This window comes from Nipponia nippon, unplaced genomic scaffold (genome assembly GCF_047370975.1).
Source record: "Nipponia nippon isolate SJK-2023a ecotype South Korea unplaced genomic scaffold, ASM4737097v1 scaffold_3, whole genome shotgun sequence".
Lineage (NCBI taxonomy): Eukaryota > Metazoa > Chordata > Aves > Pelecaniformes > Threskiornithidae > Nipponia > Nipponia nippon.
The window spans coordinates 125,481,408-125,552,107 of NW_028262347.1; the positions used below are offsets into that span (position 1 = coordinate 125,481,408).

General features: G+C 48.5%; 2 protein-coding genes and 1 long non-coding RNA gene across 5 annotated transcripts in view; 2 read left to right on the top strand and 1 right to left on the bottom strand.

Moving 5' to 3' along the window:
- Positions 1–15,584: 15,584 nt before the first annotated feature.
- Positions 15,585–43,806, top strand: LOC148054900 (uncharacterized). The gene is made up of 4 exons (XR_015706580.1): positions 15,585–15,715; positions 21,243–21,324; positions 41,535–41,685; positions 42,931–43,806. It is a non-coding gene; the product is annotated as an uncharacterized LOC148054900 (long non-coding RNA).
- On the bottom strand, positions 41,579–59,138 carry CUNH10orf143 (chromosome unknown C10orf143 homolog). 2 transcript variants are annotated; one of them, XM_087766453.1, is made up of 4 exons: positions 58,790–59,138; positions 54,289–54,429; positions 54,095–54,160; positions 41,579–41,731 (listed from the first exon to the last, which is right to left on the bottom strand). In XM_087766453.1, exons 1-4 carry the CDS (start codon positions 58,862–58,864, stop codon positions 41,729–41,731), a joined length of 285 nt encoding a protein of 94 aa, XP_087622579.1. In that variant the 5' UTR covers positions 58,865–59,138; the 3' UTR covers positions 41,579–41,728. The 2 variants fall into 2 exon arrangements, with proteins under 2 accessions (XP_087622579.1, XP_087622578.1); XM_087766452.1 differs by lacking the exon at positions 41,579–41,731 and adding an exon at positions 45,386–50,352 and having other exon boundaries at positions 58,790–59,135.
- Positions 59,139–68,256: 9,118 nt separating this feature from the next.
- Positions 68,257–70,700, top strand: part of GLRX3 (glutaredoxin 3) — a 25,042-nt gene continuing 22,598 nt past the window's right edge. For both annotated transcript variants that reach the window (XR_015706790.1, XM_087767207.1), the window contains exon 1: positions 68,257–68,396. Coding sequence is in view for 1 of the 2 variants with exons in the window: in XM_087767207.1 (XP_087623333.1) it covers positions 68,326–68,396 (71 nt within the window). In the remaining variant the exon portion in view is untranslated. The remainder of the gene's footprint in view (positions 68,397–70,700) is intronic.

Genomic DNA, 70,700 nt, shown 5'->3' on the forward strand with positions numbered 1-70,700 from the left:
GCTTCAGGACACTGCTGAATCGACCACTTTCTGGCAAGGCTTCTCCTGCTCCAAAAGACAAATAAACGGGGGGGAAGGAGGGAAAAAAAAAAAAAAAAAATACTGATTACCGCGGAGGTGTTCCCGGGCACACGGGAGAACGGGGCGCGGGCCCGTGGCGTCTCACGGAATGGACGGAGGCGCGCAGAGCCCGGCCCTCCCTCCCCGAGGAGCGCGCCCTTCCCCGGGAGCCGGGCCCCCGCCACCGCGGGAGAGGTGTCGTCACTGATGGCGTCAGCGAGGGGCGGGGTCAGCGCCATATATGGAGCGTGGGGTTCAGTCGCTTGCCGTCGCGATCCTGCCCGGCCCCGGCCCCCCCCCCCCCCATTCGGGGGGGGGGGGGGGCCGGGGCCGGGCAGGATCGCGACAGCGATGTCCCAAAAATCTTCCTAAAAGTGGCTTCGCGCAACCACTTCAAGCGCTGGGCCCACTGGTGTGTCCCCCCCCCTCCGTGGGCCGCAGGGAGGTGTGACCCCCGCGGAGGGTCGTGGGGATGTTCGGGGTGGAGGATGGACAAAGGGTGGCCCGATGCTGGAGGCGCCCAGCACCCCTCCACCACCGTATATATACAGGTACCCGCACAGAAATATCCGTATTTGAAGTCTTCGTAGGCGCACGCATACACATCCACAGCTATACGTCCGCCTTGTCCATATAGCTATATATCCGCCTCGAGTGATGAGCTTTTTCCGCCCAGTGTGGCGTTATTATTACAATTTTAATTTTTTAATTTTTTTTTTCCTGAATTGCCGAGGTCCGTGCGTTAATGTTTTAATGAATAGGTGAAAATCGAAGTCCGATTTGGCTCATCAGGAGACCCCCCGATCCTTTCTCCGAGGGGCGAGGGGGGGGGGGGGGGAAGATGTGTTAGAAAGCAATCTATTTTGCTGGTGTTGGGGGTTAATGACTATTGCCAAAGATAAGTGAATTATCAAAGCTGTTGCTCTACCCGATCTCAAAATCCATTACATTGCTGGCCGTCTAATTAAATACGTAAGTATAATAAAATCATATTTTATGACTATTTGAGGGTAATGAGATTAGTCTTTAGAAGCGATCGCCACATATTAAAGATGCCACTGTCTATAGAATGTTAATAACCTTAAATCAAAGTGTATGGAAACTCTTCGTGAGAAATTAAAAGCAAATTCCCGTCTTCCTCCCCAGCCCGGCGCCTCGGAGGGACGGGAGAGCCGGGCGCAGGAGCTGGCACCGGTGCGGCGGGGGGACCGCGGCTCCCCGACAGCGCCGTGCCCGGCTGCAAGTGGCTCCTGGTGGCCGGGCCAGGGCGAGGGAGCGGCGGGCGAACCGAGGGGAGAAGCCCCGGCAGGGCTGCGAGGGCACCGTGCTCCCCAAACGCCCAGGACAATGCCGAAGTTGCTTCTTCCCTCTGCTAACGAAAGCACAATGCCTAAAATCATTTACAGTATCTTTAATTCAGATTACACGCGCCAAGGCGATTTAAATCTGATTACCAAATTAGAAGGTTTTAAAACAAATCCTTTTAAATCTGATACTGTTGACTAAGGAGGGGGGAAAAAAAAAAAGTTCCATAAGCCCATCACATAAGGTAACGATCCTGCCCCAGAAAGAAAGGGAGTTTTAAACCTTTTTGACAACAAATGCAGCTGCCCCGCTATTTTGGACGATATTAAGCGAAAATGAATGCAAATCTGTGTTCAGAAGCCATCTGGCCAGAAATGGGGGAATCAGCTGCTCTTCACAACAGGCTCTGAGGCTGAATCTATTTCAGCTCATTTTCTAGATCATCTGGTCCTGCACCCAAAGCGTGGAAAATACGGTCTTTATCATTCACCAACTTTATCTTTTTTGTGTGTGTGTGTGTGTCACTCCGCGGCTGGCTGCGAGCTGCCCTCCCGGGTGCTCCCCGCCCGCCCCGCACCGCCCCGCACCGCCCCGCACCGCTCCCGGGCCGCCAGCCTGCGCGGCAGCCGCCCCCCGACGACTTCTCCCCGGCCCGGGACGGGAGAGCGGCCGCGGCCCGGCTCCCTCTGACCCGGGCCCGCTCCCGGGGAGGCCGGGGGGCGGCTGCGGGGCCGGGGGGGGTGCGGGGCCGGGGGGGGCTGCCCGCCGCCGCGGCACCTTGCAGCGGGGAGCCGGCGGGGGAGCGGGGCCCCGGCCGCGGCCCGGCGCCGGGCGGGCAGGGGGTGTGCGCGGCTGCCGGGGGCGGCCCGAGCCCTCCCGGCTCCGAGCCCTCCTCCTCCTCCTCCTCCTCCTCCTCCCTCCTCCTCCTCCTCCTCCGGCGCGGCGCGCCAAGTCTCCCTTTTGTGTGAATTTACGGGGTGAGGCTTCAGTGATCCCCCCGCAAATTTGCATTTAAATAGCGACATCAAGCGATTCGCGTGCCACACACCAGTGGGCTCCCAGATGTCACGGCGGAGCCGGTCAGATGGCCGCAGCCCAGCTGTCCCCCCGGCCCGGCCCGGCCCCGCTCCGCTCCGCGGCCCCCCGCGCCCCGGGCGCTCCGCCGCCGCGCCGGCACCGCCTGCCGCGGCCCGGGCGGGGAGGCCTCCGCCGCCGCGGTAAATCACGCCGTCCCCCTCGCCCCTCGCCCGCACCGCATAATAACAGATCATCGCGGGCTGTACGTGGGTCGCGCAGATTAAAATTGATAGCCTCATTTCCACGGCCGTTATAGGATCCTCCTAAACTTTATTTTTTTTTTTTTTGCCTCGGGACAATCCCCGCGGGACTATTATCTTCATCATTCCACTTTTTTTTTTTTTTTTCCCCCTCTCCATTTTCCATTTCACGTTTTAAATCACGGAACTTTGAGCCCCTATTGACTTTGCCCTCCATTCCGCCGCGGACCTGCGTGGGCCGGCGGCCGGGCCGCCCCGCTCCGCGCCCCCCCTGGCGCGGCTCCCACCCCAGAAACTTTCCCAGCGGAAAGTTCCGCGGGGAGCGGCGGCCCGGCCCTGCCCTCCGCCGGCTCCCCGCCGCCTCGGGGGGCACGGCCGGGCCCCGCGCAAGCCCGCCGAGGTGCATATTTCAATTTTATTGTTTGAAGGCGCCTTCATTACTAACGGGCTCGGTTACAGTAGGTGTAATTTATGCCCGGTTTAACCGAAACAAATCTCTGCTAACTCTTGTTTCCTGCCTTGCGGAGGAGCGATAAATTTGTATTTTCGGGTATTTTCAGCCGAGCGGCGGATGCCCGGGTACCGCGGGCCCGCTGCCGGGGCGGGGGCTGGCCGCCGGCCGCTCCTCCAGGGCGCAAATTCCCGGGGAGAGGCGCGGAGGAGGCGGCGGCAATTAGCGCGGGGGCGCAGCGCCGCGGGGGGCCCGTCCCGGCCCGGCCCTTGCGCGGGGCGCCGCGCAACATGCGCCCAGGGCGGAGCGGCGGCCGTGGAGAGGCCGAGCCGGGGCCGGGGCCCGGAGGGGAGCCGAGCCCGCGGCGAGGGCCGGGTGCTGCCGCCCGCGTTTCGGAGCTCCCTCCGCCGCCAGCCCAGGCCCCCAGCGCCCCGCAAAGGGCAAAGTTTGCGGGGGCCGCCCCGCGCAGCGGCTCCGGACCCTCGGGCCGCCCCGCCAGCCTCGCCCGCCGCCCGGGGTTTCTGTACCCGGCTTGGGCCGACCCCGGCACTTGAATAGAAATTCCTGAGCATCCCGGGCCCGGGTGGAAACCGAGCGGGGACGGCGGCGCGGTGCGGCGCGGACACCCGCGGCTGCCGCCAGCCCTGCGGGGCGCAGCCGGAGGCGGGGATGCGCGGGGAGGGGGCCTGGCCCGCTCCGCGCTCCGCGCAGGCCACCGCGGCCGGGCAGGGCGCCGGCTCCGCGGGGGCGGCGCAGGGCGCGGAGCGGGGGACGGGACTGTCTCTGCTGTCCCCTTCGGGGCCCCTCGGCGGGCCTTGCGCGCATCTCCCGCGCCTTTGCGCGCCCCGCGGCCAGGCTGCGCGGCGAGGAGGTGCAGCCGCCTCGGAGTAAAGAAACTCCCCGTCGGCGCAGGGGGGTTTTCCTCAAACTGGCGCTCGGCCCGGCGCTCCTCCAGGCGCGCTTCCGCGGGCCGGCGCCCCGATATTGTTAAATCGAGAATTAGTTCTTTTTTTTTAAAAAAAAAAAAAGAAGGAAAAAAGGGCTTAAACTTTCCCCGTGCCCGACCGGGAGCCCTGGCGGCCGTGCGGCCGGCGAGAGCCCGTCCCGGGAGCGGGGCGCTCCCCGCGGCCGCAGCCCGGCTCCCGCCCGCCCGACGGCGCGGCCCGGGCGCTGCCCTCCCCGGCGGGGCTGCGGGGCCGCCGGCCCGGGCCGAGCCGCGGGGCCGCCGCCGTGTCCCCGCTGCCCGGGGCCGGGAGGGGGCTCGGGGGGCGGCGCAGGCGGCGGGCGGAGGGGAGGCCGCCCCCGCGGTGGGGCGCGGAAGGGGCGCGGGCGCGCAGCCGGGGCCGCGGGAAGTTGGCGGCCGGACAGGTCCTGTCGTGCGGCGAGAACAATATAAACTGACTCCAACTGAACAAACAAGGATCGATCAGATAATTTCAGATATTATAATTGGCTTTAATTAAACACACTTCGTTCTAATTAACTCTGAAATTTTAGCATGCTTTGGGACGTCGGTGTCTGATTTGATATTGTCAGTCCAGATGTCCTAATAAAATTCAATCCTCCACTCAAGACTTCAATATTCACTAAGAACAAAATGCAAATTAAATGTAAAACCTAAAGTATCGCCAAAGGTATAATCAAGAAAGGTGTCTCAAAACTTCTCACTTTTTATTACGCAGTAGTTAGAAAATGCAGATTACATCCTAACAAGACCTCTACTGAATAATAGAAACCTTAACTCTTTCGTGCTCGGGGCCGGCTCTCCCCGGCGCTCTGCCCTGCAGGGATCCGCCGCCAGCCGGTGCGGGGCCCCGGCCGGAGGCCCGCGGTGCGGGGCCGGGGCTGCGCCCCAGGGGCAGAGCCCCCCGGGCGGGCAGAGCCGGCGGCAGCCCCGCGGAACCGGGAGCCCCCCGCCGCCGCCGCAGTCGCGGAGCAAAACTTTCCGCTTTAACAAGTACTTTTCTCCCCGAGGAGGAGAGCGGCGGGTGCCCCAGCCCGGCCCTGGGATGCCCGGCTCCCGCTCCGTCACGGAGAACGCGGCGCCGGTACCGGGCACCGCGCACCGGGCTCGGGGCGGCGCAGCTCTCCGCCGCCCGGGCGGGACACGGATGCCCTGGGCGGGGGGCGAGGTCCCCGTCCCCTTGCCCCAGAGCCTGCCGCCGCCTCCCTCCCCGCCAGAGCCGTCTTTTAAATGATTAAAGCCTCGGGAGCAGGTCGGTGATGCGCGGAGCCGCAGCAGAGCCCCGCTCCCTGCCGCCGCCCGGGCAGCCGGGCCCGGCGAGCGCCGGGGGGGCTGCGGCGGGGGGGCTTCACCGGGGGGCCCCGGGCTGCGGCTCCCGGCCGGCCCCACCGCCTCGCTCCGCTTGCCGAGCGGGGGAAGCGGCGCTCCGAAAGACGAGCTATTCCCACATTAAACATTTGTATGTTTTCCATACTAATGGAGTCACTTAAAGCTGTCGCTAATTTAACTTTTTAAAAAGGCCGCAGCGTGGTGATTTGCATTTTCTTTAGGATATTGAAATGAAGAGCAAACCGCTGGGCGGTGAGGCTGCCCCGAGCGTAGCTGGGGGCCATGCAGAAATAAAAACAGATAAAGAAAAGAAGAAAGGAAGAAGCTGCCTTCTCTCCCAGACTGCTAATAAGCGATTTGTCCCGCTGAAATCTACAGCGCAGAGACGAAGGCGCCGGGGCGCCCGGCTGCCGCCCGTCCCGGCCGGGGCCCCCGCGCTGCGGGTGGGTGCGGGCCCGGCCGCCGCCTCCCCCCGGCTCCCGCACCGCTTCCCCGCCGCCTTCCCCCGCCAACGGCGCTCCCGCTCCCGGCCGGCCCCGGGAGGCGCGCAAGTTCCGCGGCCGGGCGGGCCGGGCGCTCCCCGCGCAACCCGCGCTTGAATTTCCAATGAATTTCCCAGGGCTGGGCAAAGAAACGCGGCCCGGTTTGGGTAAACAACAAGTGCTGAGCTCGACATTTCCCTCGCCAGATTCCCCCTCTCGCCGCAGAGAAGGCGTCCGCGGCTCTAGCGTGGGGACGGTGTGCCATCTACAGGACACGGCGCGGGCGGCCGCGCACCGCGCCCGCGGCCCCCGCCGCCGGCAGCACCGGCCGGCCCGCTCCCCCGGCCGCCCCGGTCCCGCAGCATCGATCCGCTCTCGTTTCCACTCCTCACCATCATATCGAAACTTTGCCGGGCGGTAGCGGCTGCGGCGCTGCCCGCGATTTTTAGGCGTTAGGTTAAAAGATGCGAAATGTAAAGATAATGCGGTTTGATTTGTTAGTCTAACTCCGCGATTTGAGAGTTGATGTCCCCAAGGACCAGGCTAGCTTTTTCCCTTTATTTATTTTTATTAAAACATCAATCTACTCTGGAGCTGGGTGAACTCGGTTTCACCTAGAGAACATAAAATTCTCCATACCGAGGAAATAAGCACCTTTCATAAATCAACAGTATTCCTGACAGATCGATCAATTTTTGGTTGTTAATCCGAAAGGAGGAGTTTTAATTGCTTCCTGCCTTTCAGCCCGGGCACCTCGGCGCGTCGGCTCCGGCAGCGCCCGGCTCTCTCCGCGCTTCTGCTCGGCAGGGCAAAAAGCCCCGGAGGCTCGGCCGCGCCGCAGACACCCGCGCAGCGCCGCGCAGGGCCGCGCAGAGCCGCGCTCCGCCCGCTCCCGCCGGCGCGCAGCTACCCCCGCCGCGCAACCTGCGCGCAAAGCGCCCGCCGGCGCAAAGTACCTGCCAGGCGGGGCAGACCGCAGGAGCGCGCAGAGACGCGCGGAGCGGCCGCACCCGCGCACGGCCCGTCGCAGGTAAGCGGCCGCTCCGCCACCCGCGCCCCCCCGCTCCCCGCCCGCGCCCCCTCTCCCCCCGCGCAGAGGCGCGCAGCCGGGGAGGCCGCGGGAGCGGGACGCGCGGGCGCTTACCTTGGGCGGCTAATTAGGCCGGGGAGCGCTTTTCCTAGGGAAAGCCCCGGCCGGCGCGGAGGGCAGCGTTTATTGAGGAGGGGGCGGGCGGCGGAGTGTGCCCGTGCTCTGCGCGCTTTAGTACACCACTTACCCGCCGCAGCCTCGCCGCGGCTCCGTGGGGCCCGGCGCTGCGCGGAGCGCAGCAGTGCGCAAGCGCCCCCCCGCGCTGCGCGGGCGGGGGCGGGCGGGAGGCGCGGGGCGCCCGCGGGGGCGGCATCGGCGGCGCGGCCCCGGGGGGGCGGGCGCGACCGGAGCCCCCCGGCCCGGCCCCTCTCCCGGCCCCCCCCGGCCCCGGCCCCGGCCCGCGGGGGCCGGCGGCTCCCGCAGCGCTGCCCGCCCGGCCGCGGGGCTCGCCCCGGGCGGCGGCAGGTCCCAGGGCGCAACGCCGGCGGGGGGCAGCAGCTTGGCCTGCGGGGCTGCAGCCCCCGGGGACGCTTCGCCTGCGAACTTACCGCTCCTAACTTTGGGCCACAGGCGGGAGGGAGATTGCTGGGGAGCCGCCGTCACATCTTTTCAAACTATTTAAATGGATGGAACCGACCCGCTCCGGCGTGACCTGATGCTTACAGCCCGCGCTGCTTTGTCATGCTGGGTGCGATGCCGGCAGGTACTAGGTTTCAAGAACTTCCTAGCCACATTAATCTTTGATTTTGAAACGCGTGTGGTTGTGCTGGCAATGCAGCGCACGGAGAATGCTACTGGCCAGAAGAAATTTCATGTTGTTTATTTCTGCTCTTCCTCCCCTCCCGCTCCCAGTTTAGCACGGGAACTCTCGCAGCATTGGTTACGCTGCGAGGAGGGGATAACCGCTGTGGTATTTCGCGAGCTCTCTGCCACCGCGGATGCTTTCGGGTCATCCAGCATCTTTGTAAGAGATGTGCACTTACAAGATGTGAAGGTATTTAGAAAAAAAGTAGCAGTTTCCACGTCAGGCAGATTCCTGCAGTGAAGTGAAGCCAGAGTTTAGGAATGGAGCTACATTTATAAAAAATAAGCCTATCACTGTTGACCTTGGCGATAAATTCAAGTAACATTCGCCTTTAGGTTTGTTCTGACAGCAGCTACTTTCTGGTTTGGGTTTAGTTGGTACAGAGTTTTAGCCCGTCTGCGTCACGTTGGAGGACGTTAGACCCATGTCTGGGGTGGGCGCGGGGACGGCGGCCGTGGCCGACACTACCCCTCGCACCGGTGTCCATCGCTGAGCTTTCAGCTTCTCCTCCAGTCCAGGGGCTGTTTCTGCTGCCCTCGCCCGCGGACGAGCTCGGCTGCTGCTTACACCAGCGCAAGCGCTTGGGAAACAGCCGTCCAGGGGTGCGGGGGGAGTTCAAAGTTGGGTTTAGACCTGGAAAAGACAAAACAACTCTGGTCCTGCTCCCCGGTGTCCTGATGTGTACCCGCTAGAGGTACGGTCAGCAGAGGTGCTTCGGCTTAGCCTTTCGTGGGAGGTTCTTCGTGGCTGGCCCGGGGCGCGGAGGCCAGACCTGAGACCTGGTGGCCCAGCAGGAATCACCCGACGGTGGCCTTAGGAGGTCCCACAGGGGCAACTGGGGGATCTGGACGTTAATGGTTTTACAACATACTGATTGCAAGGGTTGGTAAAATGCACTTCATGGGGGTTCATTCAAGGGAAGTTTATACATCTGATGCCTGGAAAACTGTGAAAAATACACACATTTTGAAAAGTGTTCCTGACTGGCAACTTCACCAAGGTTCCCTCTGTGGGCTTCGTGAAGTCAGCAGGGATGAAGCGGGGAGGCCGGGACACGGGGCGAGCCGGTCGCCCCAGGCCGGAGCCCTGCTGATTCTGCCCGACCCACAGCTCGCCCGACGCCGAGAAACAGCCTGCTGAAAAACAGCGGCGGATTTGCTTTCATTACACAGCAACCACTTTTTGCATGGAGGCTGAGCTAGCCTTATGAAGATAGGTAGGTGTTCACGAAATATTTATGCAGCAGCCTCCTCGGCAGCCCCGCGCCGTTCCCGGGGCGGGCAGCCTGTCCGCGCAGACGGTGCGGGGCCGGCACGTGCTCCCTCAAACCTTCACCTCCAACCCCCCGCACGAAGCACCGCCTTTTGTCACGGCCCACAGAAGAGCTGTGCGGTGCATAAGGCTTGAAAATTAATTGTGCCACTCTCCTGTCTGTTGCGAGGAGCATTACCAACCCACTTTTTAAAATTTAAAAAGATCATATATTTTTCACATGCTCATTGTGCTCTTCAGAAAAGAAAGCTCGGTTATGCTCCAGCCTTTTAAATCAACAGCATGCATACAAACTAGTAGGTGACTGAACGGCGCCAGGTATTCGAAACACTGAAATGGTATTCTTTCGAAACGCTTTGGGCCACCTGGATGTGATGCAGCCTCGCTGGAGTCAGAGGGCTGCTTGCGGGCTAGCGGTGGTCCCTTTTATTTTGACACCGTATGTATTCTTGGCATCTTTCACTCCTAGATTAAATTACAGTGCTCTGGGACTGCTGTCTAACGGCAGCTACTTAAGTTATTAGAGTAGAACTGTGACAACATCTTGGTGCTCCTTATCTCTTTATTCTTAGCTCACTTTTTAGTGCAGCGCACTCTCTATCAGCAGTTTTCATTCCTCCTCCTTTAATCTTACCTCCAGCCTTCAGTGTGTTCGAATGGCTCCTTTCAGCGCTGAGGCAGTGAAACTCCCGACTCCAGCTCTGCGGGGATGCTACAGAAGCCAGCGGTGACGTTTCCCCATGGTATAAGCATGTTACCTTTGCAGTTTCACTCTTCCATCAGCCTGGGGCATCTTGTCTGCTCCCAAATCAGGGTATTCCTCACGGCAGCACACGTTTGCAGCTCTTTTTCAAGTGGACATGCTGCAACCGTGTCTGAACACGTATAAAATACACCATGAAACACTTGCAGCTCACTAAACCCGTCTTGTACACGGGAGGCTGAACTCGGGCACCAAAGTTCCCCCGTGCTACGTCAGCCATGAGGTTCCCGGTGAAGTGACTGCGGCTGCAAGCGCGCAGTCCTGATCCCTGCGCACCTACACCTCAGAGTAAGTCCCGCTTCGCTTTTCCTCCGTGCCAGGACTCAACATGCCACCAGCGTGAGGAGGCGAACGCAAGGCGCACCTTTGAGTGACTTAGTGAGGAGGCATGGCGGGCACCCCCAGCAGCCCTGTGCGCGAGGCCCGGCGCAGTAGCGAAGCCGTTCCTTTGGAGGGGGATCACTTGCAGCTCATGAGTTATTTTTAACAACCTTCTGTAAAGACTCTCTGTTTTTAGTAATCGCAAAATCATTTTCCTTTCGCGCTGAAATCTCTCCCAGTTATTTTTTTCATGCAGAAAGGGAAGTAAGTAAAGTACTGTGATAGAAAAGGTCATACTCTCCAAACCATAAAAAAAAGTAATGTCATCTCCTCCAGTGCTGGAGGTTAAATACTTTAGAGGGAAGTGTCAGGGATGTAAGAGGACATTGACTGAAGCGGTGGCCCCTTCCTTAAGCAACTGTCTTTGTGCACCGCCTGGAATCCCCCGTCTCCGAGACCTCCTGGAAGCGGGGTCGGGGGGTGGGAGGTCACCCATCGCCTGGCCACGAGTTCAAGCGAAAACGCGGCAGCAGCGCTCAGCGGGGACCGCGCCAACCAAAACCGCAGCAACTTCCCCACCGGCCAGGGAGGCCTGTCAGGCGTGCGGAAAATGCAGCCGCTTCTCGCCGTGTATCAGGAATTCAAACAAAAAACAGCAGCGACAGGGAGTGTTTGCCTCCAGGCCTGTTTGCTAGCGCAAAAGTGTTGCGACCTGCTGATGGAGACAGGTGGAATGAGGGAGGAAAACGTGAGCATTATAAAAAAATAAACAACAGCAAGGAGAAGAGTGAATTTAAATATTGCTAGCAGAGAACTCCACCAGCAGACCCTGCTGGAAATTGTCTTAGACACCACGATACGAAAATGCTTCCTTTTTAAAAGGAAAACGATCTAATCAAGATGTATGTGCATGGCAATATACTCGCAGGGAGAGTAAGTTGGAGTTATCTGCTTCAATTATGTGCACTTACTGTGTTCTTGTCCTAGCAAAGGACACGAATAATAAATATAAAACAGTTATTTCCAAAAGTGTATCTTAGTTGAGCAACTCAGCTTGCGTTACGAGTTGTACATGAAGTATGTGAAGAAGAAGTTACAAGGTAAAAATATTGTGAATATTTCTGAGGACTCGTGTATACAAGATGCTGTCTTGCAGCCAGCGGTAGCTGATACCCAAAGGGATGCCGGGGGGTGCCCACGAGGGAGAATTGTTCGTGATCTCTTGGGACGAGAAGGGAAACTGGAGAAGGCTTTCGGCACCCCTCAGCTAGCGAGTTTAGATCTTACCTGCGCCCACCAAAAGCCGGTTTAGAAATGATGGGACTGGCAAAAAAAATCGTTTCTTCCCCTTGCTCCTATTCACCCTCCGTGCCCCGCAGCCCAGTGACGGGGCTCGTTGGGGCTCGGCCCTCCCGGGGCTCGGGCATCTCATCGCGCCCGGCAGAGCAGGGACCGCGTTTTGCAGCCAGAAGCCCAAGGCAGACGGCGCACCTGGGCATATCTCGCTATTCGGTGGCTACTTGTTTCCGTTCAGATTAGGTGTTTTTATAGCATAAATTATGAAAATGGGTGGTATTCCTCTTTGAGCGGCTTTATGAAAAATGAACTTTGGCTGAACACAAACAGCCGATAAAGCAGGAAACGAGTTAAAAAATGATGCAGGCCTTCATTTCTTTCAAGGTAAAATGACTGGTACCCGGTGTCAACGCCTCGTAGAGCTGCCCAGATATGTTTTGAACCCATTAAATAATAGATTTTAGCGTGGTTTTATTTGTCTGCTTTGTTTTGGGTGGAATTATATCTGCAATCTGCTTATTTCTGTTGCGTTACCAGTAAAAGTTGTGTTTTGCTGATTCAATTTACTTCACAATCAGATGTTCAATTTTTATAAGGCACAAATGTTTAACCACTCTTTTATTAATAGAAATTATACAAGATATAGATAAGAGCTTATTTATTATTTGTGGCTTTTATTTTACTGTACTAGCTGTGAAATTGAGACATGAAATAAGGCACATGTTTTTCAAAATAACCCCTTATGCCCTGCTCTAGCGTGTCAGCAGAGAACCGAAGCTGGCCATCATGACACCACGGATCTGAGAAAGCAAGAATTTGGGGGGATAATTAAATTAATTTGTTAGTGCACCTTGAATGTTAGCAGCATCAGAAGGTCTTCGCTACCTGCAATTCTCCCTTCCAGCGCTCTGTTAAAAAGTAACACTGAAAATATGCTTCCCCAGCTTCTTTCTTTTTTTTTTTTATAAGTGATAGATTTATCTCCTAATTTTGCTCTTGTTTCACAGTCTTTTATAGGACTCTTGGACAGTTTATAGATGCCAGCTGACACCTGTAAAGTTCACCTGAAGCTGTTCAGCAATTTAGAACATGAGGATGCAATTTATCTAGAACTCTTAATGCACAAAAAAGGGAAAAATTGATTAGAGTCGATGACGAACTCTTCTATTCTGTCTTTATAATGTGGATGTAAACCTGTCAGGTTTTACAGCTGCCCTCGCACTGCTTTAATTAAACATATCTTTGGAGGGGAGACCCTGCATTTCTCTCCCAGCCTGGAGTCCCACGGCTCCCGGCGCCCAGCTCGCCCCAGCCGCTGCGGGGGGTCCAGCGCAGGGACGGGGCGCGAGGCAGCAGCAGCAGCATCAGTATCAGCAGCAGCAGCAGCAGCAGCAGCAGCAGCAGCAGCAGCAGCAGCAGCAGTATCAGCATCCTTTCCAGAGAAGGGTACCAACAGCCCCTATGTGGCTATGTGGTGTTTTTTAATTTAACTTGACAAATTCAAATTAGCGAAAGAATAATAGAAATGGGAGGGCAAAAAAATCTTGTTTTATTACTTTGAGAGCCTTTGCCCGTGCCAGGTTGCCTCGGCAGACCGAAGCCCAGTGGCTTGTCCAGCCCAGGTTCAGGTGAGCCAGGCAATGGGGTTTCGATGGCTTCCCCTGAGACAGGGCTCCGCAGCATGCATTTCTCAGGTTAATTGTTTTTTTCAGCATTTTAAAACTTTCTTTGACAAGCTCAGATACTCAAAATAAAGGGACAAAAAATATGACTTGCAAGATGTTCTTTATCTGTCCTGTGGTATTTCTCCTTTAAAGCTTGTATTTTCAAACTAACCTAAATATTCAGGAAGGCCTAGTAATTATATATTTACTTTAATTGAAAGCTGAGAGGCTCTGGCAATCAGGTGGTTGCAGCATCTGTAAATCTGAGTAAAGTCCCGAATCTCGCGCTAATCCCGCTATTCACAATTATGTCAAGTTTGATCATCTGAAAAAAGCCGCCTTCTTGCTTGGTATTTATCATCTTTCAGACAGTAGCAGACAGTGATCTTTTACTCCCTCATGCAACATTTCAGCAAGCGTTATATATTTCAGAGACATTTTCGTGTATGTATATGCTACGAATTGTATGCAATATTCCAGAATGGTTCCACCAGTAGCGTACAGGGAAACATTATAGTATTAACCACCTCTCACCTCGCCCATTACCATGTTTCTTTTCCTAACATACTGCAGTATAAGAAGCATCCGATTTCCTGTTTAAGTGCCATATAATCAGTTGTTACACATAACAGCACACTTCCTTTTAATGCTGAAATCCTGGGAGCTGCGATTTCCAGAGGCCTGGTGACTGCTTCAGCGATCCTCTATGAATCGTTGAGCCCATCAGAGCTGATCCCTGGAATAAAACAGCCTGCAGGGCTTCACCGAAGTCCTCTTTGAATATGGTCACAACATATAACATTGATTAAAAAGAAAAGATGGGTAACAGAGAATGCACAACTGCTCTTGGTAAGATTTTTCCCGTGATGAATTACTCCTACCAATGTGATTTTCTCCTTGTTTTCTCTACAAACGTACCAAACCTTCACTGTTAGGCCCTGGACCTTGTGCTCCCGACTGTCCCGAGCAGTGGGATTCGCTGCTCAGTGAATTCGTCGCCGCGTTTGGATGCGAGCACAAACCAGACGAGCTGCCGAAGGCCTGAGCAGCCCCGAGCCCGGCTGAAGCCATGGCGCAGCGAAGCGCTCGTGACCGACAGTTGCACCGGCTGCTGAACGGGGCCAAATCTGGGGGTCTGACCTCTGCTCTGGCTGCAGCTCTGCCGTGCGGAACCTCCCTGCGCGTTAGCTGTCCTGCTCACTGCTTGCTGCGAACTCCGACGGCACCGGGCTGAGCTGGGACAGACGAGGTCCCAACTTGTGAGGAACGGTGATTCAGTCTGAAAGTTTACATTAGAATCACAGAATCGTAGAATCATTTGGGTTGGAAAAGACCTTTAAGATCATCGAGTCCAACCGTAAACCTAACACTGCCAAGCCCACCACTAAACCATGTCCCTAAGCACCACATCTACCCAGCTGTTAAATACCTCCAGGGATGGGGAATTACTGTAAGTGGTAATGTTTATTAGTTTAAGATGATTCTGCATGCGCCCCTTCAGTGCCCCAAGCACAAGGTTGGGATCCAGAGCTCCTGACGTCCATGTCCCTTGTCCCGGGAGCCATCAGCCCAGCCGGGCTTCACCGAGCGCATCTCCGGCAGAGGAGGGCTGCGGGGCTGATGCTCCACTCAGCCTCCAACGCCTGCAGCGAAGCACAGCTCCCGGGTCACCTCTTTCCCACCAGGCTGGAGTTTGCTGCAGGGGGCCCGGGGACGGGTCTATGGTCTACAGCAGCACGTTGCAGAGCTGTCCTGGGAATCTTTTAAACGAGACAGCAATTATGTGGTTGCTTGGGATTGTGGGCAACCCGACGCGGTGGCTCCAGCGGTTCCATCCAGTATTGCACTTCTCTATTTCTCTTGGATTTCCCAGGTTAAAGTGAGCGTGTCTATACTGGTGGGTGAGGTTGGTGTGCTGGGTGTGTTTCTGAGGGGCTGTGCAGGCTCGGCCATGTGTGCACCATGCGTTCCAGGCACGATGGTGTCACGGCGTGCCTGCAGGTCGCCTGTACTAGCACACGCGCCAGGGCCAGCGCGTTTCCTACAGCACCAGGGTCACTCTGGCAGTGCCGTGTGGATCTTTTGTGCATGCAGAATTGTCCTTCATTTGGGATTTTTAGAAGCGAGCCGGGCAAGTTAATTCCTCCTTTGTCACTGAATGAGATCTGGTCTGTAGGTTCAGTGAACTCCAGTGGTGTGTGGCTGGTCCTGGAGGAGCTCCCCAGCTGCGGTGCCGAGCACTGCATCAAAGCATCATGCATAGGAATGGGCAATGCGTCCACAGCACTCACAGAGCTCCCCCCAAATTTGTGCACCGCGTGGGTGTGGAGGGGGCAGATCAGGTAAGAAATAACCAGGGGCAGAGGCAGCTGGGACTGGACGTGCTCTGCCAGGTGCTGCCGGTCACTTCATTGGGAAGAGAAGGGTTTGCTCAGGTGGGTGCAATAATCCCAGTGAGGATTTATTGGGTGGCTCCCGCATACCTAGGGCCCCTTGGGATTGCACTGGCTGAGGGTTGCTCTTGGTGGAGGTTTTTTCTTTGCATGCAAGAAGGGGTGTGTGAGCGATCCAGTCCTGCTGGTGAGAAGAGTTTGCTTGTTCTGGTGGGATGAATGGGGTCTGCTGTGTTCCTTGTGGTAAGTACACTGAGGAAGCATTGAAGCGTCAACCTCAATGTTTTAAGAGCCCAGTAATCTCTAAGGTTTGGGACACTGTGTTTGTGCAGGGACTCTGCTTTTTGGATTTGTTTTGGAGGGGGTGTAATTTAGTAGAATGCCTTAAATGCACCAGCCTCGTGGTGAAACCCCCGTGCCAAAGCTGGTCACAGCTCAGCCATTCCCTTACAAAGGGTGGCCTGAACCTTCGGGTGCTCAGGGGTGGGGGACACCCTTCTTTTGGGAGTGGTGGGTGCCTCACCATGGAGAGCACCTGTGGGGTTGTGCAGCAGTTGAGGTGGGCAGCTTGATGTGAGTGCCTGAGAGTTAAGTATCAGAGCGCAAAAAGTCTCTTGTCCAGCACCGATACGGGGTAGTGAGACTGCATGTAGGCTCATGTTGCATGCTATGAGGAAAATAGCTTGTGTGCATACAATAATGTACCATGTTTTAATTAATTTGCTCCAAGTTGCTACTTTGAGGGTGATACAAAGCTGGGAGGGGGTTGCTAGAAAGCCAGGTGAGGGTTTCTGGATGGCTGGTGCCCCCAGTGCGGAGCAGCCCTGCTGTGCAGAGCCGGCCCTGCAGGAAGGGGGTAAAAACCTGCCCCTGCTCTTACCCATTGCAGAAACTTAAAGATTGCCCAAATCCAGAGGTCAAATGTGGACTAACACGCACAAAAAAAGGCAAGCGGAGCAGGGAAATGAGAAAGTAAATTGCTGCTACTTTTTTCCTCTTCAGTGCAAAAAAAGTGGGGGAGAAAAGTTTCTTAACAAAGCTTGTTTGTAGGACCCCATGCCTGGAGCCGTGCTATGGGGAGAGCGTCTCGGACACTTTGGAGCTGACCATCTAATGACAGCGCTTTTAATGGTTTTGTGCTAGTCTGTGTCCACAAATGCAGATCGGTATCTGCTCGTTACAGCTGGAATGCCTCAGGGATGTAATCTTAGGGCTATAATTTCATGGTGCTGAGGCCAAAGTCAAGAAATATCTTTTCTGGGCATTGTAAGAAAACCAAAGTGCCCATTATGGGTCTTTTCTGGCAGCACTCTGGAGTGCAGATATCCCAAGCCACTTCGATCGACAGCCGCCTGGGACACCGCTGGTGTCGCAGCCTCCACCGCCAGCCCTGGCCGAGCGCTCAGGAGCAAGCCTCTCCTGCGGATCCTTTGGGCGTGCTGGGAAACGGAGGAGAGGAGCTGCTTTGACTCCCAAGTTAGCGATAGTACAGTAAAATAAATCGCCACGGAGATGAAATGAGTTGATACAAAAATAACTGTATTGACTTAAAAGTAGCATTACCAATGCCATTAAATTCAAAATAAGATTTCCGTAAAGCTCTTAAAATTGGGCAAATGTGAAAGTACCCTGAGCGAAGCTGCCTGGGGAAGGAGGTCCTGTCCTGAATCATTCAGGAGAAATCCTGGGGAGAAGTGTCTGTGTGCATCCTCAGGTCAGGGCTGACGTGGGACGGGTCCCTCCGTCTGCTCCCTGACACACAGGAGCATCGCCTGGTGCTGCTCAGCGCAGGGCTTGCTCCACTGAGAGGGAGTAGCTCTGATTATTGCTCCTGTAAGCCGGTATTTTAAAATTCCTGATAAGTTTAAAAATGGTAATTTGTATTGTGAGCACTATGGTGGGATCCATACTGTGTGGCGCATAACTGTGAAGATGGTGCGTGACTGATTTGGGCAAGATGCAGGATTTATCATCTTGGAAGAAATAATGAAAGGAAGGAATAGGGCGTTTATTTTCTGAGGGGGCTGGAAGCAGGCACTGGTACATGCCTGTGCTTCTGATATGTCTTTACTGTCTAACAAACATGTTGATGGCAGTAGTCCTAAATTGATTTGGCTGATGCCTAAAATGAGCTGGATATTGCTGTAGAGAAATTATCCGCACTTTATTAGATGCTCTACTTTATTTGGTTTTGAAAAACAGCTTTGACTTGAATGGATCTTCCTGATCTGGGTTGTTTGCACTAATTGTAATCCTGCAGCCATAACTCTTTAGAATATCTCTACAGATGTACTAATAGATCCTGTTAGGGTAGTTAAAGTATAAAAACATTTGTCTTTAAAATATCATTCTGTCTCTTCTTACTGAAGTAAAATGCACTTGTGTGATCTTATCAGGCTTTGCAGGCCTGCCATCTACTGGTTATTTTTTTGTAAGGCGGTTTCTGGGGCCTCATCTCCGAAACTCTTCAGAGAAATGTTTTAAACCTCTTTAATTGAGCTTCTGGCTGCAGGGCTCGAGATGCTGCTGGGGACAGAGGTGTGTGAGTGTGTGAGTGTGTGAGTGTGTGAGTGTGTGAGTGTGTGAGTGTGTGAGTGTGTGAGTGTGTGAGTGTGTGAGTGTGTGAGTGTGTGAGTGTGTGAGTGTGTGAGTGTGTGAGTGTGTGAGTGTGTGAGTGTGTGAGTGTGTGAGTGTGTGAGTGTGTGAGTGTGTGAGTGTGTGAGTGTGTGAGTGTGTGAGTGTGTGAGTGTGTGAGTGTGTGAGTGTGTGAGTGTGTGAGTGTGTGAGTGTGTGAGTGTGTGAGTGTGTGAGTGTGTGAGTGTGTGAGTGTGTGAGTGTGTGAGTGTGTGAGTGTGTGAGTGTGTGAGTGTGTGAGTGTGTGAGTGTGTGAGTGGCAGGGTTTGCCCTGTTCCTGTCCTTCTCCAACGCCGTGCAGCTGAGCTGCTGGGTGTGCAGCACACACAGGAGCGTCAGGACTATTGTAGCCGGCCAGGAGAAAAGCCGTGCTCTCGCATGGCTCTCCCGCCCCGGCGGTGCTGGGAACAGTTGTTCTCGTGGACTATTTTTAAACCTGTGTGGACAGCGGGCTTAGCGAGTGTCCCTCAGATCCGCCGAGCTCGGCTGCCTCGCGTTCGTGACTGGCCCCGTACGAAATGCGGCAGTGACAGATAATACCCACACGCGGGAGGCTGGAGGGAAGCTGTAAAGGTTATGTTTCCAGCTCCCTGTCAGGAGCTTCTCAGTGTGTAGCGTGGCTGGTATTCCCCCTTTCTTGACTTTTATTATTATTTTTCCAGTGATTGGGAATGTCAGTCTTCCCTGCGTTGTTTTACAGGTGCCGCCGCGCTAGGACTTGCTGAACTCAGTGGATGTTTTGCAAGAGCAAAGATCCCACCAGGTTGTGATGTGATTTATGGAAAAAGAGTTTCAAGGCAGAGGAAATGGCACTGCGCTCTGCAGTGAGCATCTGCACAACGTGCCCAGGTGCACCGTCCCCTCCTCGAGCTTTTTCTTGAATGTACCCTCTGCTTTTTACGTGTTTCTGCTGAGTCCCAAGTGAGATATCGTGGTGCTTCAAGGAAGAGCCAGCCCAGCGCACTGAAGTCCTTGCTGAAGGAGGAAGCAATAATTCTTTATTTAAAAGAGATTATAGTGCGCTGCTGTAAATTACCGTATCTCTTTATTTGATCATGTAGCTAACGGCTCTGTGAAGGCTTAATGACAACTGGAGCCTTCTGCTGCACCGTGGCTGCTGAGTGGGAGGCTGAGAGCTGCTCGGGGCGGCAGCAGCCGCCGGCCCCGGGGCTGAGCAGGGCCTGTGCACGGTGTGGTGGGCTGGCGTTGCCCGCTTGTGAGCGTGGTGTGGGTGCGGGGCTGTTATGCAGAAATGAAGATTTGCAGGTAGGCAGTGGAGCTGGGTCTCGGTGCAGCGGCAGGGGATGGTCCGATCCTGCAGCTGCCCCTGGGCTGCAGAGCCTCTCGGTGGGCTCTGTTTCCTTTTCACTCTCTTCCTTCTGAAGACCTACATATTGCTGTGTACTTTGTTTTCCTTATTTCTGCTTAAGTAATAAATTATCAAGCAATAGCTGCTACAAGCGAATGCATTTTAATAGTCCTTTCTTCCAGCTGTAGGTGTTTGTTAAACTTCTGGGCACTGAGGAGATCTCTGTGGTTCCTATGCCTTTTTTCCTAGATGCTAGCTTGTGGGGAGAATTCCTGGGAGGTCAAAGATAGAGTATGCATAAAAATGAGCAACACTTCAGTGCTTAATCCCTGGTCCCCGTAGTCTTGGCACCACTGGAAAAGCCTTCCCCAGAGCTGTTGGCTCCTGCAGTCCTGGAGCGTTCCCTGTTACCCGGCTCTTACTGGAACAACTATTTGCAACTGAGTGAAAACCCTGGTCCTACTGAAATCAATGCTATTGACTTCACAGCAACTGATGTATTAGTCCTGTTGAATAACAGCTCTCAACTTTTACACTGATATATGCAATGGAAAAAGCTTTTAGTGGTTACCGCAAGCTGAATTCCTGCCTGAGCCCGTTCTTGTTTCATTGTGCCAGATATGTACCCAAAACCGAGTCAGCTGTTGAGCTGTGCGTATGGCAGAGCAGATCCAAACTGTTTAAGAAGATCAAGCCCGTGTTTGTTAAGGCTTAAAAATAACATCTCGCCAAGCACAAGCTGTAATTTTCTGGGCCTTATGGGCGAGGATGCTCAGCCTCGGGAAAGGCGATGGTGCCACTGGAGCTTGGCCTCGCGTGCGACATGGAGCACTGCCTGCAAACTGCTCTAAATCATAAAGGTGTCAGCCAAAGGCATCCTGTGCCCTGCGAGGGGCTGTTGGCATCAACTTGAGCTGTACCCTGCCCTGGGGCTTTGTAGGGGCCATACGAGGGGGCCCCCATTGCTGCTCTTGCTCTCCTGGGTATCTCTGCTGGCAGATAGCAGGGCTGGCGTAGTCTTTACTGGCAGAAGCTTTGTGACCTGGGAAAGCTATATCTACCCCAATCTGCCTGTTCTGTGCTCTTTCATAAGAAACTGGGGCAGGTAGGACAGTGAAAATCACTGCTGGTTAGTGATGGGAGCTTTCCGAGTAAGCAAAGAAAACCCACAACAAAATAACGATTGTCAGTTCAGAAAGTTTAGTAGCTTTCAACTTCAAATGTTAAAAATTTTCGCTTCAGCCAGTATTTTCTGCACAGTTTGCTGTGAAAATTCTGTGCGGACCGGAATGGTGGGAGCTTGGGTGGGTGGGGGGCTGCCCTGGAGTACAGCGCAGCGTCTCCTGCTGCAGTGGGCTGTTTGTGGACATGTTTGCTGGCTTGGGGCCGTCTGGTGGTTGCACCTGTATTTTGTTGCTTGCTTCTAGTGAGTGCAAGTGCCCTCCGTGCTGTGTCTGGCTGTGTGGTGGGGCCGGCCGGCCCTGGGGAGGGCTGCGGGCGCAGGGCAGGCTGTGCCCACCGGAGCGCCTGACCTGCGGTGATTCCTGTAAACATCTGTCAATATTAGTCACATATTCTAGGTTTTTAATTGATCATGCTGCCTCCTTGTACATGATGTTTTTTCCAGGGTTTTACCATAATAATGACTTCTAATGAAGCTGATTATGTCTCCCATAAGGAACATTAATAGATGAATGCATTGTTCTTAAGGTACATCTCTTTATTGAATGAGCTGTAATGAGCGCAGCGCAGTGCTCCACGGAGCACGGAGTGCGTGGTGCTATATGCACACCACGTACCTCAATGTTTTTATCTTTTAACTTCTAGGCTGGATTCATGCTGCAGGAGACGGGGAAGGACTCGAGCGTCTGAGGCAGCGGAGCTGAGCGGCATTGGTGGTGGCTGCCAGGTACACATGCTGATACGCAGCTATTGCAGAATTAGTTTGTGCTCAATATTGAAGATCTTTCTTTCAAAAGAAGCATTGATGTGCTTCACTACTGCAAGGTGCAAATTGAGACATCAAATGAGGCATATGCAACATGAAACACACACCGGTTATTTCTACTTATTCTATAGGTCAAAAAAGGCACAGGTATTGCATTCCTCTCCTCGGTTTTCTCTCCCCATGTGTATTACCAAATACTTTTCTTTTGGCTCTAAAAGCATATAATCTTCTGTGCAATGGCCTGTGCATGTTCAGACTCTAAATCCTTAAGAAGTTGGGCTAATTTTCCTGCTTCAATGTGGTGAGTGTTAACAAAGTATTCTACCTAAACAGTGCTGTGAAATGCAAATTACCACTTCCGTAGTAGTTGCTTATTACAAACTCATTAAAATGCGTAACCCAAAAACTCGCTCCTCTCATTATGGAGCTCTGTACAATATCACTCCATGCTATAAAGCAGCTGCATGTTGGCTCTTTGATATTGGAAACCCTATTGTCATTAACCTCATTATGACAATACTTCTTCATGATATTTGAAATGCATGCCTTTCAAGAAGGATGCTATAAGGATGATAATATTTTTCTGTTTTGCATAATACAAACTGAGGGGAAAGCGGGCAGCAGGAGATGAGGAGACTTGGATTATTTATTAGCATCCCCAGGAACAACTGTGATTCTGTAAGTTTAGGCACCAGTAAATGCTTGTGCCTTTGACAGTGGTATCTCTTGGCAGATGGAAAAAGTGGCTCGCATATAGTTTTTACCCTTGAACTCTTCTGTTGCTGTGGATAAGTATCCCGGTACTTGTATGAGACCTGAGGTGTTTGCAGGGATAAGCTGGGAAGTTTCTGAGGGTGCTAGCCCCAAATGGATTTGTTGAACTTGTCCACGCTTGTCATACTCTCCATCCTGAAAAAACATCCCCTAAACTTGTTGAATTGCTCTAACCGTGACAGTTCCTTTGTTTTTACCATTTTTGTACTTTTTCCTGGCTTTTTTGTATTGACTTTGCGACTGGAGGGAACTGGAGTTGCAGGCGGTGCTCAATGGGCAGGCGCACCCTGGATCTGCACAACCGCAGCGTTTTCTGTCTTCATTTTGATTTCTTTCCTTGGAATCCTCAATGCTCCGCTTGCTACTGAGCTGAATTCTTCATAGAATTACAGTGATTTTTTTGGTAGACGGTAATAGGTCAGAAACCATGGTTATAATATGAAGTTAGGACTGTTTTCCCCCTCTTCGTGCATAACTTAAGATTTACTACTGTTTTTATCAGCCAGTCACTCTGTGTAATAACTGCTTTTTTGCAGCTTGGCAGGTTGGCACAGGCAGGTCTGCTTGGGACTCCGTTGGCATCTGCTACCCCCCTCCATGGCTTTTCTCACCAGTTACTTGTGTAGGAATCGCCCTTCCCATCGGCTGAGCTTAGCTCCCACCCAGGCGCTGGCGTGAGACCTTCCCCAGCGCGTTTCTGACACGAGAGGGCTCTGTCAGTTGGATCATCCCTGTCCGCATGCGCGGTTGTTCCTTCAGAAAACTGTAGGTACTTGTGCTATGGCTTCATTTCTGGGCTTGGATTGTTGCTTCTGTGTCCCAGGCTAGTGTTAAGGGACACGTACACGTGGTGGTGACGGAGGAATCGGAAGAATTGCAATATTGGCAGGCCAACAGAACCAGCTCCTGTTCTCAAAGCATACTTCTGAGTATTTGCTTGCTTCCTTGTCTTTGTCAGCAAAGTTACCTTCTGATTTGCACCCTGTATTTCAATACATTTTTTCAGTCTGGCCCTTATATTTGGCAGAATGGAGATGAGCACAGCCCTCTGGTGTTCCCGTCGGTCCAGTCTTCCTCGCTGTCGCTGCTTCTCCTGGATGCCATGTTAGCTGCTGTGGCACTTGCTTTTTCATGCTGCTACAACGACATGGCACAGGTAGAAAAGGTCTCTGGTTGTGGTGTTTCTTGGAGAGTGTCCCAAGGTTTCTTCTCAGCCCTTCCTGGTGTTGGGCTGTATGGAGGGGTGCTGGAGGCGAGATGGAAGTGTGAAGGTTGGGGTATACAGAGGAGAGCAGAAGGGTAGTGGTAGTAGTGGTGTGGGTAGTGTTGCATCCCCCTTGTTCTGCATTCCTCAATCAGCATTTATCAGAAGTTAAATATGGCAAGGACAAAATGACTGGAGCAGGATTTGGAGCCAAGACCTTCCCTGGGATTGCCCCAGGCAGGGTGGCCGCAAGGTTGGGCTTTCCTGCTCCGGGGGAGAGGATGGGCAGCAAACCCCAGCCGGCCTGCTGACATGTGCTTCAGCCCCCACGTGTCACGGGGAGAGCTCCTGCTGAAACTTTGGTGTTTTGTTTACGCTGCATAAGTAATGCTTAATCTGCATGTCTGATTGGGAATACCTTTTTTTCATCTGAGTGCACTCCATTTTGGCTGGCGTATCTCTGGGGTGAATAACAAAGAGGATGCCAGTTGTCTGGAGGAGAAGCAGTTTTCTGAATCACAAAAGAGCACACTTTATCAGAAAATCTAATAATGTGCAACACTTTTGTAAACTAAACCCTGTGTGACCAGCTGGAACTTTGAAAATTTTACAAGAAGCCGTGGGGACAATTAATCATAATAGAGTCAACTTTTATGCAATTTTCTGAAATAGCATGCAATTACATAATTTTTACTAGGGAAAACAGGGTTGGGAGATGGTTTAGGAAAGGAGTTTGTTTTGTGCATATAGCAGGAGTATCGCTGTGTCCCATGAGCTGCTGCCCAGGACAGGGAAAAGCAGTGTATTTACTTCCCATTAGTAACCTCAGCTCAGGTTAAAGAGGATAAATTTATCCTCCCCGTGTCGTCGGCTGGGACGTGTCTTCCAGAAAAGTTTGGAGCAAATGTGTGGGACTTTCTCCCGGGAGATGCTCTGCACAGCAACAATAGATCAATGATTTTTTAAAATGTAAGAAACATTGGTGTTAATTCTAGTCAATGTAGACTCTCCTAATGACAGCCTTGCCAAATAACCAGCTTCCTTATTTTGCTGGATGAGACATCCCATATTTAACCGTACATTACAGAAGTGCCTCAGGAGCCTGATGTGGTGGCACTTCTTGGAAGGCAGCTAGGTGACCCCTTCATTTCTTAACTGGGGTGTTGTAGTGTGGAGAGCTCTTTCCTGCATGTTTAAATCTGGTGCTGGTGGGCAGGAGGGACCTGAGGGCAGGACCGGCAGCGGCTCAGCCCTTGGGCTGTCCTGTCCCCATCCCTGCTCCTCTCCTTGAGAAACGCAAGCTTTTGTTAATTCTGCAATATCTGCTGGCGTCTGACACAGCCGGCTCGTGCATGGCTGTGGATTATTGATACATATTTCATAAATGAACCACTGGCCTCACAAGACATCCAAAAGCATCCCTCTACTAATTAATCTCGTACAAAATCACTTATTTGCATAAGCAATGGTGCTTGTCTCTTAGTCCTGGCTTCTGCAAACGGGGCTCGTGCTCCTGCTCGCAGGGAAGGGAGGGACGGCTCCCGCCTGGGGTAGCGCTGAATGCTTTTCTTCATTTCTTACATGAAGGTTAAATTCTAGCATTTCAAGTCTCTGTCTTTCTTCTCTCTTTCCTTTTTAGCAAAATCTGCTTAAATTTTGAAATAGGTGCTTGAACAACTCTGAAGTCCGTCCCTGGTGAATTCCTCCACCATTAAGGCTGCTCTTTACTGATGTTTCCCGTTCATTTTGGTGGAATGAAATGGCAGTCTGTCTCTTACATGATGGGTAAAAGCCGCAGTAAACTGAAACTGAAACAGAAGTACAATGCACAAGGGAAGCACTACTACAGGTTTAATGTATTCCCATCAGAAATCACAAAAGTCTTTCAGGGTCTTATGTGTTTATTGTTAAACTTCTACAGCACTTGGATGACTGAGGGCACCTGTATATTTTACATTTTGTTGTTGCGTGTAGATGTTTTCTAAGCAGGTGCTGAAACTGCAAGAACCTCTTTGCTTTTACAGGCTCAGAGCCGGGAATGTTGGTGCTGCTGGGGAGCGACTCTGGCGACTTCTTGCATATTTTTCTGCGGTTTTGGTATTACTTTCTCGTGGCAGGTTGTAATACTGCGCAGCAAGTGTCTGCGCTTTTGGGGATGCAAGTAATGCTAAAACAATCTGTGCCGTGGTACAAGTGGCTATTTCCTCATGCACACTTCATTACACAAAACAATTATTTATTTCAATCTGTGTATTGCTCAGAATCTTCTTTCCAATGAATAAACTGTTAACATGTAAGCTGTGATTTCAGCTAGCCCTGTGTGTAGCATTGTAAGTGTATCAGCAGTACATACTCCCTGAGAATGCTTTCTGCCTTTTCTTTGAAATGCAATTAGAAATGGTTATGTTTGTGTATCCACCGGGAGTCCAAGTTTTCAAATTGCTGAGGAGTTTTCCCTTATTTGACTTTTTTTTTTTCCTTCAGCCCTAGAGAATCTTTATAAAATAGCCAAGTGCTTAACTTTGAACTAGAAGGCAGGAAAACAGCAGATGGTGGGAAAGTGATGAGTTGGTAATTTAGGCTCAGTATTAAAAGAGGATTAAGAAATGTCAAAATAAGAAGAAATAGGGGCAGCACGATGGGCCTGGACCCTTGATGAGATGAGCCAGGGAGGAGGGAGAGCTGGTTCCTCCAGCAGACGTCAGACAGGAGTTGGGGTGCGGGGTTTCAAGCCTAGTACCCTCGTCTTGGTACCTCTGCTGCAGTTTATCTGTTGTCTTGCACTACAAATTTGTCACAGAGTCTGCAATGGAAATACTTCTGTAATTGCCCGTATTATATGGATCATTGACCTTCAACAGTGGAACTGCTGAAGCAACTGTCCATTTATCTGGAAAATTACCACATGGCAAGATCACATTAGGCCGTTTTACTCTGCCTCCTCTAGCAAGTGCCTGGGTGTTATTACCTGCTGGACCACAAGTCTTTGCATTTGGTTACTAGCTGCACCGTTAGTGATTTAGCACAGAAGGAAAAGGTGATAACACTGCCTACCTTCTATCGTGGTATCTTGGGCTGGTTTGATGCAATCAGGGGGAGCCAGCAAATACTGGTTTTGATCATCAAAGTGAAATATCAGCTTGAAAATATACATGTCAAAGTTGTGGATCAATGAAACATTGTAAGCCATGGTGAGCAGCACACAGGAGCCAGCGTTCCTGCTGAAACGTGTTGCTGAATACAATATTCATTGGGGCATCGGCACATGCTTGTCTCTGCCTGTGCTTCAGCCTGCAGCACTCGGTATTGCGGCACACCAAATGCAGTTGGTTATGTTTTGGATGAAGTTGCTGGTGATTTTGAGGTGATCAAGATTTAGCATTTCCCCCAGTTTCCCTCTTGTTCACGCACATGAGGTTTGATCACATCCTGGGCTCCAGATGTGGGATTCTTGTGCTGGAAATGAACAACGTTCTCCACATCTGTGGCATTAAAATTTGTACTTCATCATAGTTTTGCTTGAAGGCCCATGCATGCACAGCCCTGCTTCCCATGGTGTGGTGGCTGCTCTTGGACTGTTGCGCGTCTTCTCCAGCGGTTCCCTGGCAGGAAGGGGCACGAGATCTTTTTTTGGGGACAGACCTATGGACCCTGCATTAGGGAATGCTGATAAGACATCAAGGTACATATACTTGCAACACAGATACTAAAATAAATCCTCTGAATGGGGTGTTTCCTTCCAGATTACCTCCCAGGCAGGACGGGTGTAAGACTGAGACAGGAGCAGGTCCAGCCCTGGGAGTCTGCCGCGTCTCATGGGGCATGTGCAGGAAGGTCCCCACGACCCGGTGGGACACACAGGCGCTGCTGTGTGCCGAGGACAGGGGACGAGCAGCTCTGTGTGCATGTACGCCAGTGACAGAATGAGCACATTTACAACCCAAGTGTTTTTCCGAACTGTAAATGACTGAAATGGGATCAACAACCTGCCTGGGCTGGAGGTGGGCTGGGAGCTCGTCCTGGCGGTGGGCAGGTGCTGTTGCGATAACTTCCATGTTAGATGGAAGGAATCCATTCTCCAGCTTGTCTAGTTTCTTCTCGGACATGAAGCGTACCCATAAGCAAGGAAGAAAGCAAATAACAAAAATTTCAGTGCAAAATCTAGATTTTTTTTTTTCTGCTGCCCTCTGAAAAGGGAAGCCTGGGGTGAAAGTTAAAAAAAACTCTGGATGGGTGATTTGCATATGTACTTTTTTATTTCTATAGTAAATGTCACCATCATGGCTGTTATCTGCTATTTTGAAGTTATCATGGGAACTCTCACAGGAATCAAAGACTGCCAGTGTTAGTACTAAATGGATTTTTAGACTATTTTGAGTTGGGGGGAAAGTAAATAAGTTTCCATAAATACATTTCTCTGAACAAACAATAAATGGGTTTTAAAGAGCTTCAAGTAAAGAGGGGGAATGAAACCAAACTTTTCAGTGACAGTTTCATAAAGCCACTGCAAAATTACTAAAATACAGTACGCTGTAGAAAGGAATTCTATGATTGCCTTCCCAAGTGTAGCTGCAGCTCTCAGCCATGACTTTGTAAGGTAATGTTCACCAGGCAAAACAAAGGATAAAATTAGATGCTCGTTAACTTCAGTTACACTTGCCTTACCTTGTAAATCTGTATGAGGGTTTAAAAAAAGACGAGTGAATAACCAGCTCGCAGGTGACCCATGCTGCAGATGCTGTGGTTCCTGGGACAGCCTTCTGCCTTCTCTGCTTCTGTCACTACTACTGAATGCTTAAAGGAAGAAAAGTTTCCTAATATCAGCTATCTTAAAAATACAGTTTTATTGAACCTACCTCCAGCACTGACAATGACTTGAGCTTTAGTCCACTGCATATTAATAATCCATTTAAAAAGAAACATTCCCTATTTATCTTGAGGCTCTTGCACAGTCCCGAAGCAGTTATTGTTGGGACTGTCCAGCGAGATTATCCCTTTGCCTTATCCCATAATTTGCAGCACTTTTGCAGAAGCACAGCACCCTATAATAAATCCTCTTAATGTCCTGGGCTATTTTGCTGCCATAAATAATTGTATCTTTACCCATAGCACTTGCTGGTGGGGAAGGTACTGGAGGAATACAGAGGTGGTGGATCAGATACATTCCTTGCTTCGTCTCTTCCTTCTGGAAACTTTGACTTTGCTTTTTTCCTCCCCAGCTGAAATTTTACCTAGAAACTCAAAATTTTAGGTTAAAACACTTTGGTTTTAATCTACCCCCTAAGCAAATGCCTCTGAACACATTCCTGTTATTCCTCTCATTTCCCACAGTTTTTCTTATCCTGGTGATGTGCCCAGGATCAGGTATGGAGCAACCTCCAAGTAGGGCTGTTGCTTGTGGACCCCTTTGCAGCGTGCAGCTATTTACACTTGGCTGTGCTGCAACTTCCGATGCTGTTACAAATCATTATATTCTTAATTTTAACGTTCTCCGTAGTACTCTCCTAGTCTCTTCCAGCACAGACTCCCTCCACTGTGCTCTCCCGTTTGTCTGTGTTGGATCCCATGTCTGAGGCAGAACAGGGACAACCCCAGGAGAGGAGCAATAGCAGGAGGGACTGACCCCAGGGCTGCTCCCCGGCTGCACGAGGGGTTCGAGGCAGCTGGGAGCTGGGATTAGCGCAGTCAGGGCTCGGTACTGAGAGTTAGTGGAAGAAAGAGGGTTGTGATAAAGCGTTTGTGTGGAATTTCATGCAGGACTTGGAGCAAAAGGAAAATACCTATTCACGAGATAAAATTGTTGTAGGTGAACGTAGCTGAAAATGCATAAGGTGGGTGCGATGAAGCCATTTAGCTGAAAATAAAGGCACGGATTGCTCCAAGCAATAGAAGAGATGGGCCAAATAACAAATGGGGGCTGAGTTTTGTTTTGGTGGGCAAATAAAGGCGATGGTGTATGGGCAAATCTGGTATTTCCAGACTTGCATCAGAACAACCAGCCTCTCTTGCAGCTGATGAAGGTGTCCTTGCCGTGACCCGGCGTGTGCCTGGTGCAGCAGGAGAAGGGTCGCCTGGCCAAGGACTGCAGAAACCTGCAGAGAGGCTTAAAGCTGCCCTACCTCGCTCTGTCTTGACGTTTTGTGGTGGTTAGGCCAAGACTGGTATGACTGAGGGAGCTGTGAAAACACGGAGTTCTTTTAAATACGCCTGTATTTGAGAATGTATGGAAAACTGCAATTTATATATAACATGCAATCTCTAAATATTTGCATTTTATTCTGTAGCTGTACAGAAAATGGTGAGAGCGGGATCAAGCTGCAGACAGTCTTTGTTTTGTTAGCAAGAGGAGTTTTTAACAGGCTTCATTTTCACTACATAAGCCACTCTGTGATCTTTCTTATGCATCTGTTTTCCCTTGATCTTGCTGCGTGAGTGACAGCTACTTTACACTAGCATTATCTGTCAAAATATTATTTAACTGGAATACCTTCTAGAACAAGTTTTTGTTATTATTAGAAATAAAAATGCAGTGATAATTGAATCCCTTTATATTCCCTGTGTAATGCAAGGAGTAAGACATATTCACACCTAAGGGGAAAACACATCTGGATTTCCTCTTTGCCCCAAGACCGTGTGCTCTCCCTTACACTGTAGCGGCTTTGATTCACTATACCTTAGAGGGAGATGAAATTTGCAGTGTATGCATATCATCTAAGGAAAACAATAGCATACATACATTTTTTTTGCTATAGGAATCACATTAAATAAATATATAGCAAGCTGCAGTGTCACAACAAGTAGATGTACAATTACGAAGACAAAATACCCCAAGGAAATCAACACAAGGCTTATTAATATCCAGGCCTGCAGAAGACAACTGTCAGACAATTGGTCAACAAGGTACATGGTATCTGTTAGATACTGACTAACCCATTATGATCTTTATGAAGTGTCCTTTTGGGGGTCTAGATCTTCAAATATGAGTTGGAAGACCCTTTTCTTTTATTAGTTGCTAAGCTCTTTATACTTTTACCATATTGCGGCAGGTTAGAAGTCTGAGCTTTATTGTCTTATGTTATTGAAAATCCAGATTCCCGCAGCCTTCTCCCTCAGGTCAAGATTTGTCTGAGAATACATTCTCATTTCTCCATGTACAAAGGCTGTCTGGAGAGAGGCAGAAAAAGATTATGACTGTAATATACTTAAATCCAATTTATTTGCCTGACTAGAAACTTCCACACTTCACAATTGCTTCCTACAGAAGATTTTGTATTTAATTCCTTCATCGCAGTAAGAAGCAGGAATGATCTTAGTCCTCCAACAGGTATATACTCGACACGCACCTGAGCCAGATGAAGCACGGTGGAAGAGAAGATGAAAATAGCAAATGGACACGCTTATTTTGCATGTTCCCAGTTTATTTCTGCTGAAGAATAATGAGTTTGAAAAGGATCTTTAAATATCCTTTGCAGAGCTGGCGTTAGGGGTCACTGCGCAGATAAGCGGATGGTGGTGAGCCTCACCTGTACACGCTGCTTGATGTAGACGTTTTGCAGGGTAACTTCATGCTCATGTTCCTCTCGGTTAGCTCTTGGTTTGAGACACCTAGTTAAGCTGGTGCGGTCACTAGCAACACAATCATCATGTCACTGCTTCTATTTTAAGCCTTCATTTGAGAAGGCTTGAAAAAGATGTGAGGATCTTGTGTCAGGTTTCCTGCACCCTTTCCCTAAGCAGTGCTGGCACCAAACGCTTTCTGCCCTGCTTGCAGCACCGGCAAAGGGAAACATGGACAGTCAATAACGCACTGGGCAACCTAGGTCCTCAGCAACACGTTTGTTTAGGAAAAAAAAAATTGGATGAAAAGCCTCCGTGCAAAATGCAGTGCTCTTCTTTGCACCGCAGTTAGGGGACTGCAGCTGAGAGCCTCGACTATCCATAGCGCTGCCTGGGGCCTGGGATACATGTAGAAGATTGCTAAACTGTCAGAAAGAGATCAGTAAAGATGTAATGGAAACAGCTGAAGTATTGAACTGTAGCATCAGTTCCATCTTGCCTCGGTTTTTTTTGCATGTGGTCTGCAGTAGTGGTGGCAGCTCATGGCTTGGGCAGGGCAATGCCAGGGTCCTTGCTGAGGGCAATGCCAAGATGGAGAATTTCCTCACAGTTACCACAACCACGCTTTGGAGCGGTGTATGGAAATGGGACACAATGTAATTCGGCATGAAGTTCAGATTCACTTTGGGGTTGACATCACCAGACTGTGAGCTGGGCTGGAGCAATGAGGGTGATGGCCACCTCCTCTATGGCCTTGGCTGGTGGCCACCTTGGCCTTGGTAGTCAGCAAGGGTCCTGCAGTGCCTGCAGCCCCTCTGCGGGGCATGGGGTTTCTTGGGGAGCAAGGGCTGTGCAGAGCCAGGGTGCTGGGACGCTCGTGCAAGTGGGTGTGCGTGTGGTGCCTGCACGGGTGCCCCCGGGGATGGACAGGAGGTCAGAGGGACCCGAGCAAAGTGGGGCTGGCCGGTGCTCACTGATGCGCCGTGGCGGGACAGGGAAAGAGCCAAGCAAGCCCAGAGCCGGTGGCTGTGGAGGGGGGACGCTCAGAGAGGTGACCGATACCAGGTGGCCACTGAGGTGCCACGTGCCGAACGCCCCGAGGGTGGAAAGGAGGGGCTGCCTCTCATTCTAGGTTTTGCCACTGCTTCAGGGCAATACATCTCTTGTGTCTGTCATAAGATCAAAAAACAGCCTAAAAAGACTGTAAATCAACTCTGGGACAGCTATTTATTTATGAAAATGCTACAGATTTTTTTTTTTTTTTTGAGCATCAAAAAGCAATCTCAGCTTAGTCCTTGGTTTGAGAGACAAATGTAACTCTCCTAGAAAGTGCCCTGGTGCTGATAACTCTAGGACTGCTTCGCTGGGCCAAATAAAGCTCTTTTTCATAGCAAACCCCAAGCCAGAGGAGGTTCTTCTGCAGATCACCTGTGACATTTTCATTATTTATTCAGTTGCTCCTGAACTTCTGCAACTTGTAAACTTCAAGCATGCGGATGCGTGGCTCGTGCTTTCCACGAGCGCCGTACCTTCAGTCCATGAGCTGGAACGATTTAATTCCCTTTTTGGCACAGGGACCCGGGGTGCAGGTTTCCCGGCACCGTCTCTGTGCAGGTGCTGTGCACGGCCGCAGTGCTGGATTTTTTCATTTTCCTCCCAACCTTCGGAACAAATTCTCCTTTTCAAAGTCTTCACCCCGTGGGGCTCTAAAATCATAACAATTAATGCTGGAAAAGACTCCTGAAGCCACCTAAGCCATCCCTCCTGCTAGGGCAGGATTGCTCAAGCATGCAAAGAAATTAATGGGGAGGGAAGGCGCGGGAACTAGGCAGGGACCTCATCTGAAACTAAAGTTGGGTGAAAAAGTTGAAACTACTTGAAGCAGCTATTTTAGGGGAGGCGGCAGAGCTGCGCTGTTGCCTTCGTGTTTGGTGGTTACTCTGGAAGCAGCTGTAATCACAAGCTTGCCCCCACTTTAACTCCTGTTTCAGCTCTTGCTTCTCTTCCTTATTTGTACTTTTTCATGAAGCCTGATTTTGTAGCAACAAGGGGTAATCTAAAAGACTTACAATATTCAGTGTTTATCACCTATTTCAGAGACATTAAGCGGCTATAAATGCATATGAAATATCTTTGGCGGATTCGTTGCCTGTTAAGCAATGTGCTCTTCCTACGTTTCTAATTGCTAGCAGGAAAAATAGGAGGAATTTGTTTACCAGCTTCCTGCATAATATTCAGACATCTGGAGCTGCTAGGTCTGGGTGGCATTCCTGGGGGAGAGAAGATACATCAAGGACAATTAGACAACTTGGGATCTGCAGCCTAAAGGGAATATGCCCAAACACGGCAAACAGCCCCACGACGGTGGCTCCGGCACTGGCCGAGCCCCGGTGCTTGCCCCACGCACCCAGCCACCCTCGCTTGGTTTTTCTGCCCTTCCTTCTCCCTCAGATGCAGTTTTTTCCCTGCTCCCGTTTATCATCTCCTTGAAGAAACCTGTTTGCCATCGCTGCGTGCCGGGGAGCCGCCGGTGCTGCCCCTGCTTGCGTGGCGCGGCTGATGGAGTGGCCTGTCGCAGTGGGGGGAGAGGCTCTGATGGGGGATTCCTGACCTGCCGCTTTTCGCCACCCTCGGGAGCATCGGCTCCGTCTCTGTCCCTTATTTGTGGGCAAATTTTTCCAAAGCAGGGGCGGTCTCCTCAGAAAAAATAATTTTTGTGAAGCACATACTTTATGCCTGTATCACTTAAGGATGCTTTCGACTCTATTTAGGGAGCGTAAATACGTACTCTTTTACGCATCCGCGCTGCGTCAGCCCTCGCCACGTCTTTCTCCTGTAACGGGCTTGCAGGTGCAAACGCTTGCATTTTTGTGGCTTCCTCTGGGCTTGTGCCACTCCTCAAAAATCTAGGGACCACTGCATGAAAAACGGGGAAACGCAGTCCCGCGGGGATGCTTTCTCATCTGTGACACAGATGGGTTATTGATGATATTCTCTTTCCTTATTTAACTGCTTGAGATCATCCGAGAGAGATGCTGTGGATTGATTTAAATCAGTGAGTCAAGTAACTGCTTTTAATCATGACTTAAATCAAAAAGTGAGAAACCTTGGTTTAAGTAATTGATTTTTTAATTTGCTTTGCATTGGTACTTTTTCAGTTTCCTAAATAAAGGTCTGTCCCCTTTGGCGATGTGCGGGAACAAAAATTCACTTTGTAACAAATGGGGTGATATTTTTTTGCCAAAGACTACGTAGTATCTGCTTATGTATTTTGTGAACATACTTTTATTCAAATTTTATTTTTACATAAAACCCATTTCTCTGCTTTATTTGTATTCCTTTTTTGTTGCATGTGTTTTACACTTCATTGCATCAAGCTGCAGCAGGAGAGGTGACTGGAACACAGCAAAGGGACAGAGCGGCATTTTTTCTTGGAGATCGTGGTTTTTGTTAGATGTATACCTGAGAAAAGATGCTGCAACATATTTGGCAGCAGGACATAAGGCTGAACTAATCACGGTTCGTTCTGGAGGAGCCTTTGGGAGGGCCCATGCACACCCAGGGAAGGGGATTTGTGCAGGGGCCGGGGGCTCCGTGCCGCTCCGCAGTCGCAGCCCCCACCGCACCGACCCCCTCGCCCTTTGCAGTCCAGAACTGGTAGATATCGTCCTCTCGCACATTTATACTTTTCTGAGCAAAGGAAAGAAGCGTTATTTTTAAATTCCAATTATTTTCTCAATTCCAGGGGAACTAGCGAAGCTAAAGCTGCACTTCCAGGCAGTTCAAAATCACAAGTAATTAGCATTAAAGTTTTCCAGCACAGTGGAGACAAGCACGTAGATTTGAACACCTGTAACGACCCGTGTTTGCTCTGCCGAGAGCCTGGGAAGGGCATCGAGCTGCCGAGGCTGTTGTGACAGACAGCGGTGCCGACGGGGCTGTCGGAGCCAGGCCCGGTCCCCCTGGTCCTGCACAGCGTTACCCTTTAGTTTTGAGCACCTGAGTTTCCTCGGTACGTCACAGTGCTTTCAGTGCTTGCTTTGAGACCTTTGTACAGGTTAATAGGTTTAATAGGTTGCGGTGACTTTAAGCCTTAGCACAGGTATTTGTACTTCCAAGTGATCCTGACCAGCTGGTGATGTATATAATGTATGTTTTCTAAATTTATTTCTTATCATCTCTGGAGAAGGAATGCAACTTGAATATAAACGTATTATGCAAATTGTGAGAGGACAGTACTCTGTGCCGGCTGTGCGTTAGGGCGAGCGGCTGGAAACCCTTTCCTTACCGGGTGGGAGAGCAGCAATGCTCAGCTCCACCTTTGCCACCAGGAGGGGAACGCTGCAGGTTTTATTCCCTCACATGTTCTGCTGAATATTTATATGCAGGTCATTGGAAAAATGTCGAAACTCTATGGACTTAATTCCTGGCAAGGATAGACGCGCGCTGTCGTTCCTGACTCGTAATCAGCGGGCGGCTGCTGCCGGGCTGAGGAAGCCAGCATCAAATTGAGGAAACGCAGGTGGAAAGAAAATCCAGGAAAGACAGAGGTTATGCTGCTGGGGAAGCAGGAGAGCTTCCCCACAAAATGCTCTCTCCATTCATAAATTATCAACTCGGACCACTTTCTGGTTGCTTTTCTACTTCAGGTGCTCATCTCCCCGTAATTGCGTATCCAGGAGGGGTGCGGTGCCGCTGGCCTGGGATTTATTCATTCCTGCTAATGATGCACCAACATCAAATTTATGTGCATTTGCTGCCTCCTCACTGGCTTACAGGTTTATTGTGTTTGGAAGAATCGGCTCTTAAAAAAGAAAGGGTAACTAGGACAGCTGCGGCGGCGTGATCTTGCTGGAATGCGGGACCGGGAGCGTGTCGCTCCTCCGGGATGCTTGTCCTGGTGGCACGCGCCCTTATGTTCGGAGCTCTGAATTTAGGGGTCCGGAGGAGCGGAGGTGCTGCCTCGGCCCTGGTGTCTGCTCCCCTGCCCGGGAGGAGCGGAGCCCTTGGCTCATGCCCACCCTTGCCGGGAGCCCCGGTGAGAAACCATCCCGCTCCTCTCTGCAGGGCTTAGGCCCCTGAAAGAAGCCAAAATGGGAAACTGTGAGTGACAGGGAGGGGAGGCACAGGGGGACCCCTTTGTAGCACCCAGAGGTTATTAATTTATCCGCCCGAGCGGTTTACTGCTATGGTTTTCCACCGAGGCACCTGAGCTTCTGAGAAGGCTCTTCTGCCAGAGCTGGTGCCGGGGCGGATTTGGGTGGGCATCGCTGCTTTTGGAGCAACGATAAAAAGGCTGCGTCAGCTCAGCCGGCACCCGGCTGCGGGTCTGCCCTGCTGGGGCGGGGGTCCTGGGCCGTGCTGGGGCTGCTGGGCGAGGGGGACGCGGACATCTGCCTTTGACTATCCACCCCGGCGAGTGGGCAGCTGAGTTATTGGTGTGGCCAAATGGTTACAGCTAACTCACGGGGGTTGGAGCTCACTCAGATCAAACTGCTGTGCCTCCTCCGCTGGTCCTCTGCTCCCTCTCCCACGGCAGGGGTGCAGATCCTGCCCAACGGCGGGCCGGTGATGCCTGCTCAGGACCCAGCCGTGCAGCATTTCACTGGGTGTTGAAGGAGGCCGGCGCTGGCAGCGCTCAGTAGTTTTCTGAAGGGCTGATCAATATTTGAGCCTATCTTTCGTTGCAGCTGACAGCGCCCAGCAAAGGTTACACCATGCACTTTCCCTCTAGATAAAACAGAACGTAATATCTTCTTTGAGCTCTTAGAATTGCAAATCGCCCGCTCCTGGAAGTGAAATACAGCGAGATAGGTGTAGGCAGCTTTGCCAGCATCAGGCAGGGCTGGTTTCCAGCAGAAACAAAACTCACACCAAGCCAGGTTCCTCCCCAGCAGCCTGCGCCGCGGCCCCGTAGCTTCCCCTCGCTGGTGCGAAGAGAGGCCGGAGCTCAGTGGGAACCCGCCGGCTTCCTCGAGGACCCTCGGCTCTGGGCAGTGTTTGACCCGCAGAGGCGGTGCTCAGGAGAAGAATTAAAACAGAGCAGAGAAAATAGAGCTGTACGTGCACAGGAGAGCCCAGGTAGCAGGGAGCACAGAGCGCGATGCTCCACCAGCGGTGCTTGAGCTCCTTCCTGTGGTGGCAATGATGAGTTACTTGTTGTGTACCACCAGCCTTGCCTCGGGAGGTCAGCCTGAGCGGACGTCTGTCTGGCCATCTACCCTCCGTCTTCTCCAGCCAGACCATTGCAAGGAGAAGAGCAGCCCGGCGATGCCAGGGGCTCTGCAGGAGGCGGGCAGTGCAACCTGCCCGTAGCCGCCTGCTCCGTCGGGCTACGCAGGCTGACAGGACTTGAGTTGCATGGTAGTGCCAACCGGTTGTGTAGCGGAGAAGCTCTTGGCCGGCCGTGTGGTCACTCGCGGCGTATTCCTTATACAATGCTATTTTATTACTGCAGTCGCACGTGTTTTCCCAAGTAGGAACGGTCAAATCGTTTGTACCGGGTATGTAAGGACGGAGCAAGGGGTCGACGAAGCGGCACACGTACCACAGGCGTGCCTGGCGCTGGTACAGGCGATGGCGAGGAGTCCTGGCCACAGGCAGCTCCGGGGGGACCCTGCCCAGCCCGGCCCCGGCCCCCGGCAGCGGGAGGCGAAGGCAGAGCCCCCGGCCCTGCCGCCTCTTCTCGCCGCATGGAAAGCGGCAGTAATTTGCAAGTTGTGCATGCAAATCTTCAAAAGAACAGAATTTGGCCCTTAATGTTCTTTTGATGTATTTTTTTGTATGCAAATAAGGTTTAATTTCTGAACTTTGAACAGTTTGCAGATTAGTTTATTAGAGTGTTGTATTATTAAGTTGTATACTCCTGGGGTCAGAGTGAGGCATTTGGAAACCTCAGCGAACGTTATTTGTTCTTGTTAAAAAAAGTCAAGAACTTCAGACATCTGGTATTCACCGCAAAAGCAGACAATCAAAACAGAGACATATTTGTAATCATACTCAGTAGTCTTTTTATGTGAAGTAATTACTAAAATAATCTAAAGACATGGATCAGATTATTAATGAAAATTATAGCCTGCAAACTACTGTAATATACATCTCTACCTTTCATAAAACAGACGGGAAACTGCATAATGTAATGAATAGCCCTGGGGTTGTGCAATGCCAGAATTCGTACTTTGAAATCTGTTGTCTCAGCTGATGAGCTCTAAGGGGAGTATTAGCAGACCTACTGCTGACTGGGCTGCGGATGGTAATTTTGAACTCTGCTCTTTCTATCTGATGTACTGATTTTGCTCTTTTTACACTAAAGAAACTAAGTATGAGTTATTAATGAATTCCTTTTAATATAAGCATTTATATGCATATAGCTGGGTAAAATTCAAAATAAGGTGGAAAACATCCAGGGCTAATTTGCCTGTATTAACAGGGGAACGGGAAGGGTAAGGCGAGCAGGGCCGTGAGCGGGAGCCTGCGTAGGCTCCCTGGGCGGTCAGGGGCCGGGCTGGCACCCTGACCTTCGTGGGCCGGGCCGTGGGTCACGCTCACCCGCGGTAGGTCGCTCTGTGGGGCCCTGCCGTACCTAGGCTGCCAAAGGTATCCGGAGTCCATGCGCTGACACGGGCACACGCCGGGTGCGACCCTGGGCCCCGAACCCCGCAGGGTCTGCGTCTGGGGCCACGCGTCGCACCGAGAGCAGCGGGGCGACCGCAAAACCTCGCAGAGGTGGCGGCAAACCCCTCCCGCGCTCCTGGGACAGGAGCAGCACAGCCGAGCAGTGGGAATTAAATGCCACCTCTTTGCTTGCCCTAATGAATATCTCACAGTGCAGAAATAGCTCTGCGCTAATGCGAAGTCTGGATTTTCAGCTACTGTTTAAGTTTCTCTTCTTCCAAAAGTGATGGCGAGGCGCAGTCCTGTCCCCTGCTTCCTCTTACAGCCGCCACCGACTTCAAAGGAAATCCTGCCGGCAAAATAGCTAGAGAATCATGTCAGTAGTTTATTTGCTCCCAAGATTAGATAATTAATGAAGACAGAATATTAAAATTACATTTACATAAAGCTAAGGGTAATCTTAAAGTGTTCTATTATTTCATAAATGACCCAAAGTTTGTAATGCATTTATAATCATGAATCAGGAGACGAACCCTTTCAAATAAGGAAGTACAATTTATAAGCTCAGCTTCTTTCATTATTTATTCATACTGCTGTTGAATCATCTGCTCTTCCAAACCTGTAAAGCCCCAGAGCTTGCTTTACCTGCCGATGCTATTGTGCGAGCGAGTTAAACCGAACCCTGCGCTCGAGCCAGTCCAAATTACACCAAGAGGTGAACTCCAAGCAGATCATTTTGCTGGGACCTAGTTATTCTGAGATCCTACGGGACTTCTGCTGTTCAGCTTTCCCTTCGTGTTTAGACACGTGGTACACCTGAATTACCGCCGACTCAGCGATGGCAAAACCAGACATTCACTACTTCCAGCATAAAACCATGGGAAATATTGATGCCTCTCTACTCTAGTACTGTATTTGTGGCAGGACGCTGAATGATTGCTATTAATATGAACGTGTGGTTTTGCTCGTTTCGAAATAAGCATCTCTCGGACATCGGAGTTTCCTTTAAAGCCCATGGCCCGGTCCCGGGCGCAGTACTTCTCCCAGCCCTGCAGCGCTGAGGAGGTGTTTTCATCGCGCTTGTGTCCTGTGCGAGCGCGGTCCTCGTGGGCAGCGAGGGTCGGCAGGATCCCCCAGGCAAACCCGGCCTTTAACCCCCAGGCTATTGCAGGAGCGTACCCCCGGCGGCCCTGCCCCAAGAATCCCCAATTCCTTGTCATAAAGGCCGGCGCTAAAACCGAATTGCCTGCCTGCTTTTCGGCGTATACAGCAACTTTTTTGTCAAGAAACAGGAGAGAAAAACTTTTAGCCCCTTTAGTTATTCTACAATAACTGTCACAGCCTCTGCTCTGGGAAAGCGACTTGCTGCACACCCAAGAAAGGCTGAGCAAGCGTCAGTCTACAGAGCGGCATTTTGTGACTCAGCTTTTAACAGAATTGGAATGGCTTCGACATGATGGTCAGCAAAATTGTCAAATGGGTGTAACCCTGGCAATTAAAGGTAGACAGAAAATTCAGACTATCATTTACTAACTATTCTAAATTATCTAATCTTCATTGAAATAGCATCTCTTTTCTAAATAACTCAAAATATTTATTTCCCTTTTCTTACAAACCCTTTTTAAAATTACTCTTCTGAATTCCTTTCCTTCTTGGCTTTTGCTCAGAAGTTCACGTTTTAAAAGCTTCACAGACTCTTTCCTTTGCGAGCTCCTGAACCGTGGACTCCAACCGTCTTTCCCTTACTGGGCATTTTTCAGACAGAGGTGTGGAGTCCAGAAAACTTGCTTTTATGTAAAGGCCTCCTATTACACTGATGAAAACCCCCTTTGCTCAAGGCTCGAACAGAGCAGCGTTCAGCAGGGTGCTGGAGGCAGCCCCGGGGGCAGCGGGCGCCGAGGAAGTCGGAGCGGATTCCCGACCCCTCTCCTTCTGGGGGCGAAGATGAGGGTGGGGGCGAAGGCCGACGCTCGGGAAGGCGTCCGCAAGCAGAGGGGGCCTTTTGGTGCGAGCTGGGAGGCAGGCGAAGGGCTTTGGCTGTGCTCTGCCTTGTGGCGAGGCTGCCGTGGTCAGCATTGTGAAATGTAATGTGTGGCCACGTCCCACCAAACCGGTGTCTTGCTTTTCCCCGGGGCGTGGGCAAGCCTGGCTTCGGGCGCCCGTGAGAAAGGGAGAGGGGGTGTTGACATCTCTTCGTTACTTAAGGCCTAATTCATAACAATGTGTGTTTAACCAGGCAACTCGGTGGATACAAATCTCATGCTTGGGAAATAACTTGCAGAATCAAGGTCTTAACTCTGACGTTTTGGGTGATCTTTATTTAATGGTTTCGGCCGAGAGGGTCCTGCTTTCTCACCCAGCTGGCATTCTGTCCTTCCTAGATGTGGCAATCTGAAAGCCAGTCCTGCAGTTTTAACTTTTCTGCTTTGAGCTCTCTTTCTCAAACTTTCTATCCATTTCCTTATTTTCGTAGATTTTTATTTGCTGCGATCCTGCAGAGCGGCTCCGAGCGCTGCTATTTTAATTTGGAAATAGGGCAGATTGCATATAGCCATTTTCTTCCTCCTTCCCTGCGTTTGTGCTTGACCAAGGGTGGGCCGGGAGGCCGCGGCGGGGGTCTCACGCCTTGCTGCCGTGGGTGCGGGTAGGCGGCAGACGGCTTTTCTCCTGCACGCCTGGGACCGCGCCGTACGCTGTCAGTTTGCTTCACTGCTGCAGCAGCAGAGGTGGAAGCAAGGGGATCGCTGGTGAAGGGCAAGGATGCGAGGGATTATCCACAACGCACAGCTTCCATCGCTCCGTGTGCGGCTGCTTATGTTAATGCAATTAAGGGGTAAATGTTAACAGCGTGGTGTCAGGCTGGGGGGGAAGGCTTTCACAAGGCGCTGGACGGAGCCTCCAGCACAGCCGGGCTTGCAGGGCTTGGACAATCGGGAAGGGGAAGAAAGTACAACGTGAACTGCGCGCTACTGTTTTAATGCTCTGACGGACGATTTCATCGTAATTGCTCTTATTATTTAAGGGCCGTGCCTACCTGGAGCCATGGCTGGCCATCACTGGGTGGCAACGCAGCCGGTGGGGAGGCATCCCACGCTGAGCGCCGCGGAGGGAAGCGCAGGCTGCGCTCGCATTGCTGGCTCCGCAGGTCGGGAAAAATCGTCTTGCTTCTGTAGGTCTGTATTCCATCTGCAGCCCTCCTGAAACTTCACAGGCCTCTCACTGTGCAATTACAGGAGGATTTTAGTCTGATTATACATTAAAAACTCCCCTCCATAAAGAAATGCAAAGATCAGAGACATTTTCTTTTAAGTGTTACATTGAAATTTGAACACCCCTGCTGCTTATTACAAAATGTTTCTACAAGGCACTACGCAACTCGTAGACTTTATATTTTCATTGTTAGCCTTTTCTTCTTTTCTCTTTTTAAGCATTAAATCCGAGCATTTCACTTCCACCCACTTTCTTTTTTACTGAAATGCATGTTATGGAAGTTTTAATTACAGCCTGAGCAGAATGCATAGTCACAAGTCACTGTTACGGATAGTGTTAACAGGAGTAAGAGAAGCAAACCCAAACAAATAGTAAATGACATTTTTGTCCTTCAGATACGTGAAAATGTGAATGCAAATTCTATAGTCTTATTTTTTCTGATCCCCACTAGTCTCTAATCTTATCAAATATACATTCCCATATTCTGAGTCAGTCCGATAAAGCTGCTTGCTATAAACAAGTTGCATTAGATTTCGTAGAGCACATTTTCCTAGTAAATCCAATTTCACAATCTTTTTCTGGTGACATATTAGCCATTCCTTAGTATATAAAATGTTCTTTGAATATTTTAACTGCTGCGTCCTACACCACCACATAGCATAACGCAGTGGCACTGTACGCTGTCTTTCTTTAGACGCCGGTGTTTGTTGGCAACGCGGTATCGTGGTACGGTACGCTCCTTGTTCACCCTGCCGGGGCAGAGATAAGGAACGCTCCCCAGTAAACGCCCCGGTTACCAGTACCTGCCTTGCCGCGGCGCATCGGCACGGTTAGCTTTTGATACCGCTGTTTGTCTGTGAATGGAGGTGCCTCAAGGTTCGTAAATCTGTATGCAGTAGTATGGGTTCTCCAACAGCAATTCATTTTAATTATGTGAGACATAAAAAGACCACCTACAGATGAGACAATACAGCTGTAAGATTCTCAAGGTTACTACGGGGAATACTTCATAACTGAAGTATGTTTTCCCCAAGGAATTATACTACCATTTGATTTAATTTTTAATTTTTACATTTTAATCAAAAATAGATCAAATGGTGGTGTTATCTCCTGGGAAACATACTTCAGATATGAAGCAGTCCATGTTCCTTTTAAATATGTAAAGCTGCCATTTATGTATAACTCATGAATGACACCCTGTGTTGCAGGCAAATATCACGCGGTGATTTCTATATTGTTTCAGTAACAACACTATAATCATACACAAATATCACCACACCTGCTTCTGCAAAGCAAACGGCATTAAATAGTACGGACTTCGGAAGCTAATGCCATACGGAGCCAGTGCTAAGTGAGAGCCCCCGGGTACGGAGCGCGGGCGCGTTAGCGTTGGCAGGGACCGTGTCCCACGGGGCGGCTGAGCACAGGCAAGGCGGCGTTCAGGTTTCTGGAAGCTTGTGTTTGAACACTCGGATGGAGAAACACGGTTCGGTACCTTACAGCGCGCAACGCAGCCCAGCGTGTGCACGTCTGGATGTCGCTCGCGGTTTGCAGACCTTACACGTACATTGTCACCGAACAGCAAACGGGTTTTTAAAGCTGGCGAGGACATCTTGTTCGACGGAGGATGAGGTTCGGATCAATTAACGCCTATTTGATCTTCCTGGGATTTTTTTTTTTCATCTGTGTTTAAGAAGAAAACAAGACGGCCAACGTCTGTCTTGCTCACTTGAGACAGCGTGGGGAACAACTCAGGAGAGGAGCAGCGGGTGAGTCCTGCTGCCCCTTGCCGTGGGACGTCGCCCGCTGTTTTTTCTTTTCCCACCGTGCTTTCTTGTCCGCCGCAGCGGTTCAGCGACCCGCCGGTCCCCGGCAGCGGGAGGCCCTCGGGCTTCTCGCAGCAACGCGTGTGTTTTTGCACGCGCGGTGTTTCTACGCAGTTATCCCGCAGGGAAGTTTCATGGGTGATAAAACGTCAAGGTGTAACTCTTAATTTTATAATTGCTGCCAGTAATCAAGGCAAAAATAATATTACTAATGTGTGACTATTAATCTGCTAATACAGGATATCACGTTATGTTCTCGGGAACCACCGTACCGTGTTCTCGGGAGAGATGCTGAAGTTTTAATATGCATACAGTTTTCCAAACTAATGTAGACATAAACACTATTTGTTTTTAAATATATTATTTTCAACCTATATGTTGTATATTTTTCTTGTCTTCGCGCCTAGTCGTATACCGACTGCCTTTAAACCCCACATACTAAACCCAAAGTTTTGTTTTTCCATCTTTTTTTGGCAGTCCAGATGACAAGTCGACGGGTAATTGTCATCAAATGAATAGTTAAGCGAATGCTAGTACCAGAGTCAAAAGCAACTAACCTAGTACAAAAATTTCACATAACATAATGTATTTATTATTTTCATCAATGTTACATTTATCCTACCCCTTTCACGTTCGCTCTTGCGCTTCTTGCTACTTCAGACGTCAAACCAGGACTAATTCTCGTCTCGTGCTTCATCTGCTTCACCTTTATACAAAATGCACGCACAACGCTATCCAGCCAAAATCCTGTTCGTCCCTCAGCAGACAAAGCTCTTTACCCTCAATACATGCAGGAACAGGGGACAAAAGAAGAAAAAAAAGCAAGCAAAAAATTACGCCCGTTTCAGGATTGCCGTTCCCGAGGACGGCCGTTTGCTTCCCGGGACGGCCAGCCGGCACCGCGGGGCCAAGGGCACGCTCCTCCAAGGCAGACAGCTAAAACCCATCTTCTCCAGAAAGGAATGAATGCAAGCAAGCAATTAAGGTAACGTGCACTTATTTATCAACCAGGTTTTGTTTTATTTTTTGTAGACTTTTGCAGAAATGGCAAGTTAAGGTAAGGGCTGTAAAGGGCGGCGTGCACCCCGCACGCGGTGTGACATCCAGCCTTGCAACAAGCGGCCCTCACAGCGCGAGGCAACCGACTCTTCTGGGATGGGAAGAGGTGAACGACGGCGCTCCGGCACCCGGCAAGCCCAGGTGTTACGCTGGACTAAGCTTCGTCTGCGGCAGGGAGCAGAGGCTGGCCGAAGGGGCAGCCCGGGGCCGGGCTCCCGGGGGGGCCGGCGGTGCGGCCGGAGCGAGCCCCCAGGGCAGGCTCCTCGTGGAAGAAGCCGTTTCACGGGCGCCGACTGCGCTACCGGCGGCAGCAGCGCACAGCAAGTGGCAACGGGCGGGGGATCTGCCCCAGAACCACACCGCTGCGGAGCGGAAGGATAATCTGAACAGAGCAACAGCCTAAGGAATCACGGTTTACACTCGTGAAGGTATCCAGACACCCACATTTCTACTGCAGTCCACAGGAACTTGGGTCTGATCCTCAGGTGTTCCAACCAGGTGAGGAAAAACAAAATCTGGGGGCGCAGATGGAGAGGGATCAGTTGAAAAATATTAATGTTTAACTCTCTTTAAACCAAACCTGTAGAGGAATGGCTTTGTTTCAAAGTATGCATATCATTCATACACCTGGCCCATGAGGGGGAACCGCCGCGGGGGCGATGCGGCACAAACGAAAGGGTATGCAATATAAACTGCAAATGTATTTACGTTTACACCTCGGTGTCCGCAGAACGCAATTCAATTATTAACGGAATAACAAAACCAGCCCATTTCATACTGTAGCCAAAGTGGTGTTTAATGCTGCTGCTTTACTAAGTAACAATTTACAAAATACAAAGTTAAAAATATTGGATTATACCATTTTAACCTGAATTAAAAACAGACCATATGCCTCTTTTACTATATACATGTAAATAAAAGTATCACTCAGGTTATCTTGTGTACAAACCACAGTATTAGGAAATATAGAGAGTGTATAATTTTTATCAATAAAACAAAATTCCACAGTTATACAAGGTGAAGAAAAGTCTTACAAAAATAATTTTGTGGTTCTACTGCAGATTTGACGCAAATCTGCTTTAAAGAAACATTCACCTGTCCCAACCTGCACGGCATCCATCTGTACCTATTCCAGCAGCTTTATGACTCTGACAACTCCTGAAACAAATTACAAACACAGCACATCTGTTTTTTTAAAAATACCACGATTATAAACCTTCAATATATGAAACTATTCAACTACAATTTGCTTGCATACTGGCTGATTTATAAATGCATTCCTTACCCCATCTGAAAGTATGGGGGACGGAATCACCTCCTAGCCCAACCTCCTTCGTTTTGAAGTTTATCCAGAGGTGGATGCATTCTCATTCGTGAAAAAAACAGAAACGGTGATGTTTCTAACGAGCTAAACACGCTTCCAGTCAGCTGGAGAGGCCGGTTACCGCTTCCGAAGGCGTCAGGCCAGCAGCCGCCGTGCGAGGACCCGGCAGGCGCAGGGACATGCAGCAGGTCCCGCTCTGATGAATGCCCGGACGTCGACGGGCTCAAAGCGAGCAACGCCCGTTCTTCCACTCGGGGATGCTTCACACGGACTGTAACCGAAACGTGTGTCTGTCCAGAACACTCCATCTGTCAGCAGCAGCATTCCCAGAAACGTAAGGAAAAATCTGTTCAAGATTTGTGAGCACTTCCAAGTTTTTGTGAGGACTTACGGCCTCCCACAAGGAGGAGGAATGTAGAACGCTTAGGAAAAGGCACAGCGCCGTTACCCCTCTGCCTCCTGCCTTCAGCTGCAGCTCCCAAAGGTTTCTTCACTTTTTGTTTTACGTTGTAAGGCAACTCAAGGAAAAGAGAAAGGAGGGAGCTGCCACTTTTGACAAATACTAGGAGGAGTATCCTTACACTGTGTAAATGAAGTATGAGTAAACACACGCACTCGAATTCTAGTCATACAGGAACTACTTCGTAAATATTGAAGGTACCAATGCTTAATAAAACGAGCAAAGTCAAGTTTAACATTCTCCTGAGAGCCAATGCATTTTTTATATAAACAAACAATAGCAATGAAAAAAATACTTTTGGAAACTATTGACATTTTCATAATTTCTGTGATATCTGATGTTCAAGGCTTAGCTATGAGGCAAGAAAGGATGCCCACAACAAAACCTGATACAGAACGCTGGGTTTGTGTTTGTAAAAAGTCTTTCTATTCAATACGCGTCCTGTGTCTTGGATGCTTCCCACGCGCCTGCCTGCTCCTAGTCCCTGCAGCACGTAGGACACCGAGCTAGGTGCTCCCGTCTGACCCGGCCTGGTGCTTTTGCAGCTAAATAACTAGGGAAGGCTATCCTGGACGCTGAAATGTTGGGGATGCAAAAATTGAAACACTTATCAGCTCTAAAGGAACAGAAAGATACAGATGGGTTTTCACAGATCTTTGCTAAGGAAGAAAGGCGTCACATGTCTGTATCAAAACCTTTTTTTTTAAATACTCTTTCATTACAGATTGTGTTACGATGCAGCAGAGGTGGTAACTGCCAAGTGTTTTTCATTTCTATTCTAACGTATTTTATTGACAACAGTGTAACTGCATGAAAGCGGTAACTGGGATAGGCTGAAAATGAGAGGCGTTAACCTTCCACTAGCTAATCCATTCCTACACCCCTTTTTGGAGCTCATTCTCAAAACAGATGGAATTGGTAGGGGAACGGAGGGGGTTTTATTTAATTGTTATTATAGAATTGATCTGACATATCCTATACTGTGCTCCTGGAGAATGCAAAAGGCTATAGTTAAAAAGAACCCTACTTGCGACCTTTTCACTCAAGTTTAGTTTCTGTAGCACAGCATTTAGATGTTCAAAACGTACATGTGAATAACACAACTACTAATCAGCTAGACTTGATGTAAACTGCAGCATCCCATTTTTAACAGTGTAAAGAAAGTACAACAGGCCTGTGTTCACACTGCAGGCTACAGTCCTCCTCTTTTGGTCAGCCGTGTAGATGCAGTCGTCGCCAAGGACGGTCTCGAGAGTCAGGGTGGATAGCGTAATAAAATACCTGCACAGTGACCAGTAACCATGGGAAGACTGATATGAAAAAATTACATTAAAATCGAACACTAGTATGACTTCATCAGCCTCTGTAATGCAGCCACGAACTGTGACCAGTCCTGTGGTTTATGTACGATCAGATTTTACAAAAAACAAGTAATGGTTACTCTAAAAGGAGAAGAATTAAAAAGAATGTGGCACAAAACCTACGAGGACCATAAGGAAAACCAGTTGGTTCTCGTTTTTACCATATTCCATACCAGATTAAAATACAGTTAAGTTTAAAGCAAACAGAAGAAATATATGCACTGGTATCTGTGAATTCTTAACGTGGTAAAATTTGAGTTATTGAAATGAAAAGCACCCTTTTGGTTCGGTAATCCCTAGACATATCCCCCGGGTTTTAAACACGATGGCATACCGCTTTGCTCTAATAGATTCTAGCAGAAAACTGTTCCATCCTGGAGTCAAAGTCTACTTTTGATATTCTCTTCTTTCGATACCCTCAATTTTGACCATACGCTGTTCTGCTAATCGCTCCTCGTCCTACATTTTACTTGATGAAACATAACAGGTTTTGAGTCATTTTGCAGTAACGGAACTTTCAGATACCTTTTACCCTCAAGCAGCTACTTCAGCTTTCACAGCACAGGAACTGATGCTTAGCCATTTTCTTTTGGTTGCTATTATTACCAGGATTTTTAAAAAACAAGGGTTGGAAAATGTTGTAAAAATGAATGGCCCACAAAATATGATCTAGTTATCTTGGTAACAAACACGCAATTTCAGTCTTTAGAAAACATTTTGTATTATTATTTTGCACTAGTTGATAAACTCTGATATCAGTATAAGGGAATTTGCTCATCACACTACTGTTTCAAGCGAGGATATGTTCCTTTCTAGCTTGGACAGATACAACTGCTTGCATCAACCTGTACTGGGAGTAGGAGGATTCAAGATGAGTTTCAGATCTTCAAGGTAACAGGGACAATACAGTTTCTGAAACTGCTGTGTTTCTTGGAGATTTGATCTTTTAACAGATGGTACTGTTCTTGCAATTGAAGAAAATTTTGAAGTGTCTGAAAAATTCTGCACTTTGAAAATATTTATTTTCTAGGTAACTAAAATTTATATTGGCTTGGAGGAAACTTATTCTTTCCTAACCAAACAGCTCCATGACAATTTAGTGCAGGTCTGCTTTATAGATTTATTTACTCATATATTTCTTAGCTGAATTCAGTATTTATGTGATATTCATATATTTATGAAGAATACCTCCTTAATAACAGTCAACTTAGTGCTAGCTGCAACCCCCCACACAATATGGGAAGCGTTCTAGGACACTGAAAAACCTTTGTTTAAGGATTTTGCAGCCTGATAAACCCCACTGGGAAACTAACCTTTAAAAGCCTGTCACGAGATTTTTTTGTGACTTTGGAGCTACCACTTTAATTTCAACTGGCTACTGGCTGCTCTCAGAACAGGAGAGGCCAAACGCTGTCATGCCTGCCCTGTCTGGTTGGGGCTGAACTCTGCCCGAAGCTGAGCGGCAGCAGGGCACAGCTATAGCTCAGCAGTTCTCCAGCCAGGGGAGATTGCTTTCTTTGTGAACTTTGGCAGGTCGCAGCAATTTCTCTCCAATGCAGAGGGTTAGCATACTGCCATTCAGTTCTGAGCTCTCAGGACCCTTCTGCCTAAACCAGAGCAGCCACTGAAGTGTCACAGCCAAACAGCACAACACGGTTATCTCAGAGTCTAAAAATCTGAATGTGTTTAAAAATTATATAGTCCTATATACTGGCAAAACGTAGGTGAAATCATTTGTGACAAGCCAATAAAATCACGTTGGATGACAAGCTTAAGCCTTTTTAAACAGATTTGTTCTAATATCGCAATAACTGGAAAGACAGAGTCAGGGAGTGTCAGTTGGTACCTTCACAACGCTGTGAGAACTCCACAGAGCTGAATTACTATTCATCTTTGCTTTACAGAGGGTTATTCAAATAATACTGCTTTTTCTATTAGGTATTTACCTGCCACATTCATAAACTCTGCTTGTTATAAACACACTAGAAGTTTAGCGTATAAGATACCTGAATTGGATGCAGATTTTGGATTTAAGCATAAGTTTCAACAGGATTTTTACTAGCCTTCACAGCTGAATAGCCATCTAAAAATGAGGATGTTTCTGTCCTCCGATTTCTGCATGCATATGTAGGGCTGAGCTAAAACTGCAGGCCCCGTACCCACGTAAATGGAAGGACTGCTTTCTAACAGTATCAGAGAAAGCGCCCGAGAGAGACAGGAAAATCTCTGGTATCAACATGATCTTTGGCCTAGTCCCAGATAAAGACTGGGCCAAGGGCCAGATCAACTTAACTATTCTAAAACATTAAATCAACTTTTTTTTTTAACATATACTGAGCTACCTTAAAAGCAGAAGCGTTTTTTCAAGTGTAAAAAACAATGATATTGTGCATAAAAACATAATTGTGCACTGAAAGAGTAACACATACAGCAAACTGCTATATGCTGACTACCACACACAAATCCACGCCGTGAGTGAACGTACAGATACCCAGCTGTACAGGGTTCACAGGTGCGTCTTTAGAACTTAAAAAGAAAAGCAGTGTTGCTGATCTGTCGTCTCTCAATTCCTAGAAGCCCAGGATATGATTGAAGTGTCCCTGAAATGACAAAATTTCATGTCACTAAAAATTATCTCATCAAAACCTTAAGTCTTTTCCTCAGTATGTGTTTTCAAACTTTATTTTAAAAGAAACTGACGGTTCCACTAACTGCGTGACGAATGTTCCCTTTTTTTTCCCTGAAGGGCTAGTGGACGACTAAAGAGCCTGGACGGTAAAGGAAATGTTCAGCGTAATCTGTATAAGCAGCATGACTGAGTTATGATTACTTGTTTTGCACATGAAGTTAAAATATACCCATACAGAATACAGACAATTTTACCATCATACTTGTATCTATAACACCAGATCCCTTATTCTATGTAACCATTACATGTTTAAAGATTTTGAGGGTAGAACAGAAATTTACTTTCTGGTTGGCAACTTTCATTTTAAGCTCAAGTCTGCATTTGTTTATATCACCTTGTATTTGTTTAAAGAATGTAGTCACAGTAATACTTTTAGAACAAAAAAAGTGTTATCTCCAGTTATCACGTAACACAGAAAAATCTCAAGGATGGTGATGTTGTTCTCCCTGCCCTGAAATCCTACCTAGCCTCCTCCTAGTTCACACCACTTCTTCCTCTTCTTCTAAGTCTCTGCCTAAATAGTCAATAACACATTAGTCCAAAGCAAGCTTACAAAAAATGCAACTAAAGCAGTACACTTTTCTCGAATTGTGGTTTAATACACTTCTTATTCCTTCCGAAGCATGTGGTATTCATGTAACGTAGAAAAAGAGGTCTAAAAGTTAAGAGAGCAAACCTAATAGTGATAATGTCTTCAAATACATGTTGAAGTTCACAGCACGTACGGTAGTGACACAGAAAAATGTGTTCAGGAAAGCTGATGTCAGTGAAGTTCCTCACATGGCTGATTAGCTCCATAAATATTAGCATTTCTTGATGCAAAATACAATCCTGATAAGACTACCCACAACAATGAAAAACTGTCTCAGCCCAATACGCTTTGTGTTTGACTTGTTCCAGTTTGGATGTTTGAATTTATTTGAATTTCCCTGCTATCAGTAGAATAAAGCTGCTGATAGGATTTTAACATTATTAGTGATTATGGAAAAAAATTACACTATTCTTTATCTTGCTATCTGTAGGCTCCTCCCTTCTGTTCAGTTCGGCTGTTCTGAAGGACTTCCATGATGCATGTCGCTCGCTGTGACAGTCTCTGATTTCCCTGAAGTGAAATTTTAACTGCGCAGAATCTGAGCTCTTACCGGCTTACTAGATATTATACTCTAAAGATAAGCTTTTTATTATTTTAAGAACGAAAATAGTTTACTAACGTAATTCCTACCAAATTTATTGAAACATAACTGTATTATCTGTTATGTTACTGGCCACAAATAACTGATTATCCAAAGAGAACGCAATTAACAAATCTATATGATCAGCTCATCATGGACAGCTGGAGGGGTTAGAGACGAATCACGCTGTGAATGCAAGGACACTGACACAAGCCAGTTTACATCAGGGTGGTTATGTCAGCTCAGCACCACACGAGTTGAACTATACCGGAACACAGTCCTGGCTGCTCTGGTCCTGTCTTTGTGTGGCGTTACGTCCAAACTAGCAAACTCTCCTCACAGGAACTGGGAGCCAAAGAGAGTCCCTCCTCCCTGCAAGTCCAAGCTGTCAGTGCAAAAAATATCTTTCTTTTACCCAGATTGTTCCAGTCCCATGACTCAAATAACAGAGAACTAAATATATACACTAATGTCATTATGCCGTTACCAAACATTGTATGTTACTCCTTAAACTCTAATTTGTATTTGACATTTTGCAACTCACATGGGTAAACTCTTTCCCCCACTACGGGGTACATGATGGAAAACAGAATCATATTTAAAATCAGTCATACTTAAAATCACCCTGCTTTGAGCAAAGCATTTTCCATTTCAACTCAACAACGTGAGGCTAACTTAGCAAGAAGTCTAGCGAGTAGCTCCACAAGGGCGCTAGATTTTTATACCGCTACCTTAAGTTTCTAGATTGAAAGCACAGGACAGTCAAGTAGAAAAATTGTTTAGTGTTGAGATTCCAGTTCTCACTGAGTAAAGTTAGCAAGTTGTCTTCCTTGTTTCTTACAGCTGTAGTTGAAAAGCATTAAAAAGTGAAGAGAATAGGTCACCCATTATAACCAAACTTCAATACGTAAATGTTTGTGGAGGAGGTGAATGTTACCCCCTCAAGTTCCCTGGTTTTTATCTCAAGTTCATTACTAGGCCATAGGAAAAAAATGTCAGGCTAACCTGAGTTAAAATAGAAATGGTGTTATTTGGAATTACAGTATTTGTACTCATGTTTTGTAAAAGAAGTTGTCATTTTCCAAAATTAAGTGGTCACTGATATAGAAGAATTTTACAAACTCTAATGTTGTCACTGTAATTCTGGAATACAAAAAACCTGACTTCTTAATGTGCCAATTTGGGTTTTAATCCCAAGATGTTCTCTTCTTTTTTGGGTTTTAATCCCCGAGATGTTCTCCGTGCCCCCAAAGACTGTAACAAGTACAAACTTGGTAACCCACCTATGTGGTCCTACTGTTTTCTATATTCCTAAAGTCAGCCCTGGATCTGGTTTCTATTTTATTTTTAAAGATGAGCAGAAATAAGTTAACACGGTAAACATCTTTTCAGTCACAGCTCCTGACTTATGACAGCAACCTCAGTCTCATAGCATTCAACAGAAACTTTGCCATTAATTCCATCAAATCAAAGATTTTGCTCTAAACGTTCAGCCTTTCTGGAGAAATGCACGGCATGCCCTCACGCCCCTCCTCTTTTTTGGCTCCCTAAGGAATGCTGTGCCATGGTTCAAAAGGACGCAATGGATGCAAAGAAAAGCCAAGGGTAGCTCCCATGCATTTAAGAAACTTCCTAAACTTTCATTAGACAATTTGCATGAAAAATGGAACGGTAGGAATACCATAACCTCCTTCACTATTACCAGCCATTATGTCTTCAGGGATCTGGCCTTCTATACAGGGGAAAAAAAGAGAGTGGTGAAGATCACCATCATCCCTTAGCAGGAGATTCTAGCGCTACTGCTGCAGTATTATGGCATACTTCACAGTGCCAAATCACAGCTGCGACTACAGCCTACATAAACAAAAAACCACAGGTTTTAAACAGCTTGCTTTGGACGCCAAGAGGCGCCTATTTGAATCAGCTCAGAAGTCAGCGCTATTTGGCTGTCCAAATACTTGCACTGTTTTTCAGAAAAGTCAAGTTGTCTGTGCCGAGCTCTGATTGCTACTGGTTCTTTAGCTAGCTCGTTTAAAACTAGCTCTGGTATGTCTACAGTGTTATATTCTTAGGCTGTCTCTACTCTTTGGAAAATAAGTATCCAATTAGAGGAAAAAATAGGACATAGAATGGGATTCCTGAATATTTTATTACGATCCAGTAAATCAAGGAAGATATAAAAATGGGGTAGAGGAAGTTGTATGTTACTGTCTGCTTCACTTACTTCCTAAACTCTGCTTTTTGGAGTGAATTTGAAAAATGTGTTCACAGTCTCCATATTTTCCAACTGCTGCTGGAAACATATTAGTTTGTGCTCCGCTGGCGTACCTCAGAAATGCTAAATCAATCTGCCTTCTTTTATTTACATGCTTTATTCCTGAGAAATGTAATTGTGGTTTTTATTAACTTTATGTTTTATGGATCTAATACTTAAGAACAAGTCTATCTTTTATGTCACAGAAAGAAGGTTAATATACTTACAGATTCTCCAGCAATACATCTTGGGCAAGGCTGGGTAGTACCTCTGCTTCCATGGTTTTCAAAAATCTAATGAACAAAATCATATAGAAAGCCATCAAAAAAAAAGGCGGGGGCAATTATTTGCAGTTTTATTATAAAATGTATTTTAAATGTGTTCTTCTAAAAAATAGCTGCTGTTGACAGCGTAAACATACCATTGAATTTTGCTTTGTCTTTGTAGCCCAAGGACCACAGTCAGTGGAGATTTTCTGTTTGGGATCCAGCTCCATGGCACAATCAATGAGGCGAGCATCAGACTCATTTGGAATGGTTTCTAATGGCTTGCACACTCGTTTCTGAAAGAACCAAAAGCAATACTTACACGTCTTTGCAAGGCATAGGCCATTGAATACAAGTTTTCAGGACCGTATTGTTTATGACTGATAAGGATCTTGCATTCATTTGGAAGAACAGTAAGATAGTAACAGACTACCAGACACTAGGCCAGAACACCAAAATTTTGTATTTAACACTGCATCTCATGCTGGATGAGCAGGGAAATCTGCAGATCTCACTAAATGTCTCTGTGCCTCAGCTTCATAAACTGGGGATAAAATGCCACCGGGAAAAGAGCATACTTCACCCTCCATTAACGTATAATTTAGGATGGCGTTTATCAAAGGAACGGATCAGGGGAAGTTGTGTGAAATGACTAATTACATCAAAGAAACGGAAGGAAACTGCTGAAGCCAAGTCAGACAGCTATGAAGACATATTTTGGAATGGTTTTGTATCTTTCTCTGAGTACTGTCACCTTTCTACAGCTTTCCATTGCTATATAACCAATTAACTTCCCGCTCTTGAAGCTCTACCCCGAGCTGTTACACGGGGATGTCCTGTGAACCAACGGCACTCCGCCTCCGGAGGAAGGGCTGGCCCATCCAGGGATGTCCTGCTCACAGTGCTTAGCGACCCAGCGCGAGAGCAGAGGTCCCCAGAAACACTGCTGGACTGCCCCGCGAGAACCAGGGCAGGAACTGGTGAGGTTAAGATGCAAGTCTGTGGAAGACACCGACTGGAAACCTTAAGAAGAATATCCTTGGCCTGTGCCTGCTATCCCACGCAACTGGAGGGCTATCTAAACCCCAAGGGGCTCCTTGAAATTGTAACAGCAAATTAACAGAATAATGGGAAATTTCAAAACTGACACAGACGTTTCAGGGTCTGACTCTGAATTCCAAAGAGATACAGATGCTTTTGAAATCTTTTTCTGATGCCTTTCTGAGCAAACTTTGTTTAAGGAATAACAATATTCGATCTCTTTCACAAGCATATGATTTCACAGGCAGAAGTGCTGCCACAGAACTAACAGACTACTGAAGCATGGAAACTAAACTTAAAATTTGAATATGTTAAGCAAAAATAAAATGGATCAATACAACAGGAACCTCAGCGGAAAGCAGTTGAAACGAGAACACTATCAAGGAATACAGGATATTTGGATGGAAAGTAAATCAAAAAGTGAAATATGTATCGTACTAAGAAAGTGAATAATATAATAACAAAAAGTCTGAGAAGGTCCTCTAACGATAGACCGCCTTCCACTGGGAAAACATTCTCTTTCCTTTGTTGCTGCAGAACTCGTCCTTTATTAAAAGGTACGGCGTAGTGGTACAGCAGCGTAACTAGCGAGATGTGCGAGACGAAGGGGAAAAGGGAAAAAATGATTTACTGCCATACATCAGAAGAAATTCGGCTTATTAAAAATAAAATCAAGGTATTGTTTTTTGGGAGGGTTTTTTGGGGCTTAGCATCAGTGACAGGAATTCGGCATACTGAGTAGATGGCTGACAAACTTCTCATACTGATGCCAAGACAATTTGTGGAAGTTTCTAGCAGAGGCTGGCTTCAGGGAAGACTTCACTCCCTGGGATTCTCTCTCTTAGGAAAGAAACAATCAATACATCAATCCGGCCTGCGCACAGAATGCACTTAGTGCGGGATTCAAAGAGCCTGTGATTAATAAGGATCAACGAGCTAGCTATTCAAAAGGCAAGCAAGGATGTCATCAAAATGACTACTTTTGTTGGGGAACGATCATGCTATATCCAGCTTGGAAACGTACTTCAAGACAAGCAGCAGCAAATCACATGCTGTCCTACAACAGGCAGACAACAGGTCTCTGCAGAGAAGATACTCTCTCACTTTGTTTTCCAGCTGGAAAGTCCTGGAAAAACACATGCGTTTTCACTGATGCTGAAAGGATAAAGGCCTCACAGATGCTGCTTTTCACAAACAGTGAAACTAAACTGGTGCAAACACTAGCTACCTCGAAATAACTAAAGTAAATGCAACTGAAAACATTTTTAAGAAAGACTACCACTTGTTTTTTTTTTTTAATTTGGCTGTAAGATTTGAACGACCTCCTATAAATTTAATATGTTCATCACAAGCAATTTCTATTTTGTTTACCACATTTTTAAAAGCCAGGCTAGCTTCTGTTTTGTGTTTCATAAACAGCTGATCTAAACCAGGTCTCCATCCAGCCCAGCTTTATTTAGTTTAGCTCCACAGGATACCTTCATGGAAAGGACAAGGCTGGCCGTGTGTAGATGCTCCCCGTTATTAGGGGCCAGCTCCCTACTGAAAGAGGTGCAGATGGCTCAGTTCGGGGAAGCAGAAGGAACGTGAGGTCCATGCAGGTCCTTGTTCTGGGAAACTTTGCTCGCAGCCCCGTCCGAACCAGAACACGCCATGTGAACTGTTCTGGCCTTGAAAATCTGTCATTCTTTACTGGCCTCTGAATCCAAACACCTTAAAACCAGGACAACATCAGTGAGCTCCATCCTAAAGCAAGTTTCTGAAATACATGCAAATAGCTACATCAAAGTACAAACGAAAATCGTATGTACATATATGTACCATACAGGAGGAGCTGAGGGAGAGCAGAAAAAACTGTAGGGAATCTTCCCCCGTTACAACAGCCACCAGCACAGCACACTGCATGACAGCGGCGCCAAAAAGGGTGGTTAAGACCTCAAAAGAGTTGTCTCCTCAAACGCAGGGATCAGTCTTCACTTAGTTGAGCTGAGTTTGGAGCTCCCATCCGCGAGCGGCCGATTCGGTGATAACATCTCTGCCAAGGTCGGCTACAGCGCTCGTAATGACTTCAAGCCCCAGCGCTGGCAATGGCTTAAAACCCAACAGGACAGAATCTCAAGAGGAAGAGTGACAAACGTGCTGATATTAGACCTAAAATGTGCAAAACTGTACAGCGTCACAGCTGTACGAGTTAGAAAGTAAAGCACCTTGTCTGCGTTGCCACTAGGGCTCATGCTGTTAGCTAAAATCTAAAATAGAAATAGTTGTCAGTTATTTGGCTAAACAATCCCTGCACCGCAGCGAGCGGGTACCAGGAGATGGAGAGCACAATCTGATGGGGACGCATCGCCTCAGCAGTCAGAAAGGTTAAGCGTAGGTGTTTCACCTCCTGTCTGCGATCGAGCACGTGGCTGCAGCAGCGCAACCGTTCACTTAAACTCATTAAGCCGTGATGACTCAGTTGTAATCTGGACCACAACAACTGCCGTTATAGAAAAAAACCCAGCCTCTTAATGTCTTGTCGAGGCTACTCTCCACAGAAAACGTTCTGAATGGTAATAAAAATTCCCTTCTGAAACTGCCTTGCAGAGCTTGACTGATGCCTTCTGCTATCCACAGAGGTGGCGACCGCAATTCTGAGTTGTTCTCTGTTCACAGAAGTTTGAGAAGAATTGTATCTGGTCTCCAGACAGCTGGCTCGTTAACGCCTTCATTAACGGACAAACTGCAATTCATGAACTGGAAGAAAGCTATTATTTGCCTCCCTAACCTCAAAACCAGGAGAAATTCCTTCTTTCCTATGTAACCTTGTCAGTCACAGTCACAAAGTTCACTGAACAGATGCTTCTCTTCCTCCCCGAGAACGGTATTTCTCTGATAAATGAGGTTAGCCCCCTAACTACCCAAGTTTTTGCTCAAGGCACACACGAATGAGGAGGCTCAACTGGGGCAGAGCGTGACCACCAGGATGAGTTTTTCTTGGAGCTGCTGTTAAAGTTAACAGCTTGACACTTATTAGGATGAACGGTGCTTACAGGGTGGCGGGTGAGAGACACCTTGTTGGAGTTAATCTGACAGGAGAAATACACACGCACGGCAGTTTAGCTGAAATGGAAAACTATTCCAGAAGCGCAACATATAAATGCTAAACACAGCGTTCTTGGGAGGCTCGTCCCGGAGCCTGGGCAGCGGAAAGTGGATGGCATTAATAATGCCGCTTGGTAAAGAGGGTATGAGCCCCCCCCCCCAAAAAAAAGGGAAAAAAAGCTTGTTTAGTGAAATTCCACTCAAAACGCGGCGGGCGGGCGTGCAGACCCCCGTCTCCAGGCGGACCAAAAGCCCGGCGGCGCTTACCCAGCGCTAACTTCGTACCGCGGTACCCGCCCCGGCCCCCGCACCCGGCCACCTCAGCAGCGGCCGGGGGGGCCCCGGCCTCCCGCCGCGCCCGGGCCCCGGGGCCGCCTCACGGCCCCGCTGCGGGCCGGCGGCCTCCCGGGCTGGCGGCGGGACCCGCCGGGCTCGCCGAGGCCGCGCAGCCGCTCCCGCCCCGGTGCCGTGAGGAAGGGCCGGGCCGGGCCGCCGCCGCCTCCCGCCGCCTCCCGCCGCGGAACTTACGCGCTCCGGCTCCTCCGGCTCCTGAGCGCTCAGCGCCCCCCGCCGCCCCCGCGCGGGCAGCGGCAGCGCGGCCATGGCGGCCCGGGCGGTCTCCGCCGCCTCCGGACCCGCCCGCTCCGGGCCCTGCTGCCCGCCGGGGCGGGGCCGGCGCCGGGGCCGGCGGGGGGAGGCCGGTCCCCGCTCCCGCCTCGCGCGCCCGACGGGGTGACATCGCGGCCTCACGGCGGGCGGCGTCACTCAGCGATCTGACGCGGCCGCTCCGCGCTGATTGCGCAGGCGATGACGGCGCAGCGAGGTCCCGCGCCGCGCGGTCCGCACCGCCAGGTTGCTCCGTCAGCCCCCGCGCGTCTGACGCAACCTGCGCTCCGAGGGAGGGGAGGGACGATCTGACATCACCGGGGGTGTGCGGTCACCACGAGCCGTGTTACGAATTGGCGGTTTATTCCCTCGCCGAGTGTTTCGTCATTGGGTAACAAAAGAATTAAAAGCTGGGCGCCAGTTTTAAGCCCTCTTCAAACATCCGCTGACCTTACGTCCTCCAAGCCCTGCGCTAGGGTCCAACTACATCGCGTCGAACGCAGGTTGGGCTTTATTTTTCACTTTGAATTTCTTTGGGTTTTGGTGGCGTTAAGAAGAAAATACCGTCCGCCACCTGCGTGCGCGTGACTTGGTGTAATCTGCAGTCTAATTCCTGCGCCTCCAGGCTGTAGGAAGGCCGGGGCACCCAAGAACAAAACGCACGTGGAGGTACGACTGAGGCTGCCCTGGCGCGTGGGCTGGAAGGAAACGGCTCTAAAGTTGACGCAGTAGATGGGGGAAAAAAAAAAAATAATTCGTGGGGAAGAGTAAGAAGGGCTGCTCTGTCCGTGGGCCGCCAACAGCGCGCGTCAGGAACCCGCCATCCCCCCTGCGTCCGTCTGTCAGGCCTGCGCCAGTAACGGCCTCACGGACGGCAGGGGCAGCTCAGCCGTTCAGGTAAGAGCGCGATCGAGGCTCTTGCCCTCAGTGAGCGGAGCTAATTTCGTGGCTGGGTCTTTCCCAAGGAACCAAACCTCCTGGAGGGTCCCAGGAAGGATCAGAAGCCGCGTGGACGTTACAGCCAGGCAATTACAGGCGCCCACCATCGCACGCAGCACCGAAGCCAGGGAATAAGAAGCTCACTTCGCAAACACGACCCGCTGTGCCGAGGAGTAAGGACCGGACACAGGATGGACAAGAACACCTCGGCTTGGCTCCCACTTTTTTTGCAAAGTCGTCCTGCTCTAAAAGAAACATTTAAATGCCGCGTGACGGTGCACCAAAGAACTCTGTTTGGGGGAGCAGTTGCAAATTTGAGCAGCGCTGAGTGTAATGATTCTGACTTTTAGGTCTGGGGACCTAAAATCGGGTACCTCAGTCTGCACACAGACATTCAGGTAAGGGATCGACCGCACGGGGACTTGCACTGCCCCGGCGTCCTCCTGCCCCGGCTGCTGCGTGTTCTTCTGCTACAGCCTCGTACGCGTCACCCCTCCCGTCGGGATGACAGACGATGAGCTGCCCATCATTGTTTCGGATTAAATCCTAGGAAAGTACCCGAATTTCAATATAGAAATGTCCAATTTCCAAACAGAATCATTCAGAAGCTTCCAAGGATCATCTGCAAGTTCCCACCCATGACAGCAGAGGACCAAAATCACTCGCCCAGGCTTGGACCCGAGAGCCGGCCGCACAAACTGCACGGCAATCCAGAACAGGGAGATACTAATTTCAGATTAATTCTGAAAAGATCAACAGAGGATTCTTTTCTAGAGGATGAGGCCCTTTAATGAAGCCGAGGTGCCTTCTGCACCCTCTATCTCCCACCAAAAGGGAAGAAACAAAATGCCGGGGAGGAGGTGTGACGGAGCAGGATTCCGGAGTGCTCGTCACTCACCGGCACTGGATGCCACAGATACAATCGAGTCCTTCATTTTACTTTTGCTGGGTCTTGCCACCAGCATGGATGACAGCCTCAGTCAGGAGGGCATAATACGCTGCTTGTCTTTTCTGCTCTGCTAAATCAAGCTATTTTGCAGGAGAAAGCACGTTTTCTCAAGCTCTCCCTGGCATTCATTCCTTCTACAGCTTATTCTTCACTAGGGATCCAGTCGTACCTACAGTATATGCTCTGTCACATTCTTTGAGCCTGAGGGCGTATCGCAAAAAATAATCCACAGATTCTTTTTTTTTTTTTTTTAATTTAGCATTTGACATGCCTGATGGAAAAATAACCCTAAATCTGGGTAATCCAGTTTGCAGAACATCTGAAGCATAAGTCATTTCAGAGTTTGAACCAAACCCAAATCCACTCACATCAAATCAGATTTATTTGATTATTTCAAAGCCACCTTCCAATTCCACCCCCAGAGCCTATTTATCTGTCTTGCCAGTACAGTACACATTGTGGACTGGCTTCCCATTTACATTCACACGTTTGGAACGATAGGATGCACTATAAGACCCCTGCATTTTGTGACGCATCCATCTCAATGTGTCAGCGTGTGGCAGGGGATCCTTTTCTGCAGGTGCACGGTTTGAAAACGGCAGTTTGTTAGAAAAGTCTCATCTGACATAAAACTGCGGACGTAAGTGGTACCTGTGTGACCAGAGCGAATACCAGTTCTCTCCCTCCGTGGATATTTTTCTGAATAAGAAAAAGCTTAGCTTTGTAAAGAGTGTGATAAATATGAAAGCTTGCTTGAGGAAGTTGCGCGGAATAGTCATGCAAATGCAAAAGGGTGATCTTGTGATTAATTGCTTATGCTGTGAAGACTGCGTGGCCTGAAGTAAAAATGCAACTGCTGCCATCACCAGATTTTAAGAGTTCAGTAACAAAGGCAGAGGACATACAATTTACAAACCTTTTCAAGACATCTTGGGACCTAAGAGGCAGAAACCAAAGACATGCTGATATTTACATGAATGCACCTCCAAATGCAATGTCTGATGTTTTGAATTAGGGAAGCAGCTTGTCTTCTGTAGGTGAGACCTGACCAAAAACCCAACCAAAACCTCCAGCAAAGGAATGGAGATTTACTTTGGTCGTCAGAGGTAGCTTGTTGCCATCCACAGGCTATCAACTATATTTGCACTTGCTAAATTCATAGACCTCTTTGCCTCTTGGGACTTTTCTGACTTTTATCTGAAGTAGTTTGCCCTTTTTTTTGCAGAGAAATTACTTTGTATCACCCCAAAATCCCATTCTTAGATTTGATGGTTTTGTATCCTGAGAAACTGAGGACTCAGTATTCTCATTCTTCTCTCCATTTGCTCAGGTTTTTTCCCTGTCCTCCATTCAGCTCATTCGCTAAACGTCTCCATGCTTTCTCTGCTGTTAACTCCACCATTTCGTGCAGTACCAGGTAACTTAAAAGGAGACTAACTTCACAGCATCATTTGGGTTGGAAGGACGTCTTGAGAGACTCTGGTCCGCCCTCCTGCGCAAGCAGGGTGCCTAGAGCAGGCTGCCCAGGACAGCACGAGGGGCTCCGAGGAGGGGCCCTCTCTGGGCAGCCTGCTCCAGAGGCTGGCCACCCTCACAGTAAAAAACCTGTTTTCTTCTGTTCACGTTTACCCTTCGTTACACAGATTCAGCAGTCACAAAGCTGTCACGCCTTCCAACCTGCTGCTTCTCGCACCTTGTTAAGTGCTGTTAGAGAAACAGTCACGACCGTGGGAACTCTGCAATTACAGACATGTTCGTTCTTTTTTACATCCTTGGTCCAAAGCAAACTGGTATCTTCAGGTCTTCAACTGGGACCTTAATTTTACCATTTTCCTAGACGAAAATGTCAGCATTTCCATGTTTCCTGTATTTGATTTCCTGTTAAATTTCCCCTCGTTTTGTTTTATTCTGTGTATACAACTCTTACTGACATTTAATCAAGAAAACTAGTGACCTGTCCTAGCCCTTTCCCACTGCTGTTATACTAAGACCTGACGTGTCTTAAAGTGAATTCCTGTCTTGTTTCAGCATATTTGCTCTTTGTTTTGCAGTCTTCACGCTAGACAATCTCTTCACCTCCCAAACCTATACATTCTTCCAGACCAGAGTGTTTTTCATTTTTTCTTGTGTCATGCATGCAAAAGTCAAAATATAATGCTGGATCACATTTTTGCTTATCACGGAAGATTTTTTTCAGAACGCTGTCATGCATTCTTACCGTTGTCAGTGCCCTCTTCCTGCCTCCTACCCTCTAATTGTTACGAGTTTTCTACCCTCATCTTCTGAATCTGTCATTCTCACCCTTTATAATCATATCACGCATTCTTACCACAGCCAAGCTTTTTTTCTTTTCTCTTCATGTTCAAGGCTCTCCGAAGCCCCTAGAATAAAAGGGCGCAATAAAGACTCCTTCCACGAACCAACACGAATGGTGCGAACGTGTGGTTGCACACAAGTACTGCATCTCATCTTTGCTTCAGGGAAAGCAGGTTGTCACCCTCGGGTATCTCTTGCTACACGCCTAACAATTCGCCTTGATTTACAACGATTTTTTAAGGAGGGAGAGAACCTGATGTGTTAATCGTATCATCCAGCAGTCACAGTCAAGGCCCCTACGGAAAAACCAATACTCAAAAATAAAAGAATTTTATCAATTAAAGTAATCTGTTTTAATGCAAATTTTAATTTGACTTTGAATGCAACCATTTCCTTCAACCAGAGTTTTTTCTAGGATCAATCTTAATTTGTACAGTCTAGTAAATCTCACCAGTTCAGACGCCCAAGAAGCTGGTTTTGCAAGAATCAACAGAAACATGCTGTTCGTAATCACTCTGTAAAAATAAGATGCCAAATTAGTGCGTAATAAGAAGTCTTTTGTAGCAAAGGACAGACTAAATTCCCCAAAGCATAGCTGATGAGATACCAGAACACAGAAAGGATGTAACCAGATCAAACAATACAAGGTGTTGCTTAGGCACATTCTAAAGGTATTAGTTTTTATTTTGCACTGTACATGTACTAATAAATACTATTTCTGTATCAAAACATAGCTTATCTATATCCTGAATACTTAGCAACTTCCAGCTACATTAATTTCTTCAAACTGGAATTACATAGTCTCTCCACTGTTACGTCTCTGTGTAAGCACGGCTCGGGAAAATAGCATTAAGCAGCAGTAACTTTTCTGCCACACATAAAGTTGTGGGTTCAGGGACTGGCTAGAACAAGAATTATGTTTAAACACATCAATATTTTACGGGGAATTCCCAGCTTGAATGTAACAGAATAAAACCCGCGTCTGTAAGGAATATGTATTTCAGTACTTCAGCACTACAATATGGTAATTAGCAAATGTAAACCAAGACACAATTCTTTTGTAAACTGACTTACTCAGGCAGGGCTGGAAAATACGGGCGGCACTGGGGAGCGACCGCCCACGCCACTGCGGCGCGCTGCGTCTGCAGGTTTTCTTTCATCCCGGTTTGGATATCGCCTCGGCAATCAAGTTCCTTGCAACTCGAGGTGAGCAGTAGATCAACTGGGCACTATGGGAGGCTTGCCAGATTAATTTGGCCCGCTGCCTGTTGTTCAATCTGGAGTCATTGAGGCCCCGGGTTTCCCTGGGACCGTGCTGCCAAATACTCCATATGGGATGCCCAGAAATATGGCCTAATGTTAGGGAGATTTAGCTCTCCTGCGTCTCAATGGGCCTATACATTTTTAACAGCAATCCTTGTTTTTACCTTCCAAACGAACCTTGAAAAGGTCTTGTGAACCTTATTAAAGAATGAGGTTTTAAATTACGTGACATAGCTGTAGTTGACATAGGCTACGGAGCAAGACATTTATTTCCAGAAGCTACATCTGCCCTACAGCTGAAGTAGGGCGAGTCATTCCCGACGTGTAAGCGTGTCATTGAGCTCTGGCCCCCGGACTAGAGAGCACTTACGCCCTCCGTCCCGTTTTGCGTTGACCTGAACAGGCCACGATCCGCGCTGAATTCCTTCGCAGTGAAAAAGTAGCTCCATTTGTTGGAAAAGGGTCAGGCCATGGGACCCACAATATGGACAATAAATAATAAGACAGGAGTTAATCAGACTATAGCGGCGTGTTTTCTTATCGCAAAAATTCCAGCCTTTTCCACAAATGTAAGCCTGTCTTTCATCAAACAGATCGCTTAGATCAGACAGAAGGCGCATTTTGTGTGGTACTAGGGAACTTAAAAGGCGAAAGAATTTACCATTAGGAAACAGGTTTGTGGAATTCCATATTTTTGTCTTACTAATGGCACAGCGCTGTGTCCTATGCCACTCTACACGGTCTAATGCTTTTCATTAGTCAGGAAAGAGCTGCAGGAGGAGGTTATATGCTATTTGCTCCGTGTTCTAGATTATTTAATATCGGATTTTTCTTTATGATCTGAAATTAGGCAATCTGTGGGACTTAGGTAGCTAACACAAGAATTTGGAATTTAAGCAAAATTATTTTCTTTCGAAGAAATACTTTATGGGGAAGAAATTACTGTTTTTTCCTTGTTTTGTGACTGAAAGGAACAGTAATTTTTAAGAGCTCTGAAACTCAGCAAAATATAGTATAAAATCTTAAATATGCTTTCCCCAAAGATTTTCTATTCTTACAAATTTCTGGTTATGCCATTGGTTTTCTCTCAGGTTAAAATGCCAGAGAAAATATACAGAATTAGGCTCTCTTCCCTCCACTCATCCCAAACCATCTGAGAGATGTCGCAATCAGTAAACAGAACTGAGGTTCCCGTACTTCTTATCCTGCCTGTGAAATCTTTTTGCTTGCTGCTTTGATCACGACACCAGTTAAGACCAACCTATAACTGTTAAGACGAACAAGTTGTGGTGATCTCTCTTCATGATTCATACACTCTGTTCAGAATTTCGTTAAAATACTTCTAATTTATTCCAAAAGTTTGTTTCTAAACTATTTTTTTCTCTCTGGTAATGTAGTCAATTAATAAGCATTGAACAGCTAAACAGTGAAGAAGACTTTATCGAAATTTTCAGATACATCCTCCACTTGCTGCTTTTCAAAAGTAATCGAAGAAGAACCTTACTGTTGAACAGTGAAGATGTAGGGTGGTCTGAGAACAACCTTAAAGTTGAATCCATTTTTAGTTGGCCTGTTACTCCCCTACGGTGTCACGCGCTGACTTCAGGTCGTTCCCGTGAGCGGCTATTTGTGCAGCGTGGTAGCAACGTACTTTATGTCAACTAGAATTTGTTTATACAAAGCATGCACTTTTACATCTTTTTTCTTTTTCTTCAAAAGTTCTTATATGCTTTTGTTTACCTAGAAATATTCTTTGAGAAAAGACGGTAACTCAATGGAGTTATTAAGATTTTATTTTGGATTAATTTCTGCTGTGCTTTTTGAGATTTCAGATAAAATGTTGTTGATGATTAATGTGTCAAAATTTTACATTAAATTTATAAGAACAGTAAACATCCTTCAGGCTGCTTTATGACCATCTTTCTAACAGCGCAGAGATAAGGCAGTATTTTGGATTTTTTTTTTCCTCTTTCCGCATCAAAAGGACATAAGTATTATTAGACAAAACAAAATAAAATATTCGCTCTTCTTATCTTGTTCCATTTCCTCACAATGTGATTCCCCATCACCAGTGGTAATCCTGGTTCCAGTGGCATGAGTTGTAACAGCTGCATATTTATGGGCAGTGAGCTTGAGGAGTGAAAATCTAATTTCAAGTTGACATTATATCCGATTCTTTTCAATAGACTGTCTTGGCAAATATGAAGGAAAATGGTAATATGTCGGTCCTGAATAGCAACCTGATATGAATGGTAAGAATTACAACCAACCTGTCCTATCGTACCTTTTGTCTCTTTTTTAAGAGTACAGTTTAAGTGGCCTGCTATTACTTTCAAGTGTGAGCATTCCTGTGTCAAGCTCGTTGGAAAAAATACTGCTGTGATGCTGCTTTTGTAGCAAAAGATTACGACACGCGAACAGAGCGCACTGCCTGCCTGCCTTCCCATTCCGTACACCGAACCCATCCCAGAGCTGAAGGTGGGTGTGAGCCTTTGAGTCCTCTCACATCCCAATTAATCTTTTTTTCCAGCTTTATATTCTAATACGTAAATACTATAAACTTCTGGGTTCCTTTTTTATGTCAATTACATTGGTTTGTAATCTTTAAGTCTTTTCTTCACTAGAAACAGAAGCCGCGTTATTTTGGCAATAGAAGTGTTAATTATTAATAACTTTTTGATGGTGAAGACAAACCTGAGGTCTTGTTTGAATTGGTAGATTCTAGAAAACTAACAAAATTATTCAAGATATGGATTTTCTATATGACATTAAAACCTTTTATGGGTATTTTCATCCAGAATTAAAGCAGTCTTAGTTTGGTAATCATATCATGAACAGGGACCTTTTATCAGAGTTATCTCCATATTTAGATAGAGCACTGGCAAAGCTTTTTTGTTTTCCTTAAAAATATATCTAAGACATGCAAAATACGGGTCTGTTTTCCTCGTTCACCAACGATAAAGCAGTTTGAGGATTTACTTTCAGCTGATGTTACTGGAGGTAGATGACAGCCATGTAGAATCATAGAATCGTTTATGTTGGAAAAGACCTTGAAGATCATCAAGTCCAGCCGTTAACCCAGCACTGCCAAGCCCACCACTAAACCATGTCCCCAAGCACCACATCTCCCTGGCTTTTAAATCCCCCCAGGGATGGGGACTCAGCCCCTGCCCTGGGCAGCCTGGGCCAGGGCCTGACAGCCCTTTGGGGGAAGAAGTTTTTCCCAATACCCAACCCAAACCTGCCCTGGCGCAGCTTGAGGCCGTTCCCTCTCGTCCCATCGCTTGTTCCTGGGGAGAAGAGACCGACCCCCCCGGCTCCAGCCTCCTTTCAGGCAGTTGCAGAGAGCGATGAGGGCTCCCCTCAGCCTCCTCTTCTCCAGGCTGAGCCCCCCCAGCTCCCCCAGCCGCTCCTCCCCAGCCTTGGGCTCCAGCCCCTGCCCCAGCCTCGCTGCCCTGCTCTGGCCACGCTCCAGCCCCTCCATGGCCGCCTTGGGGTGAGGGGCCCAGCGCTGAGCACAGCATTCGAGGGGCGGCCTCACCAGTGCCCAGCACAGGGGAAGTGCCAGCAGCAGGTGTGGGTAAGGAAACACCAGCCTCACTAATAAAACGCCTCCGTTACTGAATACATGTGTATTATCTTTAGATTTATGTTCGTGAATCTGCATCGTATTTCTCGGTGGCACGGAAGGCTGCGCAGGGGAAGGGAGGCGGCGTGCAAAACAACCTCCCCTCAGAGGGCTGAACACCAGCCAGCCGGAGCAGAGCCGAACACCGACTCGCTTCTCGCCGCGGCCTGCGGCGGCCGCCGCCCTCCCGCCCGGCCGGGCACTGACCCTTCCCGCCCCAAGATGGCGGCCGCCTCCCCGCCGGGCCCGGGCCGCCGCGACGCATGCGCGGGGGTTGCGGCCCTGTGGCGCCTGCGCGGGCCCGCCCCCACGTGACCCGGTGGCTCTCCCCCTTCCTGCGGCAGCGGCGGCGGCGGCCCGGCCATGGCGGCGGGGGAGGTGGCGGCGGCGGCGTCCGCTGAGCAGTTCCAGCAGCTGCTGCAGCAGAAGGACAGGTGAGGCGGGGCGGCGACGGGGACCGGGAGGCTGGGGGAGCGGGGCCCGCCGCCGGAGAGGCCCCGCGGCGGGGGCGGCCTGGCTGGAAGGGCTGGCCTGGCCGCCTTCCTGCGGCCCCGCTCCCCGAGAGAGCGTGGGCTTCCCGGCGAGGCGCTGCAGCGGCTCCCGAAGCGTCAGGCCCTGCGGGAAAAGCGCGCTCGTGGGTTCCTCTCGGTCTCCCCCAAAACCTGGCCCCGCGAAAGGCCGGTGTCCGCTGAGGGGAGCGGGCCCGGTGCTGCCTCAAGGCTGAATGAAACCTGCGCGGGAAATTAAAAATAAAAAAAAAGCAAAACCACATAGGTTGAGGAAAGACTTCAGGTTCGTTTTTGGGCAGGCTGTTGTTTAAGCCCGCGTTTCCTCAGGCACAGCTTACCGGGAAAGCTCGGGCGTTCAGGCGGGGAGGACGGCTGCGGCTGCCGGGCCTTCTGTGGGGCGGGCGGGCGGGAAGCAAGATTGGGCAGAACGGCACTTTCATACAACTTAGGAGTTTTTTTTTCCCCTGAACCCTAAGGTGTCAACAGAACAAACAATTACCGTGCGATGTTTTCAATGAAAACAGTGGCATTAGGTTGTTTCTCAATACACAGTGTGAAACTAAGTTGTTTATCTCTCGTGCAACAGGGCTGGTTCCTCATTAATTGGTTTTATGCTCTTAATAACGAGTAACAGGGCTCCTTCCATTGGTGTCCCTCAGCATGGACCACTGATTCTCTGTAGCCACTGGGCAGCGGCTCTTGGTCTGGTATTGGAAGTCTTGGGCGCTGATCGTTTGGGGGAAAACTGCACGTTTCGCTTTGGTAGGAAAGTCTCAGTGACTACTGCTGCAGCTAAAGATGAGCAGGTACTCAAGGGCCTTACTGAAGAAAGACAGGTTTGGCTATGAGCTTTGCTTCTTTGTCTTGTTGAATCAAAGGTGTAGTAACTACTATTATATCTTTTAATCCACTAGCTGAGTATGTATTTAACTAGGTCTTGTAAGGCACATTAAAATCAGGTGCTGCGTCAAAAACATTTTCATGTCATTTAACTGCTGCGTTAGCAAATGGCCTTTAAATGAATAAGGAGAAAAGACTGATTGAATGAGTGGTTTAAAAAGGATGATGAAACTACTAGCATCACATTCTTAAAGACAGCGTGAGGAAACATGGAAGAGTTTTGATTATGGGAAGAAGAAACTAGATTCTTCAAAACCTGCTGCGTGACTTTCAGTTTCCTTTTCTGGAATTATACTTCAACTGAATTGTTGTGTGGGGGCATCCCAGAGGAAAGGCACACTCACACTCACTGAGACATGTTGAAAGGAAAATGGCTTCAGGAAGAAATACAAGATTTTGAAGTTATTTTCAACAAAACCCTCAGTAATTCTCTCATTCCCTTTGTCCACAGAACATGATTCAGTTTTCATTTTAATGGACTTGATTATTTTATGCTTTTTTTTTTTTTTTGGTCCTAAGATGAATTGATAGCACTGATAACTCTCTTCCTCTGCTTCATTTCAAAATATTTGGCTTTGGTTTTTGTTACTGCCAAGAAACCAAACAAACTTGCACTCCCAGAGCATAACAAATCCCTCAAATTATAGATTGTTTGTTTGTTTTTTTTAATTATCTCCTTGTTTCTGGATGGTGGTAGAACTTTAAAGATATACATTGGCTGACTTAAGGTACTTTCTATATTTAGATTATCAAGTGAATTTGAAAATTAATGGTGTAAAAAGAAAAGTAGTTTTAAACATTCACATAATAAAGTGGGAGAGGAGAAGGTTTCTTCAAGGAAGTATTTTTCTCTTGAAAGATAAAGCTTAAGACAAAAAATGTGCTGAATTTTGAGGCTAGGCCTAATGCTATTTTACTGATAATTTTTTTTTTCCAAATGGACTGCCTGATTTTTCTAAACTAATAGAATTACTACTAATCAGCTGCAACTGCCAGCATTTTATGTTGACACTTAATTTCATAGGAGTACTTGTTTCAGAAGATTAATCTTTCTGACATCAAGTTATTAGTAACCTTAGTGTTATGGAATAAGCATAAATTTCAGAGTTTAGTTTTTTAGAAAATGCATCTAGATTTTTACGGTTGCTAAAGATGAACTGAGCCAATGTCTTCAAAATTATTGAACCACTTCTATTATTGCTCTGTAATCTATTGTTTTACTTAGACTATGTTTTTGGAAAATGACCTTATAAAACCAGGTAACTTGGGCTGCCTGTTAGAAAGATTATAAATAGTTACAAAATACTTGTATCTTGGCCCAAAAGGAGG

Coding starts and splice junctions, on each gene's coding strand:
- CUNH10orf143 (XM_087766452.1), bottom strand. CDS start 58,864: ATGGCCGCGCTGCCGCTGCCCGCGCGGGGGCGGCGGGGGGCGCTGAGC. Junction 54,430..58,789: donor AGCCGGAGGAGCCGGAGCGC/GTAAGTTCCGCG, acceptor TGGTTCTTTCAG/AAACGAGTGTGCAAGCCATT. Junction 54,161..54,288: donor AGACAAAGCAAAATTCAATG/GTATGTTTACGC, acceptor TTTGTTCATTAG/ATTTTTGAAAACCATGGAAG.